We start from the raw sequence: 70,505 nt of genomic DNA, 5'->3' as shown, positions 1-70,505 counted from the left end.
GTGTTGTCTATTCATTTCCTTAACGTGTTTATTTTATTTTGGATTGTTCATATTTGCTTTAATTGTTCTATAAAGGGGTCAAAAAACTTTTTCTGGTAAAGGCCAGATAGTAAATATTTCGAGCTTTGTGGAACCATATGGCCTCTGTTGCAGTTATTTAACTCTGCCATTGTAGCATGAAAGCAACCGTATGTAGCACAGAAACAAATAGATGTGGCTGTATTCCAAGGAGTCTCGATAAAAACAGGTGTAGGCCTAGTTCTGGCCCATCAGCCATAGTATGGCAATACTTTTTTTTTTTCTTTTTTTCCCTCTTTTTACAATTTTGTTGAAGTCTGAATATTTTTGAAAACACTTATAGGGTTATGTAAAATTCACAGGGACACTCATCAATGGTGGCCATCTTTTCTTGTAAGTGAAAATCAAGCACTTTCAAAATTCTGGTCTTCCTAGTGAACTTCTGGTGAAGAGTCTAGTGCAAGAATGGGCAAACAAGAGCCTACTATAAGCTTAAAACTGTCTCCTTTTTCCTCAAATAAATGGCTCAGAGGAGGAGTCCTGGTCACTTAAGAGTTTACCTTGCCCTTTATACAAGACACTCCAAATATTATTTACCTGATATAAAAACACAGTCTGGGAGAAATACCTACTGATTTTAAATACAATAAATGGGGCAGGTGTTGCGGTGCCATGGGTTAAGCCGCCACATGGGATGCCTGCATCCCAAAGTATAGCACCCTTTGGAGTCCTACTAATGTACATGGGAGGGGAGAGGATGATGGCCCACAGGCATCCTGCCCAAATAGTCTTATGTGGGAGACCTGGATGGAGTTCCAGGCTCCTGTCTTTTTCCTGGCACAGGCCTGGCCATTTGGGGAGTTGTGACCATTTGGTTAGATATTTAGGAAGACGCTAAAAATGCTGTTTATTAAACTCTCCTCCTACATGGGTCTCCCAAATGGGTGACAGGGACCCAAGTACTTGAACCATCACCTGCTGTGCACCAGGGTGCACATTCACTGAAAGTAGGAATAGAGAGTAGAGCCGGGACTTGCACCCAGGTACTTTGATATGGGATGTGGGCATCCCAAGTAGTGACTTAAGCACTGTGCTAAATGCACACCCTGCTCCTTTTATTTTAAAAGAACACAACTTTTTCAACCTTTTCAACATTTTTTAGATCTTTTTTCAAAGAACATTTAATATGCACCTAAAGGGCTAGCATTGTGGCATTGTGGGTAAAGCTGCTGCCTGTGACGTCACTATACCGTATGTGCACTGATTCATGTCCTGGCTGCTCCATTTCCAATGCAGTTCCTTGCTAATGGCCTGGGTAAGCAGCAGAAGATGCCCCAAGCGCTTGGGCCTCTGCCACCCACACAGGAGACCTGGAAGAAGTTCTAGGCTTTGGCCTGGCCCCAGCATTGCCTGTTGTAGCCATCTCCGAAGTGAACTAGTTGATGGATGATCTCTCTCTCTTTCAAATAAAATAAAGAAATCTCAAAAAAATGCACCTATTCCTCAGATTCTCCTCTGCTAGAAACTAAAAGGTTTGGATTAATGCAAGGCTGGCTTCATAGAAGTCACCCAGGGAGGAATTTAAAAGTAGAAATGTCAGGGTTTGACCCATTGATTCTGTTGTGGTAGGTTTCAGAAGGACTTGGTGGATGGATTCTGAATGTTTAAGAAATTCCTAATTCTGATGTGGTCCCCTCACCCCCAAACTTATAACTCTGCTACAGGAGTGTGCACATTCGGATCTTCTAAGAAGCAATGATACAGGATGCTTCGCGAACGAGATTCATTAGTGGGAATGCTTGTGAGAGGCATGGAGGAGGAGCAGAGGGAGGCTGGCAGAGCCATGAGACTGAAATGCAGGTGTAGCCACAGGCGAGGGGCAGAAGGGAGGAAAGGGTCTTAGCCTGAAGACTAAGGAAGGTGCATTATGCACTGTTGTGAAACTATAGGGAAGTTCAGTGAGGAGTGCTCAAGACAAAATCATCTATCAGGAGTCATGTGGCTCACAGGAACAAGCCTGTTAAAGTCCCTCAGTTGTGCAGTCACTGGCTGGAAGCTGCCTGTAGGAAGTGTGGCTTTAGCACAGATGGTCTAAAGGATTTAACAATAGGGTTGTCTATTATTCTTTCCACAGTCAGATTTGAGACGTGCATTTTCATGGAAGCCTCAGGATATAAGGTATGCCAAGGAACCCTGCCTTCAAGCAGCTACAATTCCATTTGCCTTATGGAATTTGGAAATTCAGAGTCAGAAAGGAACTCAACACTCCTTCAATCACCTTCCTAAGGCTTCAGAATGCTAAACAGCATCCTGCTATTCTTGGATACCTCTAGGGTTAGCATTTTCATATCTGTACAGGTGGGAGAGTCCACCTTTGGGTGGTTCTGGCTGTTGGAAAGTTCTATCCCACGTTGTGCCAAATTCTTTCTCTTGATGCTTCATAAATCCTCAGAAATACAAAGAACTTTGGAGAGCATGTGTGAAATCTCCTAATTTAATAGTGAGATAGCAGACCCTCCGAGGATAACTAAATTACTCAAGGCAATATACCTAGTTACTAACAGAACTGGAGCTTATATGTAGGTCAGTTGCTCTTTCTACTCTATCTTGGTTTACTTTTTATTTTAATTTTCATGGAAAAGAGAGCAGATTTTTGTGTCATATAAAAATACATTTAGTGTCACACAAAGAAGGCTAATCTTAGTGACTCAGATGGCTTTTGACTCACTTAAAAGAAGTTGCCAAAGCCCCTCTGGAATTCCTTTTCTTCAACACCCTCTTTGAGCTTGATTGATGACAACTAAGGTAAAGCCAAAGAAAATTTCCATTCAACTAAGTTGTACATATTTGATAGAAGGACCAAAAATGATACTCCCAACCTTTATATCGAATGATATGCATTCATATAGTCTAATATTTAAGTTAGTTTATTTTGTTTTCATTTAGGATATATTTGGGAAGAGTTGATTCTCTATTACAAAGCTTTAATTTTTTTTTTTTGGAAGTATTGCAGACAAAGAGGGAGACAACACATACACACACACACACCAGAGAAAGACAGAGAGACAGAGAGAGAGAATGACAGAGAAAGAGCTTCCATCTCTTGGGTCACTCCTCAAATGGCTGCAATGGCCAGGGCTGGGCAGGCTGAATTCAGGAGTCAGGAGCTTCATCTGGGTCTCCTACGTGGGTGCAGGGGCACAAACACTTGGGTCATCCTCTACTGCTTTTCAGGCACATTAGCAGGAAGCTGGATTCAAGTGGAGCAGCAGGACTCTAACTGGCACCCATATAGGATGCCAGCACTGTAGATGGCGGCTTAACCTGCTGCACCATAGCACAGGCTCCCAAAGCTTTGAATTTTATAAAACACTTTCAATTTTAATTTTTTTCTTAAAAAAGATCAGTTACTTATTTTTGCATTTGTTTTATAGGCAGAGAGACGAGAAAGATATAGAGATTCAGATGGAGATATAGAGATAGTGAGCTTCCATCTGATGGTTCACTCCCCAAAGGCCTGCAACAGCAGGGACTGGGCCAGGCTGAAGCCAGGAATCCAGAACTCAATGCAGGCCTCTGCCATGGGTGGCAGGGGCGTTGTTAAACTTAGGCCTGATCTTCAGCAACAACGAATAGAAAATTCTAAAATAGAAACAAAAGCACTTTGGCGCCACCTTGTGGTAGAATATAAAAAAGTAGGAGAGAAAGCTTACCTGTACAGTTTATCTGGGAAGCTATGTATTTACAGGTGGTGGGGGGAAAAAGTATCTGTGTTGCTACTTTCTTTTCTCTTTAAAAGAAAAATATTCATATTAAAAATAATCACATATTTGAGGTTTTAAGGTCCTGATGGCTGTGTTGTGGCATAGTGGGTTAAACCACTGCCTGTGACATTGGCATGCCATATCAGAGCCCCTGTCCAAGTCCCTGCTACTGTGCTTCCAATGTAGCTGTTTGCTAATGTGTATGGGAAGAAAGCAGAAGATGGCTTAAGTATCTGGACTCTGCCACCTATGGGGGAGACCTGAATAGAATTCCTGGCTCATGGCTTTGGCCATGGTTGGGGTATTTGGGAATTGAATCCGTTTATGGAAGAACTCTTTCTTTCCATGTCTCCCTCTCTCTAAGTTATTCTTTTGAAATAAATAAAAATAAATCTTAAAACAGTTCAATTCTGCCAATATTTGCAACAAAATATATTTTTAAAAGATGAATTATTTGAAAGGCAGAGTGATAGATAAAGGCGGAGAAACAGAGCTCTTCCACCTACTTCTTCATACCCCAAATGCCTGCAATAGCCAGAACTGCACCAGACCAATGCCAGGAGCCAGGAACTCCATCTGGATCTCCCACATGCGTGTCAGTGACAAGTGCATTAGCAGGAGGCTGAACCAGAAAATATGGAATAATTGGCACTTGAACCAGGTACTCTGACATAGGATGCAGGCATCCCAAGCATTGACTTAACCCACCATAACACAAGGTCCACCCGAATACATGGTTTTACTTTGTATATTTTCATTTTCAGGACTCCTCAAATGTCATCTCCTCAGAAACCTTCCTTGTCTGTCTAACATAGCATCCCTGCATTTTGTTCCCTCGACAAATGTTGTCCACTATGTGCTGGGCAGAGGTCTCAGCTCTGAGTATACAGCAGTGGACAAGAAGGGCTCCTGTGTTCCCCTCAGGAAGTTTATGGTCTTGGGGACAGAGCGAACAGACCACACTGACAACTACACAGCAGCAGCAGCAGCAGCTGAAGGAGATTTTAGGCAGAGCAAGTGTGAAGGCCTGTCCTGTTGGGAGACTAGAGGTGTGGAGATCCGCAGGAAGGCTGCAGAGGGAGCCACCAGCAGGGTTACACAGGCTTGGCGGGCCATAGTGAGTAGCCATAGTGAGCAGCTTAGGTTTTTACTCTAATTGGGATGGGGAGCCAAGGAAAGTATTAAGGATGTTAGAAAGGGATCATCAGCACACAGTAGGCACTTTGAAAGTAGTGCTAGGACTTTGCAATTGCAAACACAATGGGAAGTACAGTTGGTGCCGTATGAAGGTTCTGACAAAAACCACAAGCTGGTTGCTCAAGAGTTCCTGAGCCCACCCCAGACACAGCCCAGTGTGAAAAGGGACTGTGGTGGCCGGCGCCATGGCTCAATAGGCTAATCCTCTGCCTGCGGCGCCGGCACACTGGGTTCTAGTCCCGGTCGGGGCGCCGGATTCTGTCCTGGTTGCTCCTCTTCCAGTCCAGCGCTCTGCTGTGGCCCGGGAGGGCAGTGGAGGATAGCCAAGTGCTTGGGCCCTGCACCCGCATGGGAGACCAGGAGAAGCACCTGGCTCCTGGCTTCGGATCAGCACGGTGCGACGGTTGCAGCGCGCCGGCCGCAGTGGCCATTGTTGGGTGAACCAATGGAAAGGAAGACCTTTCTCTCTCTCTCTGTCCACTCTGCCTGTCAAAAAAAGAAAAAGGGACTGTGGTATCACTGAGTGTGACTCTTGACACGTGACTAAATGTCCCTGAGTCTCATTTCTTTATAGCTCTTTGGCCTCCCACCCTGCTGTACTTCCTAACACATCACCACCTAAAATTACACTACCTGCTTTCCATTTCTCTCTCACTAGAACATGAGCCCCTTATCAGCAGAACTTTTTTTTTTATAAACTTTTATTTATTCGAAAGTCAGAGTTACACAGAGAGAGAAGGAAAGGCAGAGAGAGAGAATCCCCCATCTGCTGGTTCACTCCCCAGATGGCCACAACGGCTGGCCGGAGCCACACTGATCCAAAGCCAGGATCCAGGAGACTCCTCTGGATCTCCCACACAGGTGCAGGGGCCCAAGGACTTGGGCCATCCTCCACCACTTTCTCAGGCCACAGCAGAGAGCTGGATTGGAAGTGGAGCAGCCAGGACTTGAAGCTGCGCCCACATGGGATGCCGACACTGCAGGCGGTGGCTTTACCCATTACACCACAGTGCCAGCCCCGTCGGCAGAACTTTGACTCGTTTACTGCTGCATCCTAAGAACACTGTCCAAGGCTTCAGGTACTGCATCAGTGTGTGCAAACAGAATGCATGCATTCATGAATTTCATAGTTTCTACCCATTGAGATGACTCAGAAATCATGCTTATTTTACTGAAATGAATATCACAGCCAGTATCTTTCTTCTTCCAACTTTTGCACTGTCATTTCTTTCTTCAGTTTCTCCCATCATTCCTATTGTTATTATGTGAAACAGAGAGCTGTGCTGAGACACATCCCATCTGGTGATTCACTTCACAATTGCCTACAATAACTGGGGCTGCACCAGGCTGAAGACAGGAGCTGGGCACTCAAGCCAGGTCTCTCAAACGGATAGCAGGGACCCAAGTACTTGGGAAATCACTGCTGCCTCACAGATTGTGCATTAGCAAGAGGCTCGAATCGACAGCAGAACTGAGGGACTAGCATTGTGGTGCAGCAGGTTAAGGCTACTGAGATGCTGGCATCCCATATCAGAGCACCGGTTCAAATCCCAGCTACTCTGCTTCCAGTCCAGCTCCCTGCTAATGTTGACTGGTAGAAGCAGATACCAGCCCAAGTATTAGGGCCCCTGCCACCCACATGGGAGATCTGGATGGAGTTCCAGAATCCTGGCTTCTACATGGCTGAGCTCCAGCCATTGCGGCCATTTGGGAAGTGAACCAGCAAATGGAACTTCTCTTTTTCTCTGTCTCTCCACTCTGTGTCACTCTCTGTCTCTCCCTGTGTTACTCTGCCTCTCTAATAAATAGATCTAAAAAAAAAAAAAAAAAAAAAAGCAGAACAAGACTCAAACCCAGGCACTCCAATATTGAATGCTGGATGCCTACCTCCCTTCCACCATTTTTAAATGGTTATAAAAATGCCTTTTTATTTATTTATTTTTTGAAAAATTTTTTTCTTTTTGACAGGCAGAGTGGATAATGAGAGAGAGAGAGACAGAGAGAAAGGTCTTCCTTTTTGCCGTTGGTTCACCCTCCAATGGCCGCTGTGGCCTGCGCATTGCGCTGATCCAAAGCCAGAAGCCAGGTGCTTCTCCTGGTCTCCCATGCGGGTGCAGGGCCCAAGGACTTGGGCCATCCTCCACTGCCTTCCCGGGCCATAGCAGAGAGCTGGCCTGGAAGAGGGGCAACCGGGACTAGAACCCTGTGTGCCAGTGCCGCAAGGCGGAGGATTAGCCTGTTAAGCCATGGCGCTGGCCAAAAATGTCTTTTTATTTTTAAAGTTTTGTGCTATGGTTATAATTCACTTAAATTGCTATTTACTATTCCATTTATAGCTTAAGATTTTTTAAGGTTTGCTACAATCTACTTATTTGTAATTTTGTGATACAAAGTAACCCAACAGAATCACTGTACCCATACAATTTAATGAATAACAGCTTTGTACACTGGGGAAAAGATGACCACTTGAAGACATCTGATTCAATGTTGACATAAGTCACTGGTTAAACTGATTTAATGACATATGGATTTAGCATACAAAAGAAAAATCTAATCACACAGAAATGTAAAAAAAAAAAATAAACGTTGCTAGTGGAGCAACATGGTTATCAAGAAAATGTATGGCTTTTGAAAACAAATTTGGGGTTTAGCAGGAATCACTGAAAAAGTGACAATTTGGTTTCTGACTTTGTACAAGTGGGATAACACCTGTCTTGCTGAGTGCTTATAAGGATTAAGCTCAGTGTCCAGCAGATATTTAATGAAAGGCAGCCATGCATGATTTTCAATATTTCTGATATTGCAAATGGTCATCTGTGGATAAACTGTTCAGCTTATATGTCACATAATAAACACTGTTCACATGAAACAGTAACATTTTATTGGTGAACTTTTAGAACAGGAATGAACTTTAAAAATCATCCAGGACAGGTTTTCCAAGTGTACTCAGAAGAACTCAACTCTGGACAGTGAGAAGGGACTCAAGGGGGAAGACCCAACCCCTACCTTCCAATTTCTTGAACCAGAGTAGTTCTGGTCACATTAATTCAGCTTTGGTTGAAGAGATGAATTCTCTAAGGATTAAAGAAAAATAAATAAAATAAACCAGGAACAAGGAAATTTGGCTCAGTAGTAAAGATGACAGTTAAGATGCTGTGTTGTGGCATCCCATATGGGTGCTGCTTCACGTCCCGGCTGCTCCGCTTCTGATTCACTGCCTGCTAATGCACCTGGGAGAGCAACAGAGGATGGCCCAAGTGCTTGGGTACCTGCACCCACATGGAGACTTGGATGAAGCTCCTGACTCCAGCCTGGTCCAGCACTGGCCATTGAGGTCATTTGGGGAGTGAACCAGCAGATGGAAGATTTCTCTTCCTCTATTCCTTTCAAATAAATAAATAAATCTTTTTTTTTAACTTTTATTTAATGAATATAAATTTCCAGTGTACAGCTTATGGATTACAATGGCTTCCCCCTCCCATAACTTCCCTCCCACCTGCAACCCTCCCCTCTCCCGCTCCCTCTCCTCTCCTTTCGCATCAAGATTCATTTTCAATTCTCTTTATATACAGAAGATCAATTTAGTATAAAGATTTCAACAGTTTGCACCCACATAGAAACACAAAGTGAAACATACTCTTTGAGTACTAGTTATAGCATTAAATCACAATGTACAGCACATTAAGGACAGAGATCCCACATGAGGAGCAACTGCACAGTGGCTCCTGTTGTTGACCCAACAAATTGACACTCTAGTTTATGGTGCCAGTAACCATCCTAGGCTGTCGTCATGAGTTGCCAAGGCTATGGAAGCCTTCCAAGTTTACCAACTCTGATCATATTTAGACAAGGTCATAAAAGAGAGAGTGAGGATAGTAACCAATGATCCTAAGAGTGGCATTTACCAGGTTTGAACAATTATACAGCATTAAGTGGGGAAGAGGACCATCAGTACACACAGGTTGGGAGTAGAGCCATTGGTGGTAGAGTAGAGGTTATGATTACAAAGGAATTCAAATAAATAAATAAATCTTTTAAAAAAAGTGACAGTTAACATGCCCAAATCCTATATTGTAGTACCTGGGTTCTATTCCTGGTTCCAAGAGGTAATGACTCAAATAATTGGGTGAGCAGCCCTTGCCATCCACATGGGAGATCAGAATTTAGTTCCTAGTTCCTGGCTTTGGCCTGACCCAGCCCTAACCACTGCAGGCACTTGGGGAATGCATCAGCAGAGAACCCTCAGGTAAATGAATGAACAAAACCAGATTGGAAATTACCAACCCCCTTATTATACCACCCAGGAAACTAGGGCTTACTAATCATGTTAAGTGGCAGAATCAGAACTTAAGTCCAGTGTTTTTTCCACTATATCACTGCTGTTTTTATTTAAAATTATAAAATAAGAAATTTTAAAAATAAGGTCTTAGCAGCAGTACACAATCTTTCTTGATGATTTGATTTTTTTTTGCTTTTTTTTTCCTTTTTTTAAATTTTTTCCCCCTCCCAAAACTTCCCTCCCACCCACAACCCTCCCCTTTCCTGCTCCCTCTCCCCTTCCAATCACATCATGATTCATTTTCAATTCTCTTTATATACAAAAGATCAGTTTAGCATATATTAGGTAACGATTTCAACAGTTTTGACAGGCAGAGTGGACAGTGAGAGAGAGAGAGACAGAGAGAAAGGTCTTCCTTTTTGCCGTTGGTTCACCCTCCAATGGCCGCCGCGGTTGGCGCGCTGCTGCTGGTGCACCGCGCTGATCCGATGGCAGGAGCCAGGTTCTTCTCCTGGTCTCCCATGGGGTGCAGGGCCCAAGCACTTGGGCCATCCTCCACTGCACTCCCTGGCCACAGCAGAGAGCTGGCCTGGAAGAGGGGCAACCGGGACAGAATCGGTGCCCTGACCGGGACTAGAACCTGGTGTGCCGGCGCCGCAAGGCGGAGGATTAGCCTAGTGAGCCACGGCGCCGGCCTGATGATTTGTTTTTAATAACCAAGTAAAGAAAACCTTAAATTTTTTCTTTTTAATCAATGAATGTACCAATTCTGGTTAATATTGAGTTGGATCTTTTTTACATGAGTAAAAAATTAAGGTATCCTTCATCATCATCCTCTGCAAATATTACTTGGAATTTTGAGGAGTAAGGTAATAAAAGACATTATTTTCCCTTCAGTATTTTGGTTCTCTCTAGGCATATAACCTCAGTTGACAAATTTCATGGCTGCATCTTGCATCTATCTTTTTTTTTTTTGACAGGCAGAGTGGACAGTGAGAGAGAGAGAGACAGAGAGAAAGGTCTTCCTTTTCTGTTGGTTCACCCCCCAATGGCCACTGTGGCCGGCGTGCTGCGACTGGCACACCACGCTGATCCAAAGCCAGGAGCCAGGTGCTTCTTCTGGTCTCCCATGCGGGTGCAGGGCCCAAGCACTTGGGCCATCCTCCACTGCACTCCCGGGCCACAACAGAGAGCTGGAGTGGAAGAGGAACAACCAGGACAGAATCCAGCACCCCGACTGGGACTAGAACCTGAGGTGCTGGCGCCGCAGGCGGAGGATTAGCCTAGTGAGCCGCGGCGCTGGTGTTGCATCTATCATTGTTACTGTTTTTATATAGTTCTAATGTAAACTCTTGGATCTGCCAGTGAAATTGTGGAAAGTAAGCCAACTGAACTGATCATCCTACCATGCTAAGAAATTGCACTAAGCAGTGGTGGCTCTGTTGTGATCTTTCTTGCTGGGATGGAACTTAAGTTCTGATGGAGAGGATACAATTAAGCAAAGTGTTGCCAAATTCACAAAGGCTGAGGAACCTACCTTTAGGAGGGGACAAAAGGTGACTTCCGCTGACTTCTGAATGAAGAGCCACCTGTTGGTTGGAGAATCAGAGGGAAAGCTTTCCAGTAAGGGGGTTTTGATATGGGGTAGAACAAGTGGGGCAGTGGAATGAGATGATGCCTGAGAGGAAGTAAGGAATGGATTATGCTGGACGTCTTCAGTCATGGCAGGGTTTTCTTTAATTTTTATTTTCACATATTTGAAAGGTAGAGACAGGAAGACATTCTCCATCTGCTAGTTCACTCCCCAAATGCCTGCAACAGCCAGGCCAAAGCCAGAAGCCCAAAACTTCATCCACATCTCCAATGTGGAAGGCAGGGACCCAAGCACCTGTTGCCTCCCAGCATGTGCATTAGCAGGAAGCTGGACTGGAAGCAGAAGGCAGAACTTGAATCAGGCACCCTGACATGGAATGTGAGCATCCCAAGGGGTGACCTAACTGCTGTATCAAATACCTGCCCCCTTAACCACCCCCATCTTAAACTTTCCTTTTTTTTTTATTTTTATTTTATAGATTTATTTATTTATTCGAGAGGTAGAGTTACAGAGAGAGGGAGAAACAGAGTGGGAGGTCTGGTTCACTCCTCAAATGGCCACAATGGCTGGAGCTGAGCCGACTCGAAGCCAGGAGCCAGGAGCTTCTTCTGGGTCTCCCAGGTAGGTGCAGGGGCCCAAGTACTTGAGCTATCTTCCACTGCTTTCTCAGGCCATAGCAGAGAGCTGGATTGGAAGTGGAACAGCCAGGACACAAACCAGCATCCTTAAGGGATGCTGGCACTGCAGGCGGAGGCTTAGCCCACTAGGCCACAGTGCCGACCCCAACTTTTCTTCCTTTTGCAAGGCATTTGGACCATATCCCAAATACTATGGAAAGTTTTAAGGTGGAAGCAACACAACTAGCTCTAGTTGAGTTAATGTTTTGTATAAGTTTCACGGATCCTAAGGAGCCTGCACAAACCTTCAGAGTCCATCTCTGCAGCCAAAGAAAAACTCATCACACACCAAATGGAGCAAGGGGTGCTACAGAAACCTCTCTCTTCAGTGCTGAAGGAGACAGCGCCTTGACAATGACAACTCTCAGAAAGCCCTAAGAGCTGGAAAACATGAAGCCATGTTAACAGCCAATAGTCTAACACGAGGAAAAAGCTGTAGGTTCTGAGTGGCCAATAAGCCCAGGTGGCCACTTGAAAGCACAGCAGTTACACACCTACACACAGGTGTCTACAGAAACATTTCAACCACAGAAAACAGACTCCAGCTTCTCTTCACCCCCAAAGACCCGGGATTTCACCCTTTCTCAGTCAAAAACCCTTCTACTGAAGGCATTTTATTGCTTGATACATTTCCATGCTTTTTAAAAGTTCATGATAGTGACTTAAGCCTTGTACTGACACCTATTCCTACAATCCATTGTCTCTCATAGCTGGGTCATTTCTTTACAAATTAGTTTTCTGATTTTCCAAATCTCTTACTTGAACTTATTTTCCAATGATTTTCATTCTGAAGTGTTCTCAATCCTCCATCTCTCAAAACTCCAATAATCTTGAAATTCCATGAGGTTCTTTAATCAGAGTAGACAGAAATCTGAAAATTCCTAGTGAATTCTGCTCTTCCTATTTTTTTCCAAACATAATTTAAAGGTATGTTTTCTGGGTATCAACAATAAGAACCTGCTAATTTACTACTTGACAATTATTTCCTTTAGCAAACAAGGTCCTAATGCTCCTTTACATGAAAAACAGCAAATACAAATAGGCACCTCTCTAAGGGCTTTGGATACTGGCACAATACTTGCCAGCACATTTGCTGCAGATGAGAGATGAGGGAGCTGAGGCACAGAACAATCAGGGAACTTGATGCAGATTACACAGTAAGGGTGGAACTGCAATTCAAATCAGAATAGCTGGGCTCCATAGTCTGTGCTGTCAATCACATACCACACAGCCTGTCTGGAAATAGGGAATTTTTTTCTGACGTTATCTTTTATAAAAGACAAAGCAAAGTATAAAAATCCGAAGTTTCATTTTAACAATCAGCAGATTATGCTTTTACCTTATGTAAAAAAGTTTTCAGAAACACATCCATTGTATGGTTGTAAATTTTTTCAAACCCAGTGAACAAGGACATGACTCATACAAATTTACTTTAAATAAGCTATAGATCAGAATTAAACTCATAAATGAAGCGATCTATTGAAAAAGTGTTATTTCACATCATTTTGGATATTAACTAAAAAATGCATACTACTTCTCAATATTTTAAAAAACCATGTCCAAATACAAATTAGTTTGGAAGTGTTGAAAATTAACGAGTCAGCAACTGATTTGTTTCTTTCCACTAATTTTCCACTACTGCAACAACTTTTAAGGAACAAAGCTAGTGAATTTGGGATAATTATTAGTAGCAAAGGAGACAACAAAATATAAGTTAGAAAATTCATAAACATACATTTATTCAGGAAATACAATTACTAAAGTCCTTGATATTTCAATGATCATTCCACATTATAAAATTTTCACAACATGTACTCTTTTAAGTCTATACCAAGCCATGCTGACATTCTTTTCAGATAAGCCATAACCATTTCTTCTATTAAATGATGTAATATCCATTTTAATTATAAACACAGTATTTGAGCCAAACTACTTAAGTTCTTGACCAGAAAGCTTTTAGAAATTTAGAAGAGAAGGACAATGATATTTTTAAAAAACACATCTGAATCATCAAACCCTACAATACAAGGCCACTATAATCCAGTAAATGGTTAAAGTGGCCATATTAAGACAGCAAGTAATTATCATTGACAACATTTCTCACCTGCAATTTCTGAACATGCTTTTTCAAATAATAAACACTTATTTTTCTAAGTTTTAAAGGCAATGGGGGCAGAAAGATGACATATACTAAAAGATTACTTTTAAACTACTGGTAGATTTATTTTTTAAAAAGTAGACTGCAATTACTTTCCAAATAAGGAATGCCAAGTTGCCTTTAATGCTTAAGAAATATAATCAATCATTAAATAGCTGCAAATTGAATTATTCCATTCCAATACTTCCAAACAGAATCCAGTGTAATTAGATCATTTTACAAAGGTGAAAACTACTGGTTCTCAGCGCTGGGTGTCCATTAGAATCACCAGGAAAGGTTTAAAAAAATGAGTGCTTCTGACTTAGTAGTTAATAGGTATCAATATTCCTCAAGTTCTGTAGGGTGCTCTGATGTGCAGCAAAAGTTTTAGTCAACCCATTTTGAACTATCAAGACAATAAATGGAAACTGAGCAGGGGGATAAGTTATACTTGTAACCTATAAATCAAACACCTATTATATACTTACTATGTGCCTAGTTTTATTCATGAACCATTCTTTTATAAGATGAAAATTCCCTTCATTTCCTTTCTATACTAGACCACTACTATACCTCTTTGCCACTGAAGGATTGAATTTCTCTGTGGTCAAGATTTAAAATTCTGGGAGACACTAGAAAACTGCATTAATGATGAAAACAAACTACTGCTACTCATGCTCAACAGGAGCAAGCAAAACTACTGTAGTTGGCTCCTTCAAGCTATCCTTATTTTAAGAAATATAAATAGGTGCCAACTCACACAAAGAACAGATTGTGGATTACTGTAGAAAAAACGCTTACTCAACTTACTAAGTTTCAACACCAAAAAGATTTAACTTGGCTGGAAGTTCTGAAACAGCTGAGACACCAAACCAGGAAGCTGTAATTTATAATGAAATGTTGATACGTTCTTAAAAGCTACTGCAGCTGTAGTTACACTAAAATAGGGTTTCTTCAGGGTTTACTTACCCTGTAATGCAAGAATACGAGCATAACAATAATATTACTGTTTTCATATGCACCAATACCTCTCTTTAATATATAAAGCTCTACAACTAATAATTTTACAATTAAATTAAAATAAGTCCATAATTCTTCTATACTACTTTGGTCTCAACATTTTAAAAACATCAATTTTGAAAATATACAATTTAACATGATCCTATCAATAACAAGCACATTTTGTAGTGGACTAAGACACATTCAACCATGCAATCCAGTGTTCAATACCTAAATGATAAATAACAATGCTGATTGACTTTTATTCTGAGAAATCACTGAAACCTGGAATAATCTTTTAAGAATCACAGTGCTCACAAACATGCAGAAAAAGGTATACATTTCTAGTCTTCCTGAAGGAATGTTACAAAATGCCCACTTTTCAAATATAGGGTCAATAATTATGCCAAATTTCTCATACATTTTAATCCACTATCTTCTTTTCTGCTTGTCACTTACAATATTGTGAAAAGTAGGAAACTTCCTATAAGTTGTGACTGAAAACAAACTCTAATTTCAGCCTTTTAGATCCCAGTCACAATCATCCACTAATAGCTGCCTTTTAGTAAAACAGTGACATCCAGTGGACAAATGAAATAAAGTATCTCTCAAAATTCCTATCATTATATTTGACCATAAACAAAGATTACATCTCTAAATCCAATCATTTTTAATAGTTCCTACTCATTTTGACACAGTCTATAGATTCTTATGAATACATTACATCATTAATTTCTATATATCTTAAATAAATCCTTCTCTCTTCTTCCTATTGAAAATCAATTCTTTCAATTGAACTAGTAAGAATGTACAACTCTCGAGGCTAGGGAGATTAAAAGTATTACTTTTTCCTCTTCACTTCTGCCATTTCCAACCACAAACTAACTGGCTCATCTCTAGGAATGGAAGGACCAAAATATAAGAAATATATTTAAATAAAAATGAATAGCATTAAAAAAATTTGCAAGGAAATCTGAACCTGTTTGCATTTATAATTTATGATATACTGAATATAAATAGAAAGGGATGTAATTAGTAATGTTAACAATCAAATTATATCCTTTTGCCTTACCGCTCAAATATTATGAAATACATATTTCAGCAATGATTGTTTCAGTGTTTAAAAATTTGTATAAATCAGTATAAATGAATATCCATTGTACATTATGTTTAAATAAAATTAAAAACTTCCACTGTGCTGAGTTATGATTTACCATTGAGTATATATATTATGTGTGTGTTCAAAGTACAAAATGCAGCAGTGATGTTAACACTGACAGTTTAATGAACTGCTATAGGTGAGACTGTTTAGTTTCTTGGAAAATTGTAAAGAAATTTTACAGATTAAAAAAAATAGAGTAAGCGAAAAAAGAACTGGAGAACTGTTATTTTTAAATATGTAGCCAAATAAAGAAAACATTTTTCCTAAAAAAAGATTAAGAATGTAAAAGTACATTTTAATATTAAAAAAGCATTTTAAAAAATCTATAACAATTTTATGACAAAATCTGCATTTGAAAAAGGCCTGTAAAAACAGCAGGACACAATCGCCCTCATCACCTTTTACTTTTTCTCATCAGAAAAAAGTGTATGCATCTCTGGAACCATAAATAATGTTAAAATAGGCATTTATAAAATGGTAAGAAGGATCTCACGGGATATTTGTTTGTTTTTACAATCACTGGCATTGCGGCCCTCAGTAGGTCACAAGTAAAACTTCTCTAGCTAAAAAGCAAACTGCAATACAAAGTTTGAACTGTATTAGGTCTGTTGCCTGCGTTTTGCTGATCTCATTTTTTCAAAACGTGACTCCATTTCTTCTAGGACTTTGGGTGTATATCGTACTACTAATTTAACCTTCCCTTGAGCTGCTTTCAGCAGTTCTACAGCTTTTTCATGATGTTCTCCTTCAACGCTCTACAATAAAACACACAGGTATAAAATTAGTATCTAGCTTTTGTAAGTAGTTAAAAAAAATAATTTTTAAGTAAAAAAGTTTTAGCACTATATAATATCAACACTATAAAGCTAAGAAACAATCTTACTTTATCATCTTAATTAGTATATTCTGTTTATAGTCTAGGAATTATTTTTTTAAGTCTCAAATCATTCATTTATCAAACCCTATTATTGCCAATATATCTAGCAACTGCATTTATCTAATCAGGGCACAGTACTAATTTAATGTATTGTATTTCACTACTGAAGAGCTAATTATGTCATATAAGCCATGTTAAACACTGCTAATTTACATCGGAAAGAAGCAAAGCACACTTAAAAGCTTTAAAAAGGATCCCTGGACTAAATAGTACTACCTGTCCTTTCAAGGGATTCTTAAAGTTTCTTAGCTTTTTCCTACATTTTATTTCTGTAACTCAAATACACCCCCAACTGGTCACAACATATCACTACAAACAGAAATAAAACTCATTCTTACCACTCCATTCACAGAGAGGAGTTGATCTCCTCGTTTGAGGCCTCCATGCCTATCAGCAATTCCACCTGGAATTATTCGAGATATATATATTGGAGAGTTTTGTTCTTTGCCTCCCATAATATTGAATCCAAGGCCTTCTTCTGTTTTTGGTAGCTCAACAACTCGGGGATGAGAATGTCCTTCACTGGCAGCAAATGCAGCAACTGTAGCCTAAAATACAATTTTACATATTTAAAACTGACCTTTGCTTACTTCAGCTCTTTTGTCTCTTTTTAAAAACTACTTAAAGAGAAAGACCTAAATCTTTCTCTTTAAGGCCAGCATTGTGGCATGGAGGTTGAAGCTTTGCCTGCAATGCTGGCATCCCATGTGGGTGCTGGTTCAAATCCCATCGGCTCCACTTCTCATCCAGCTCCCTGCTAAAGTAACATGTCTAGGAAAGCAGCAGCGAATGTCCCAGTATTTGGGCCCCAGTCACCCAGGTATGTGAGACCTGGAACAAGGTACAGGCTCCCAACTTCGGCCTGGCCCAGCTCCAGCCATTGCAGCCATTTGGAGAGTGAACTAGCAGATGGAAGACCTCTCTGTTCCCCCCTCCCCCAACTGCCTTTCAAATAAATACATCAATAAAACTTAAAAAATTTTTTATTATTAATCATTTGATTGACAAGGAGATAAAATAGTGATCTTCCATCCATTGATTCACTACCTAAATGACCACAGCAGCCAGTGCTGAGCCACGCTGAACCCAGGGGTCAGGAACTCGTTTCTCACATGGGTAGTCTTCCACTGCCTTTGCAGTTGTATGAGCAGGAAGCTGGACAGGAAGCAGGCAGCCGGGACTCAAACAAGCACCTCAGCACTACAAGGGGCAGTTAAACGTGCTGTCACAAAGCTGGTCCCTAAAACTACTCTGGGGGCATATATTTTGATGTCTAAATGCTCATAAATCCACAGGTGGTTCTGAGAAGTATGCCAAGCAGAAGGGCTCTTTAGAGATACCAACTGAAAAGTATGTAGTAAATATTAAGATGTTTCAGGTCTGTCATAGCCTGCTCAGTGGCCAGAACTTCTGTGCAGCTGCATTTTCACAAAGCTTGGCAAGCAGGCTTGCAGGGCAGATGGACACTCTACAAATTAACGAGGAGACTGTCCTCCTGCATGCTGGTAGCCCTGAGCTTTAGAGGCAGATGGCCCAGCTCCTTCAGGGGCTTTTTTGCAGAACATAACCTGCCTATGTTACTTACAGGGAAGTGTCCTTCTATGTAGTCATTTTGGCTTCTATACTATTTGTATTATATGCTAAATAACTAATAGATTAAGAAATAAATATTGAGAAAAAGAGGAGTGCTTATTACCAATGTGAGTGTTTTTTGGTTGCCTTGGCTAACTAGTTACAACTAAAAAACTAAGAAAACCAGGAGATGAAACAGCCAAAATATCTTTAAAACTCAAATTTAGACTAATGTAGACTAATTCTAACAAAAAGTTGGTATTTTTTGTTTCTCTTTGCTTTTAAGGGTAATTAAGTAATTTGGCACCTTTTAAAAATTTATTTGAAAAGCAGAGTGATAAGACGGAGAGATAGAGAGAGCTCTCCCATTCATTGGTTTACTCCCCAATGGTCACAACAGCCAGGTCTGGGCCAGGAGCCAGGAACTCTATCCAGGTCTCCCATATGGAGACTTGGGCTGTCATTCATTGTCTTCCCAGACACAATAGGAGGAAGCTGAACTGTAAGCAGAGCAGCTGGGACTCCAGCATCACAAGTGGTGGCTTAATCAAGACTGTGCCATTTTTTTCATGATGGCTCAGGATACATCAGGACACATGGACAAAATGGGAATGGGGAGGAAGTAAACCAAGGTCTGTTGAATACTATCTGTGAAGCTGTGAAAAGGCCTTATTCTAAAGTTGATGGGACTAAGGCTCAAAGGTCCTATAACTCTATAAGAATAAACACCAAGTTTCTTTTGCTGTTTTCAGTTCTGCCAAACTATACCCACAAGGTTAAATGTTTGTATTCAACAGAGTGTCTAGTGCTTCCTTTTGTGAGCTATCAATGAAAAGTTATAGGCTAATGACTATTTCTAGTATAAGTTACCTACTAGCTTATATTATTAATTTATTCTTTTCTTTTCTTTTTTTTTTTTTTTTTTGGACAGGCAGAGTGGACAGTGAGAGAGAGAGAGAGAGAGACAAAGAAAGGTCTTCCTTTTTGCCGTTGGTTCACCCTCCAGTGGCCGCCGCGGCCGGCGCATCACGCTGATGCGAAGCCAGAAGCCAGGTGCTTCTTCTGGTCTCCCATGCGGATGCAGGGTCCAAGCACTTGGGCCATCCTCCACTGCACTCCTGGGCCATAGCAGAGAGCTGGCCTGGAAGAGGAGCAACTGGGACAGAACCGGCGCCCCGACCGGGACTAGAACCCGGTGTGCCGGCGGCTCAGACGGAGGATTAGCCTATTGAGCCGCGGCACAGGCCTATATTAATTTATTCTAACCAGATGATAGACACTGGTCAATGCTTGAATTATCTGAGGACAAACCTGCTACCTGCAGCTATGAAGAGGTAACCTTCATAACTCCTGATACTCTTCTATATATTTGCAGAGCTACGGCAAAACAGAAAGCCATCAGAAACCTACAGAAATACTCTAGCTCTCCTATTTACTATTTATGTGATTTTAGGCAAGTAATCTATAAATATTGCTTCTTTACCATTAAATGTGCTCAGTAATTCATAACTCAGAATTTTGATGAAAGTCTACGTAATTAATTACACATGGATAATATGTTATTTCTGCATGAGGTGTATACTATTTGTGTAAGTACACTGTCAGTACATTACCTTCATGATAAAATATCCTATAAGCCAATTAAAAAATGTATTCTATTTTTAAGTACCTGAAATATTTTGTGTAGTTTGAAAGATATTGTATATTGGTTTTCAAAATAAGCTTATGAATCTATTAATAACATATTTTAAATATGTAATTTATAAGGAGTTTTTACTTTTGTAAATGAAAAAATTTACCTTTGCAGTTGCATTAGCTCTCACTTCAGGGCTGCTACTGATGTCTACAGTCTCATAGACATGTTCATATACCTGTAAAACCAAAGGTTATCATATTTGATTTTAAATCTCAGATCACACTATGTTTGGGTTCTTTCTGTAGTCAATTAATATGTTGTAAAATATTTGATTAGAAATTCCAAAATTGAGAGGGACAAGTTCTAGTATTTCTTAGAAAAGTTATTTACTCATTTGAAAGACAGAGACAGAGAGAAAGAGAGAAATGGGGGTAGGGGGCGGGAGGGAGACGGAGACAGATATTCCATTACTGGTTAACTCCTCTAGTGCCCCAACAGCCAGGGATGGGTCAGGAGAATGGTAGGAGACAGGAATTCCATCCAGGTCTTCTATGTGGATAGTAGGAACACAAGAATTCAAGCTATCATCTGTTGCCTCCCAAGGAGTACACTAGCAGGAAGCTAGAACCAGAAGTGGAGCTGGGACTAAAACCCAGGTACTACACCATGGGATGTGACCATCCCAAGTAGCATCTTAATCTCTCTTCTAATACCCACCACTCTATTTTTAAAGTTTATAAAGAAAATTCTGAAATCAGGGCCAGCATTGTGACACAGCAGGTTAAGCCACCACTTGCAATGCTGACTTCAGAGCATCCAATTGCACTGCCTTTGATCCAGCTCTATGCTAATGCACCTGGGAAAGCAGCAGAAGATGGCCCAAGTACTTGGGATCCTAACCCTCTGTGGGAGACTTGGATGGAGTTCCTGGCTCCTGGCTTTTTTTTTTTTTTTTAAACTTTTATTTAATGAATATAAATTTCCAAAGTACAGCTTATGGAAGCTCCTGGCTTTTTACCTGGCCCAGCCCCGGCCATTGTGGCCATCTGAGAAGTGAACCAGCGGATGGAAGATCTATTTCTCTTTCTTCATCTGTAATTCTTTCAAACAAACAAACAAACAAAAAACTTAAAAAAAGAAAAAAAAAAAAAGGATATTCTGCACCCCAATTCCAGAGGCTAATCAGTTCAAAATTTTAGTAAATGTGAATCACATTTACTTACCTCTCTCACAGCATTGCAGAACTCACTTTGAAGGACTCTTTGTAAAGCCTGGAGTTTCTGCGGTGGTACCTCCCCACTTCTCTGCAGTTTTTCCAACAATTCAATTGCTCTACAAATATCTAAAGTTAAAAAAAAAAACAACAACTGATAGATAATTTTCTCCAAGGATTCTCTATATGCCTATGTGACAGTGGAACAGTATTCATTTCTCAAGGACTAACAAGAAATATATAGGAAACAGAGGGGCAAAGTGTGCATATGCACATATATGGGGAGGATTTGTGTGGGTAAGTACATACATGGCAGGTGGGAATGTAAAATCTGAGAATGCCACATTTTAGAGTACATTAGGAAAAAATACATGTTGCAAAAGGTAGAAAATCCAGGAAATGGAATCTTTGAGATAGGCAAATTGAAAATAAAAAACTAAATATCACCAGAAAGGACTGGGGCTCAAATGTGATAGAGCCTGTCCTGCTTCAGAACAGCTGGCAGTACTCACATTACCAGGAATGATTAGTTAATAAAAATTATTAGCATCCAAAGCACTGAACAGGATAATTTTCCTTGTGCTGGTGAAATCACTATTCAATTCCTGACTGAAAACATGACATATATGTAGATGCAAAATGTTCATTAACAGGTGTAGTCAATGGTAGGGAGCCAATTAAAACAGTACAAACAAAATTAACTGGTTTGCTTTCAACTTAGGATCATTATCAATGTATTAATTCAGGTAAGTTCAATCAAATAAATGTTTACAAAATAGAAAAATAAAAAACTCTATGACTGTCAATTTCACCTCAACACTATCTGTGTAACATTGGGCAAGCCACTTAATGTCTCAGTTTCTTTTGTACTGTAAAATGGAGACAACCGTATTTTCCTAAGAGTTACTTGATGACTGAACCAAACAACAACGTGAAAAAGGGCCTATCATGCATAAATGTTATTATATGGGCACCAATTAATCACAACACTAAGAGGTTGAATGCTTTTATCCAGATGCATTAAGCATACCGGGCAGTTCTCATTGGGAAGTGTGAGGATACATGCTTATGAATTAAGAAGTTTCAGAGTCAGACTCATGTTCCAATACTATAACTACCTCTATTCTGACTTTTTTTTCTGAACTGCTTTTGCACTCCAGTGGACCAGAGTATTGGCTATTATTCCTTTGCTGTGTCCTGATTGAAGTGGAAGAAGTTCCTAATTTCATGTTATAACAAAGGACTGGAGAGTCTTCTTCATAGAATATTGCCTTCTTTGTATTTGCAGCTGGAAAATTATGAATACATGCAGCAAAGCAGGAACGTGGTTTTTCAATTTCAGGTAATAAAATCTTACACTGATGTTAATCAAATGCAATGAAAACAGACCATCCTCATTCTGCTTTCCTACCACCAGAAAGGCTAATAATGGAGACAGTTGGTTCACTATTTGCAAAGTTATAATACATGAGCCATATAAAAATTTTCAATTAACAAAAATTTAAGAAAGTAGAATACTCTTTACTAAATCTACAGTGCTCAAATTTGTTTTCTAGTGAATCACGTTTTGATGATTTAGAGGGCTCTTGGGATCTTGATCACAGGCATTAATCTTATAAGATTATTACGAGTGTTTGTTAGTAGACTCTGATAGAATTCTACATACAAGTTGATGAAATCTGACTTCATCTTGATAAATGGAACCACTACTAACTTATTTCTACTTCAGTGCTGAGAATTCTATTGTAGAACTATAGAAACTTGGAAAGCAAAACACAAAATCATCACTAATTCCAGAAATGAAGTTCTACATTTCAAAAAACACAAAAATTTAATTCTATTTCTAAATATGATCAATGAAAATAAAAAAGATATTAACAATTCTATTGGGGCTAGTGCTATGGTGTAGTGGGTAAAGCTGCCACCTGCAGCGCTGGCATCCCATATATGGGCACCAGTTCTAGTCCCGGCTGCTCCACTTCTGATCCAGCTCTCTGCTATGGCCTGGGAAAGCAGTAGAAGATGGCTCAAGTCTTTGGGCCCCTGCACCCATATGGGAGGCCCGGAGGAAGCTCCTGGATTCCGATCAGCGCAGCTCCAGCTGTGGTGGCCATTTGGGAAGTGAAGCAGTGGATGGAAGACCTTTCCCCCGTCCTCTCTCTCTAACTCCACCTCTCCAATAAATAAATACATTTAAAAAATTCTATTTACTGTGGAATCAATTTTTAAAATCTCATTTAAAAACAGTATTTTCCAAACAGTACACCAGATTTGGTATTAATTTTAAATTAAAAAAATAAGTTTGCCTTTAGAGTATGAAGATTTACTGCCCCTGAAAACCTTCTGGCCCTTAGTTCTATAGAAAAGTTCAAAAGTGTTTAACAACTATAAATTCAAAATGAATATCACATTTCTTTCCACATGAGCTAGAGGCTCTATGTATTTTCTAATTTGTCACACATTTTGCACTGTACTTAAAAATACAAAAACATGCTAACATTTTAGAATCCTACAACCGCCTTTCATAGAAAAATACCTCCTCCTGTTAACAGCAAACACATTTGTTTCTATCTACAAAGCACAATGCCATTGCATTCACAAGGAAGATGTCACAGTCTTAGGTCTAGCTACGCCCCTGTCATAGAGTGCTGCTTTAATTAACAGGCTGGTGGGCTGAACAGTAACAATCTCATATACAGAGGCTTCCAAATGGTGAACACCATAAGGAGCAAATTAACAATTGAAAGTACACATTTGTTTGTGGGATGGCATGAGAGAAGTACAATAATTCTAAAAATGTACATTGTTGTTAGAGGATATTAATAGGCTATAACTGCAAATTTGACCAAATGTGACAATGTGCAAAATAATTTCAATTTCCACTCTATGCTTTGTTTCCCAATAGTATTCAAAATACTTACCTTGTACTTCTTGATTATTTTCAAGGGTTCTAATGCTGCCTAGTTTAAAATCTGCTTGAAAAAAACGATTTGAGGAGGATGCAGGAATGGAATATTGGAAATCTGTATCAGGAAGCTGGTAGGGGCAGAGTCGGGTATTTTCACAGGCCTGTTCCTCTCTACATTACTCAGTGGAACAGGTTTTATTTTCCTTGACAATCTAAGAAGCAATCAACCTGCCACGGTTTGCAATTGTAGTGTTTATAAAGAAAGCATAACATGGCACCTGCAAGTGTCACTCACTATTCCATCTAGTTGTATAAACTTCCCAAGATCAAGTCAGTAGCATCGTTCTTAAAGCATCCTCTCCTTTACTGAAAGGAAAAGCAAAGCTAGTTTCCAAACACAAGTGACGCTGGGCTGAAAGTAATGTGGTTTGTGCACTACGCGGGGCACTGGAGGAGGTGCCGTGTCTGCTAAAGGTGTGTGATGTGTGGGTGAAGGCGGGGACACTGGGTTTTGTGCGTGCAGGGGTTCGAGTGTAGTCTGTCGGAACACAACGTGTGACGTTTGCTTTTAGAGTTTACAAGTCTCCAAATGCCGCGTCTGCTGTGCCCACCCATGGAGCCCATGTGCTGTGCCTGTATGCGAACGCGGGCAAGGTTGTGTTTAACAGTGCTAAGCACCCGGACAGTCCGTGCTGAACAGAGGGGGCTGGGTATCAATCAAAAGACCTTAAGCTCCCTCCCGGGAGCCGCGCACAGCGACGTAGACGGTTGCCTGCACCAACACCATGGACGGCCTGGCTCGGGATCTCGGGACCTAGACCTTCCCTCCTCACTTCCAGCGACACGGCACTCTCACATACCCTCCACCCGCCTCCGTCCGGGCCTTGGCCGCACTCACCCCTTTCCAGCCGTACAGGTTCCCCCAGCGCCGCCATCTTCTCTTTTAGCCTGCAGACCCACAGGAAATGACGACAGAGGCGCTGAGGCAGGGGCGGAGCCTACCGGAGCCGGAAGGGCGAGGACTAGCGGGTATCGCGAGAGCAGGCGGGTGGCGAGGTGCTTCCCGGCGCTTCCAGGGTAGGAGTATTTGCGCGTGGGAGTTTTCAGGTAGGCTTCACTCCTCAGTTTCTGGTGTCGACCAACTGAGATTAAGAAAAGCCGCTTTCCCAACTCTAACACCTGGGTACAGGTTTCATACCACTTACTTGGCTTCCCCTAGGATAGAGAAACGGATTCAGGGAAATAGAACCAAGACTATAAATAGCTACATACAAAGAGATTTTCCTTGAGGGATTGAGTGGCTCGGGTGATTGTGCAGATTTGTTGTCTGAAAGCTGGAGACTCAGGAAAGATGGGGATGTAGTTCCAATCCAAACTCCAAGGCCTGAGCCCAGGGAAGCTAGTGTTGTGAATCTTAGTCCGAGTGTGCAGTCCTGACAAGGAATTCGGTGCCCGGAATTCCTTGGGCAGGAAAAGATGGGTATCTCAGTTGTCTGAAAGACTGAATCCCCTCTCCCCTGCCCTGTCCCACCCCCATTTCTGACTTTTCAAGTCCCCAGTGGATTGGATGATGCCCACCCACATTAATGAGGGTGATCTTAGTTTATTGATTCAAATGCTAATGTCATTTAGAAACACCCTCACTGACCTAGCATCTGAGCATCCCTTAACGGTCAAAATGACACAGCAAATTAATTATCAGGATTTTTCAGGGGAGCCCATGCAGCTGGCTTGCAGAGTGGTGGCTCATTCACACTGGAGCAGGGCAGAAGACTAAGTGGGATGTCACCAAGAAAAAAAATGAAATTTGCAATTCACCAATGTGGATGACCATTTAAAAAAAAAATGTTTTCTTTATTTGATGATAGAGCGACACAGAGGGAGAGAGAGAGTTCTTCCTGCTGGTTCACTACCCCAAGAAGGCCAGAACTTCATCTGGGTTTCCCACAACTTCATATGGGTGACAAGGATCCAAGTTCTTATGCTACCATCTTCTGACTGCCCAGATGTATTAGCAGAAAGCTAGATGGGAGGTAGAACAGCCAGGACTCTCCTCAACCAGCGCTCATAGATACGATACAGGTGTCAAGCTGTGCCCCAATGCCTGTCCCTTGGCCATGATTATTTTTAAAGTTTTGTTTATTTATTTGTTTGAAAAGTTAAGTGACAAAAAGAGATCTTTTGCCCTCTAGTTTACTCCTTAAATGCCCACAACTGCCAGGGCTGAGCCAGGCCAAAGCCAGGAGCCAGAACTCAATCCAGGTCTCTCACATGGGTGGCAGGGACCCAAGTAATTGAACCATCATTTACTGCTTTCTAGGCGCATTAGGAGGAAACTGGATCCCAGGCACTGTAATATGGGGTACGGTGTCCCAAACAGCTTGGCTCCATGGGTGACCATATTGATACCACACAAACAGTTTTAGTGGAGAGTTCAGGGAAGAACTGGTGATAGGCACATAGAAACTTAAGCAAATGGGGGTAAATGAAATAATTATTAATGCTAAAAAAATTATTAATACTAAAAATCTAAAAAGTTGGATGAGGAAGGAAATATAGAATACAAAATAGATTAACTACATACCATAAAGTGATGGAAAGTACAGAGGGTGATAAAACACTTTATTTTTATTTAGTTGTAAACCTGGTAATGCTATTTGATGTTTTAAAAGAATAAATTTTAATAAAAATGAAAAGTAATGATAAAAGTAATAACCAGAATATAGTATAGTATTTAATATATTTTGAAATCTTCAACTTTTATTAGCCTTGTATGTATTTTTTTAAGATTTATTTATGGGGCCAGCTCCATGACACAGTAGGTTAATCCTCTGCCTTTGGCACCGGCATCCCATATGGGCACTGGTTCTAGTCCGAACTGCTCCTTTTCTGATCCAGCTCTCTGCTGTGGCCTGGGAAAGCAGTAGAAGATGGCCCAAGTCCCTGGGCCCTTGCACCACGTGGGAGACCTGAAAGAAGCTCCTGGCTCCTGGCTTCAGATTGGCACAGCTTGGGCCATTGTGGCCACCTGAGGAGTGAACCAATGAATGGAAAACCTTTCTCTCTGTCTCCTTCTTACTGTCTGTAGCTCTATCTCTCAAATAAATAAATAAAATCTTAAAAAAAAAAAAAAACAGATTTTCCATCTGCTGGTTCAGTGCCCAAATGGCCACGAAGAGACTGGAACTCTATCCAGGTCTCCCACGTTAGGAGACAGGGGCCCAAGTACTTGGTCCATTTACTCTCTTCCCAGGCACATCAATAGGGAGCTGGGTTAGAAGTGGAGTAGCAAGGATTTGAATCAGTGTTCCAATGTGGGATGCCCATTTCTCAAGTGGTAGCTTAACTCACTGAGCCACAACATCAGCCACAGCCTTGTATTTTCAATTTGAAATGTTTGCTTTTGGGATTTTGACATAAAGGATATTAAAAATCTTGACTGCAAAAGCTATGTGACTGTTTGAAAGCACAGACTTACTAGGTTTGAAGTAATTTTTAGTTATTAGACAATTTTCATTTGTTAGATTTATTAATTTGTATTATCAGATGTTTGAATCCTAGGAACTGTAGTCATTCCATTGGTTTGCTACCTTTGATTGGATACTCAGCCCTGGTTCCATCAACTATGCCTTATGGAATAGAGGTAATGGTTAACCTAGGGCTCTGATAGGACTGTAGGCAGAACATCTTCCTTTAGAAAGGGCTGAGCATTGGGACTAGTGCTGTGGCATAGTGGGTTGGCATATCATATGGGTGCCAGTTTAAGTCTAGGTTGTTTCACTTCTGATTCAGCTTCCTGCTAATGTGCCTGGGAAGGCAGTGAAAGAAAGCTCAGATCCTTGGGTCTCTGCACCTACATGTGAGACCTGGATAAAGCTCCTGGCTCTTGGCTTCAGCCTGCCTCAGCCCTAGCTGTTGTAGCCATTTCAGGAGTGAACCAGCAGTTGGAAGACCTCTCCCTGCCTTTCCCTCTCTGTAACTCTTTCAAATAAACAAATTAATCTTAAATAAAAAAGTAAAGAAATAAAGGCTGGGCATGGCAGGCAATGCATTTGGTGTGTGTAGTAAAATATATTACGTATATATTTGGGGAAGACCTTTCAGTGTCCATAGGAGTAGCAACTGGACATGGGAAAAGCACTGAAGTAAATGTTAGGAGCTCTGGTTTCTAATCATAGCAGGGCTACCATATGATAGTGTGATCTTGAGAATATCAGTCTTGCTCTAGACCTGTTTCCTTATCTGTCAACACCACTGAATAAGGTCTGTACATGAAAATTACTTAGCCATAATTAATTACTGTACTCATACAGTAAGTAATACAGCATATATTTATTTAAATATGAATTCCCTTGAGCTTCATAGATTTAATAAACCAGAATCTGTGAAAAGGCCCTGGGAATCTATATTTGAAAACTTTCTTGTGATTCTAACTCAGCCAGCCTGACCTGTGTTTGGGGTTCAAAATGTGATTGTTAGGGTCTCTTCCTCCTAAAATTCTTTTTCTTCACAAAACTGCAGAGATGTATTATTGACCATTATAAAAAGACATAGTGTCCTTGCATAAACGGCAACATTTCTAGCTGATTTTAAAATTCATGTCAGGGGCCAACATTGTGGTAGAGCAGGTGAGCTTGTTGCCTTGGAGTGCTGGTTTGAGTCCTGGCTGTTCTACTCAGGTCCAGCTCCCTGCTAATGCAACTGGGAAAGCAGTGGAAGATGGCCCAAATACTTGAGCCCCTTTCACCCATGTGGATGACCCGATGGAGTTCCTGGCTCCCAACTTAAGCCTGGCCCAGCCCTGACCAGTGTAGCAATTTGGGGAGTGAAGCAGTGAATGGAAGAACTCTCTCACTTTCTGTCTCTCTCTCCTTCTCTCTCCTCTTCTCTCTGTCACTCTGCCTTTCAAATAAGTAAACACATAAATCTTAAAATTAATGTTATAATAATTATGAGGTGTAGGTAAGGAAGAAAAAAGTTTTAGGGGCTACTTTGGGAAGGAAAATATGGTGCTAATTAGCAATCCACTTATACTCAACATATAAAATATTAAAGAATCAACTATTATATAATGAAAAATCCCCAAAATGTTTCCCCCTAACTGGTAAATCCCAGAATATTAAAGTTGGGAGACATCTAGAAAGTCCAATTCCTTCACTTGACAAAAGAGAAAATGGAGTGGTATCCTATATCTCAAAGAAGACTATTAGCACAAAGGAGGGAGAACTACTTTTGCCTTTATGCTTATGCCAGGTTATTAAATCACTAGGTCTCTTAATTAAGAGTTGCTCTTCCTGTGGAAGCACCCTTCACCTGTTGCTTCCTCACTTTACTTCCTGCCACAGATGAAGAGGAGCTTTAAGATTAGAACAGGAAGGTTGGGTCCAGACAAATCCCAGTGAAAGCTAGCTCATGCGTATTTTGTCTTTGTAGAACAAATAGAGTCCTAACCAGGCTGTCTGGGTTTGAAAACTTTCTTAACCTGAGACATTGTAAAGATGCTGTACCTAGATAGCATTAATAAAGAGTAAAGAGGAGTTGGTGGGATAAGTTTGGGGTAGAGGGTTGTCTAGGGAATTTAGAAAAGTGGAACATAATATGGGGAAGCAAGATGCTGCAAGTGGAATTTCTATTTTGTTCTCTATCAAACCATACACAAATAATCATACTATATGAAATACACATTTAAAAACAATTTTGCATGATTGTTGCATAGAACATTTCTCTTAATTAAAGGGATGCATTCAGATTTCTAACAGTACAACTAAAGTTTTAAAGTTTCATTTCTCGGGGCTGGTGCTGTGGCGTAGCGTGTAAAAGCCACCGCCTACAGTGCCAGCATCCCATATGGGCACCAGTTCGAGTCCCAGCTGCTCCACTTCCCACCCAACTCTGCTATGGCCTGAGAAAGCAGTTTAAGATGGCCTAAGTTATTGAGCCCCTGCACCTGCGTGGGAGACCCAAAAGAAGCTCCTGCCTTCTGGCTTTGGATCCGTGTAGCTCCAGCTGTTGTGGCCATCTGGGGAGTGAACCAGCAGATGGAAGACCTCTCTCTCTCTCTCTCTCTTTATCTCTGCCACTCTGTAACTCTGCCTTTCAAATAAATAATTTTTTTTTAAAAGAAAACTTTCGTTTTTCCTTTTTTTTTCCCCTCAACAGAGCTTCTCTGATATATGCTTCAGAAAAGTAAAATGCCGGATAAATAGTTTCATTTATTTAATGGTATTGTCATGTAAAATAGGTTTCATTTTAAAATGGATTAAATAATATATAAAAATACTTGGTCTAATCACTTAAACATAGGAAGATGAGGAGATCTCTTCAAGCACATCTTTTGAAGGGAACTTTTATCACAAATCTCGCATCAAAACATAAAACCCCATCTTGAAGTTCTAGAGATCTAAAGTAAACCCTACTTCTTGTTAGGATAAATTGCAGATTATTTTAAAGTGTAAGGGTTGACTTTTTTAATGTCAATTGTTTCATCATCACTCCATAGTACATCTAAAGGCACAGATTGATGTATTTTTCTGGCATCTTCCTGACGCACCCTTGCCCTAAATAAATCTGTTTGCCAGGATCTTGTCGCTTAAATTAGCCATCTCAAACTCGTGGTCCTGCCAACACAGGCAATTGTGCCAGTGTTCTCAGCATCTACTGGCACATGAGCTGTTGCCTTTCTTTGGCTTTCTATGACTACCTGGGGCTATCATCCTTCCTTCAGAAGACAGCAGTATGGCTTATGTGTCCCTGAAAAATACTTCAGAATTGGTCAGACTCATGCTGGTTCTCTCCAGGGTGTGCATCCTGCAAGATGAATTTTCAGACACAAAATATATTGTTCAGAATTTGTCGTGAACATACTTGCAGACTGGCAGAGCCACCTGCCAGAGATGAGAACCTTTTAAGTTGTTGTCAAACGTCATAAAATGTGTTCCATGATTAATTTTGTGGGCACAGATTGGTTTTTGCATAGAGTCCAAAATTTGGGATATGTCACAGTGACTAAATGGCACCGGCATGCTGAATGAATTTGGAATTTGTTTTGTCAAGTGTGGGAGCAGGCACACAGATGGGCTTTGATCCAGTGGTGTTGCTTGGAATTCTCATTATAGCAATGATGTCACTTGTCACGTGCAGTGGCTGATACTGCTGCCAAATTATGGAAAAAGCAAGGCATATAGGAAAGCACACAGGCCAAATAAGGGGGAGGGGAGTGGGGGAATGGGATGTTTCACTATTAGCTAACTTCTACATACAGGACATCATTGTTTCAGGACTGCAAAAATACATGGTAGAAATATAGGCAGAGAAGAAAATTTCCAACTGAAAGTGCCCTTTAAAGGAAGTTTTCACTTCTCAGAGAAGAATATCAGGTAAAAATTTTTAGATTAGATTATGAACGGAATCTTTGAGTTGCAAACAAGAGTCTTTCTGGAATATCTAATCAACCTCAAGCCAAGGCATTTTGCTTTGTAAGAAAAGCTTTGTTTATTCCAAAGACCAGAGAAAATGAAAATGATAAAAAAAAAAAAAAAAAAAAGGAAAGCTTACAGTGACAGAAGAAGTACAGCATATTCTCACCAAATGCGCACATCAAAATTCTCTGCAGGGCTTTCAAAATGTATTCATGGTGCAGCTAAAGCACTGTTTAGAGGAAAATTTATAGCTATAATACCTATATTAAAAAAAGGATCAAATCAATAGTTTTTCCCTTTCTCTTAAGATACACACAAAACAAAGAGCAAAGTAAACCTAAAATAGCAGAAGGAAGGAAACAACAAAGGTAGAGCACAGAACAAAATCAAAACAATAGAAAGAAACTAAAAGTAAATGAGAAAAAAATCAACAAAGTGACAATAGTTTGACCAGTAGAAAGGAGAAATTACTAAAATCAGGAATAAAAGAGAGGACATTACTACTAACCCTATAAGAGCAAAAGGAATATAACTGACAATTATGAAAACTCTCTCCATTAAGTAATATACTATATATAACTGAATAACTATATATATTATATATAACTATGTAACTACAAATGTGCTAAGTTGCCTAATTTATTAACCTATGATTTTATATTTATATGTACATATAGATAATTATAAATGTTCCTGCTAGAGGCCCAACCTATAAATTTTGTAAGTTTTGATTCAGAAACTTCCAAGTATGGCACAGACAATTGTGATTTTTTTTTTTTACTTTATTTTTTTATTTTTGACAGGCAGAGTGGACAGTGAGAGAGAGAGACAGAGAGAAAGGTCTTCCTTTGCCGTTGGTTCATCCTCCAATGGCCACTGCGGCCAGCACATCTCGCTGATCCGAAGCCAGGAGCCAGGTGCTTCTCCTGGTCTCCCATGCGGGTGCAGGGCCCAAGCACTTGGGCCATCCTCCACTGCACTCCCTGGCCACAGCAGAGAGCTGGCCTGGAAGAGGAGCAACCGAGACAGAATCCGGAGCCCTGACTGGGACTAGAACCCGGTGTGCCGGCGCCGCAAGGTGGAGGATTAGCCTGTTGAGCCACGGCGCTGGCCTATGATTTCTGAAAACAATGAAAGTTTTTGTGGTATGCAGTCTTTGAGAACTACTGACAAATTAAATATTTATGTATCAATTAGGATTAAGTACATCTGTATAAAACCACAAAAGTCCATAGTAGATGTTTAGCTTAGTGGTTAAAATGCCAGTTAAAATGTCCACATCTCATATCAGAATACCTGGGTTTGACTCCTAGCTCTGGCAACTGATTCCAGTTTCCTGCTTAGGCAGACTCTGCGAGACAGGAGTGATGATTCAAGTGATTGGGTTCCTCCCATCCATACAGGAGACCTGGCTTTAGTTTTCATCTCCCATCTTTGACCTGGCACAATCTTGGCCATTGTGAGCATTTGGGGAGTTAACCAATGGGAGCTAGCTCATTGTCTGTCTCTCTGATTCTCTCTCTCCCTCTCTCTCCCTTTCTCTCCCTTTCTCTCCCTCTCTCCCTCTCTCTCCCTCTCTCCCCTCTCTCCCCTCTCTCCCCTCCCTCTCCTTTCCCCTTTCCTCTCCTCCCCTCCCCTCCTCTTTCCTCTCCCCTCCTCTCTTCCCCTTCCCTCCTCTCCTCTCCTCCCTCCCTCCCTTCTTCTCAAATAAATAAACAAATAAAGATTATAAGAAAGCCCAGAAAAGTTCAAAATAGCAGTGTTTAAAGTGCGTAAAAGAAACCCAGAGATAGATAATTCAGAACAAGTATGACAACTCCAACACAGTGTCATTATTTCACGAAGCACGTTTTGAAAGTAGTCCTTTTTCATCTAACAATATATTATAAATATTTTTTAAAAATATTTATTTGAAAGTTAGAGAGAAACAGAAATAGAGACAGAGAGATAGTCCATCTACTGGTTTACTTTTCCAAATGCCTGCATTAGCCAGGGCTGGGCCTAGCTGAAGCCAGGAGTCCAAAATACAACCTGGGTCTCCTTTGTGGATGGCAAGGATCCAAGTACCTGAGCCATCACCTGCCACTTCCCAGGGTACATGTTAGCAGATGCTCAAATCAGAAGCAGAGTTAAGATTCAATCCCAGCTTCTTTGTTTTTCCCCACAATCCCAGGCCATGGTTTCCATAATCAAATTCACTCATGATGTGAGATGACTGTAGGAGTTCCAGTCATTATATGTGAGTTGCATGCTAGAAAAAAAAGTAAAAGGAACTGCAGACTGTAAAAATCATCCTTCCCAATGGAATCAATTGCTTTAGGTGGGATTTTAAGCATGCTTCCAGAAATTCCACATATTTTGACCCATATCTTATCAGCCATAACACAGATACATAACTCCATCTTGCAGTAAAGGAACTAGGAAATAGTCTTCTATTGTGAATAACAAGGGACACAGCTATGAAACCCCAAATTTTTTCTAAGGATGAAGGCAGAAATGAATATTGGGATAAGCCTTTGGCAAGCATTGCCATAGCATACCACAACCTCTAAAACGTAAATAGATTTAACTATTTCCAGGAGAATTGTAGATCAATAGATTTATTTCCGCACATTGGAAAGTTTCCAAATGATTAACTCAGAGGTATTTACTGAGAAGATGTTATGGAAGAGAGAAGAAATCCCAGGTGTATTTCTGGCCTCAAACAACTTTCAAGAAATCTGGGTACATGAAACCTATATAAATGAAATAATCCAAAATACTTCTACTAGTATAAACTGAAGTTCTGTGTCCTATGATTTGAACCACTTCTATGTCTTTATCTTTCAAACTTAAAATTCATTCAGTATGTAAACTGATTAAAACTAAAAACACTTTACTATGCTAACCTAAACTGAGTTTGTAAATTAATATTCACCCAATTATAAAATATTCTAAAATGTGAGAATAAAATAAAGAAACCTTTTTTCAGATCCATTGTTCTTAATGCTTCTTAAAACTTCTCAGGAATGACTGAAGCCCTGCATTAGAAAGAAAAAAAAAAACAGCATTGGAATAATTTTTAGCTTCTCAATTCCCCAACTGATCTAGTCATTACATGGCTATTCAAAAGACAAATAGACCAAGGCAATAGCCTTTTCAGATCAATTCAGCAAATGTGGTCCAGTTACCCATTGTACTAAGACACTATACTGGGCACTAGGGATACCAGGAAGATATTCTGTGCTCAAAGAGCTCACAAACCGGTAGAAGGGGGCAGACTTATAAGCAACCAATAGAAACAAAAGAGAGATGGTGCTAAATGTTACTCTAATAGTTGCTGCTATTGCTTTAGTTGTGGGGATTAAAAAAAAATATGAAAGGTTTAGTAAGAGAGGGAGAGACAGAGAGGTTTTCCATCTGCTGGTTCACTCTCCAAATGGCCACAATGACCAAGTCTGGACCAGACTGAAGCCAAGAGCCAGGCTTCTTCTGGGTCTTCCACATGGGTGCAGGGGACTGAGGACTTGGGCCATCCTCTGCTAATTTCCCAGGCACATTTGCAGGGAGCTGGATTGGAAGTGGAAAAGCTGGGACTTGATCCAGTGCCCATATAGGATGCTGGTGCTGCAGTTGTGGGGATTTTAACACAGGTGCAAGTGTTGTGGAGTAGAGGAGGGAGAAAAGCTTTCTTATTGGAGGTAACCGGAGAGCAGTTTACAGACCAGTGTTTCTCAATCAGACATTTGAAAGGCATTTGGCAATATCTGGAGACATTTCTAATTTTCAGGACCTTGGATGGTAGTGGGGATGAGAATTGTTAATGGCATTTACAGAGAAGAGGTCAAGAGGCTGTTTAACACTTAAGAACATACAAGACAATTTCCCGCAACAAAGAATTATCCAGTGCAAAATGGCAGTAATAATGAGGGTTGAGAACCTGTGGTAGCAAGAAGTCAGCATTATACAAAGATGATGGGAATGGGCACAGTGGGTCTTGAGTACACAGATGGGGTTGGGAAAGATGTAGAAGAAATAGGGTTTAATATTTAAACTGACACAGAATGTGGAGGCTGATGAATGCTTGGATTTTTTCTTTGAGTTGGAATTAGCTTTTAAAGGGTTTAAAACATTGAAGCAATTGAACTGTGTTTTAGAAATATAATCAGAGGGAGATGCTCTGATTATCAGCATATAGTAAGAAAATTCTTTTGAAGGAGAGGATCACCTTTTTTTTGGCGTTGTCTGTTGTCAATCTCTGGTTGTTTGGTGCCAAAACAGTAGAGAAAAAAGTAGAAAATGCTGAATAATTGTACCAGCATGGGATGAAGAGTGAAGAGCTGAGGTAAGGGGGTGAGAGTGGTGCGATGATGCAATTTATACTATGAGACCTTTCCCCATGACCTCCAGATCATTACTTATGTTTGCAAAGATCACAACATACTTATTGTATTTAGATTTATGACGATTGAGGATTGGGAAATGAGGGTGGTGACAAAAAAGGTAAATGGTGGCTAGAAGTGGGGCAAAGAATTTGGGTGCTTCTATAGTAAGAGTTTCATCTCTTATACCCTTCTTCCAGATCTTGTGGTCCTGCCTCACCGAACTGCTCATGGTCCTCGGGTATGTCATTGCTCAGTCATACTTGTCTGCATCCTGACTTGCCCTTCGTTTTGTTTGGCATACTTCTCTTCTGTGTCTAGCAAACCTCTGCCCACCCTTGAAGGCTCACTTCAAATGACACTTTTTCCGTACTGCACTTTTCATACAAATTATCAATGTTGTATTGTGTTTGCTGAAGTGTCTATACTCCCCATTCCTTCCCTTCATGGGTAAGAATGGCAATTTGATCACCGTGGTCTCTCCAGCATGTAGCAATCTGTCTGGCACATTATACATATTTGGTGATTGCTCATTGACTAAAACATGGGGAGGGTCTGTGAGTGTTGATATATGCCTACGTAGCCTTTGCCTGGATGTTGTTAAAACGATACTTTTCCTGCTTATTAATTTTGTGCTTTAAACTTTATCCCTAGCTTAAATATTTCCTTTCACTAGATGATATTCCACCAGGAAGAAAAAAATCTGGAGAATGGTTATAAACCTTAAATGAATGGGCTAAAATAATATTTAATATGCTTTTTAGAGTACTTCCATGTTATTAATTTAACATCGACCTGCTTATTGAGATTCCATTATTAAGGAAACAATTGTAAAAATCATTAAGAGCATTTCTATAGATGTCAGCTTGTGACTCATCTTCCTGGCTCTCAATGAACTTGACCTGAACTTCCCTCATTCAGAGTATCAGATAAAATTTTATTGTTCAAATTTTTAGTAAACATTTATTCATGGACTGATTTTATGTGATTTTATTGTTGTTGTTAATATGAAGAATGTTCCAAACCAAAAAATAAAGAAAGAAAGAAAGAAAGAAAGAAAGAAAGAAAGAAAGAAAGAAAGAAAACAGCTAAGCTGCAGATGTAGACCAATGCTCAGGTATTAAAAACCCATTTCCAAAACATCTTCCCCATCTGGTATCATGCAATACTGTCTCAGCAATTCATGAGTGTTTCCCTCAAGTTAAACCATGAAGTGTTTAATCATTGTATCTTCTTTGGGGCTAGGGTAAGACTCTTCTGACATCAGAAACCTGTATTTGGAATGGGATATTTTGTCCTTTTTGTTTGTTGTTTTGTCTTATGTTCTCCTTCAGAATTTAGCAAATTTCATTATGAAAGTATAAGCAGGCTCATATTATGAGTATTTAACTCTGTTAGGATAAAGTTTAATGGAGGAGCCACACATCCTGGATATGAGGCAGTGTTGCAAATGACACCAATGTTTCAAATACCCCCAGAGCCCTCACCCTAGGTTCTGGCATGACCCTCACCTTCCTTCTTCAATGAATACTCACAGCTTCTCTACCACAATCTGCCTGAGTTGATCACAAACAATTTCACTTCTCTTTACCCTTATCCCAATTTACCATGTCATTCCTTATAACCCAGACCTACAGCTCATCTGTTTATTCCTTATTCTAGTCCCAACTCCTATTTCCTCGTCCTCCTCTTCTTTGTTTTTTTTTCTCTCATCATCAGCAAAAATCTTTGTACTCTCAACTTCTTTGAGTGTCCCCTGTACATTTTTGCTCTGTAACCTGGATCTTCCAAAGTCCTGCTTTCTTGTAGCCCAATCAAGTGTTGCTGGTATCTGTTTCATATTGCTCTGAGTTAAAGCAAAAAGCCTAGAATCATTCTAGCTTGTTTGGGAATAGAGTCTGACTTTTGTAGGTTCAGGAATATATGGGCAATATTTGGAATGCGATTTTGGACTAGAATTCTGTACTTAAATGTGGAGGAGATGTCTCATTGGTTTCCTTTGCTCTTGACAGACCCAGTTTTCTTCTTCCTTTAGTACCTTGACGTGAAACTTATAACATCATTACAAGTTACCCTTCTTTATTGAAGTTACTTGCTGACTTTGTACCTCCCATCATGTTCCTTGAAGATTTAAGCTCCCAATTCACCCTTATTCATTCCAACAATATGCCTGTCTTAAATTGTCAGTGATTTTTATTTTCCATGTAGATGATGATCTCAAAACCATAAACTCTGAGATCCTTGATCTCATATCCTTTAATGATCTTACTCAATCTCAGGTTTAGCAAGTCATTCCCATGGAATGGACCACTCATACACTACTTTCAGTTTTGTCCTTATTAATAACTGCTACCTCCTCCATAATCGCAACCTCAGTCATTCTACTCTAGGCTCACAGCTGTGTATCTTTCCAATTCGCTGTCTCAAGCACTGTGACTTAAAAATTCCCTGACCCAACAGTACATTTGTCCTACTATCTTTTCATTATTCTTTACAACCCACATATTCTTATTATCTTCTTACCCATCCTAGATCTTATAGTCTATGCATATAAAAATAACACTTCACACATCCTTTACTTCTTGGCAACTTTCACATATTTATCCTTCTTACTCATGAACCACTAAACTCAAGCGAGTCCAACAATTCTAACTCATTTCATTAGTCTATTCTTCCTTCACAAACATGACTTCAAACTTTATTATCTCTCCTGAAACTTTTACCACTTTCTCCTTTGTCATTCTTTTTTAAATGGGAAAATCGAAAGAGTAGAGACTTCCCTTGTGTCTTCCATCACTTCTACCAACCTACATATACTGTGCCCATATTCTATCATCCACTTATTCCTCTGAGGAGTGGTCCATGTTTCTAAGGCACACTACTCTTCTTGTACAGTAGCTCCCAGGACTTCTTATCTGCTCAAGGAGGTTACTCTAGCAATTTTACTCTAGTAATTTTGGAGAGGTTCTTTCTTTTTCATTATCAATTTATTTCATACAAACACATTGCATATAAACACACTGTATTTCCCAAATTAAAACATTTTTTCCTTGACCCCATGCTTCCATCTAGATACCTTCCCATTTTTCTTACCAACTTTCTGATAAAACTTATTTAAATTTTATTCATGTTTGTAGTAATTGTTTTTGTTTCACACAATCTTGAAGCACTCTAATTAGATTTTTATCTACTACATTACAACAAAATAGTCCTTGTCAATTTCTCCAGTGACTTCCATGTTGTCAATTCCTAGTTCTTACCTCACTTGAAAGAATTGATAACTCCTCCTTGAAATATTTTCTTCATCTGGCTTCTGGGACTTCTTCACAAGTCTTCTCTGACTTTATTGGATACTTTCTCAATCTTTCTAAATGATTCCCTTTTATCTCCCTGGCTCCTTAATTTTTGTAAGACCCCCAGGATTTCATGCTTAGACTTCTTCTGTTTTCTGTCTACACTCACTCACTAGATGATCTCATTCAGGATCATAACTACATACTATCTATATCAGTGCTGAAAAACAGAACTATAATAAAGGACATAAATGTGAGTCACAGATATAAATTTAAATTTTCTATTAGACATATTTAAAAAGTCATAAGGAACAAGTTAATTTAGATAAAATATTTTGTGCAATGTACAATGTCAAAAATGTTAACATTTTTCACATGTAGTGAATATAAAATGATTAATGAGATGCTTCTTTTTTTAATACTAAGTCTTTGAAATCCAGTGTGCAAATTACACTCAAAGAACCTCTCACTTTGAACTATCCACAATTCAAGTGTTCAGTAGCCACATGCTACTGTATTGGACAGTACAGACCTTTCTGCTAGATACTTGGTTTGCTGTGTTAAAAGCCATTGAAAAGTTATATGGCAGGAATGACAAGACAGTACTCATTTTTAATAGGTCACTCTGGCTGCACTGTTGAAAACAAACTTATTTGGGAGTAAGGAGGAAGCAGAAAGGCCAGAGAGAATGATAACATGTGTGAAAGATGAAGGAGATAGTGTAGAAGGCAGGGAGAAGCAGTTATGTTTTAAGATAGAACAAAGAGCATTTCTAGATAGACTGTACAGAAAGAGAGGAGTTCATGATGACTCCTGGATTTTTAATCTGAGTCCCTGGAAGAATTGGAATTCAAAAATGAAGTGCCTATGAGATGGAGAAGACTGAGATGAACAGTAGTTGTGGAGTAGGCAGATCAGTATCTCAATTTTGGACCTGTTAAGTTTGAGTTCTCTATTAAATCAACCAACTAACTAACCAATAATGTAACCAACAACAACAAAAAAAATAGAGATAGTTTCAGATAGTGATGTGTGTCCTGAAGAAAGGAAATTAGCCAGAGTGAGAATTCTTGTCAGTGAAAGTGTCTCTCAAGAAAAAGTATTTGGGCCGGCGCCGCGGCTCAACAGGCTAATCCTCCACCTTGCGGCGCCGGCACACCGGTTCTAGTCCCGGTCGGGGCACCGATTCTGTCCCGGTTGCCCCTCTTCCAGGCCAGCTCTCTGCTATGGCCAGGGAGTGCAGTGGAGGATGGCCCAAGTGCTTGGGCCCTGCACCCCATGGGAGACCAGGAGAAGCACCTGGCTCCTGCCATCGGATCAGCGCGGTGCGCTGGCCGCAGTGCGCCGGCCGCGGCGGCCATTGGAGGGTGAACCAACGGCAAAGGAAGACCTTTCTCTCTGTCTCTCTATCTCACTGTCCACTCTGCCTGTCAAAAAAAAAAAAGTATTTGAAGTTGATCTTCTGTATATAAAGATAATTGAAAATGAATCTTGATGTGAATAGAAGGGGAGAGGGAGCGGGAGATGGGAGGGTTGTGGGTGGGAGGGAAGTTATGGAGGGGAAAAGCCATTGTATTCCATAAACTGTACTTTGGAAATTTATATTTACTAAATAAAAGTTAAAAAAAAAGAAAGATTATTTGAACCAAATAATGAAATGAGGCCAGACAAGACAAATTGGAAGAAAAAAATTTCAGTTAGAGGGTACTGCAAAGAGAAAAGCCCTGAGGTAGGAACGTCTGAGGAAGAGAATCATAGCCACTATATCTGAAATGAATAGATGGAAAGGTAGGTAGGGGCCACTCATATAGTGCATTGTCAGTCAAGCTGAAGGCGTTTGAACTCTATTTTATGCACAAAGAGAAATCTTTGTTGGGGGGGGTAGGGGGACAGTTTAAGTTAGAAACAGCATAATCTGATTTATGTTTTACAAAGAAAACTCTGGGTCCTGGATGGTGAATAGACTTATATTCATTATGATTCTTATTATAAGAGATAAAAGTAGAAGCAGGAAGGGAAATTGGAAGCTTTTATATTAATTAGGCAAGACATATGGTTCTTGCATTCATGCAGTTCTCCTTCTCTTGCTTCTAAGTCTTTTCCTAATTTCAAGGGGTTTCTGGAAGTAAAAATGTATATTCCTAATCTCTGTATCCTCTAGGGTACCCAGGAGACTTTGTTTCCTACAGTAGGTGGTCCAGTCATGCTTTTGAATGAATTATAAGGCTTTCTCATCAAGGCTGAGGAGAATATTTTTAATATTTTTATTGATTTATTTGGAAGGCAGAATGACAGAGAGTGAGATAGAGAGAGAGGGAGAGATGGAGAGATGGAGAGAGGTAGAGAGAGAGAGCGAAATAAAGAGTGGTGTTTCACCCACAGATTGACTACTCAAATGGGTGAAATAGCCAGATCTGGGCCAGGTCAAAGCTGGGAGCCTGGCACTCACCCTAGTGTGTGTGTGTGTGTGTATGTGTGTATGTATGTGTGTATGTGTGTGTATAATTCTTGTACATAGTATGTTTTCTGTCCCGTTGTTAAGACTCAGTAAATGTTTGCTGGAGTGGGTCAAGGCCTTCCTTGCTTCAAATAACTGGGGTACTAAGAGGGTTTCTTGGAGAGCCAAAGGCAACGTGAAGAGTTTAGGCCTTACTATTGTGGAGAATAGGAAGAAGTCAGGGAAGGTGGAGCATGTTTAAAGAAAGGAGGCTGGCAGACACACCAAGTTTGGAGCAAGCTAAGGACAGATTTGGCCTAATTTTTAATTCAGCCTAGGACTGGCCTTGTTCCATTGATGGTTATGTGATCCCTGTGTGTGGGAATGGCTGAAATGGTTTGATCATTATGGGACCATAATCCATCATTCAAAGCCTTCATTAAAGAGGTTTTTCTGTTCAGCCTCATACAAAGCCATGCCTACAGGAATTTGCCATCTAGCGTCAAAATTCTCTCTGCAGATACAGAGGATGCAAGTCCCAGCAAACACAGGATGGCAGGCTAAATTCCAGCTTTCTGGCATTCATCCTCTTCTGGCTGGGACAGATGTCCTCAGGCCTAATCTCAGGCTGGCAGAGATTTAAGTACTGGGTTGGGTCTGTGCTTTGCTGCATGTTCTGGGCTTGAGTTTGATTCTGTCTAAAATAAGTCTGTGGACCAGAGGGATGACATTTGGCACCAAGAAAACAACTCAAGTGTCTGGCTGATTTTTAGTTCCCAAAGCCTTGTTCTTTTCCTTCAAGTCTCTGCAACCATTTGAAACCCATCTCCCAGTGCCAATACTTTCAGTGCCTTTAGATTAGGGATCCACACTTAAAACTGATGATCCACTAGACTACCACACTTGGCATTTGAACAGAGCCAACAGGGATGCTTACAAATTCATCATTAATTATTTTGTATAATCCCATTACACCAAAGGTTGGAGACATCTTACTTTGTTGTTGTTATATGTATGAATTATGTGTGACTTTTTTTTTTAAATCATGCCATTTTTGCTTTCTAATTAGGATGTTGGGACTTGAGGTGACACTGTGCTGTTTTAAATCATGTCCCTCCCACCAGAAGGAGAGGAAAAGAGTTTCCATTGTCTATCAACATTTGCTCTCATTTCTGCATTAAGACAGTGGAAAGCTGGTTTCTTCCCTTATCCCCCGTAAGCAAAGAATATGTGGCTCAAATTTATAACAGTTGTTGACTTTGACTTTGGGTTGCCCTACTCCTTTTTCCCCACCTTTCATGCTGCCAACACAATATGTAAGTCTTTCTGGCTAGCATTCTGTAAGGGTGTGGTAGGTGAGACAGTCCATTTATTTATTTTTTAAGCTTTGGTTAATTTGCTTTTATATATATTCACCAAAACAAGCCAGGTTGGTGGCATATTCTCCTTTGTTCTTACCTCTGAGGTGAAAAAGTTAAAATAATGTCAGAATGAATCACTTTGCTTGTGTTCTTTTAATTAATTTCAAAACATCCTGGACTGGAACTGGGAACCAAACAAAGGTGACATGCAGATGAACATCACTGCTGTCATCAGAGGGTAAAAAGTTCATGGAAAATGAAATTAAAGGTAATTTTATTTAGTAAAAAAATGTAACTATGCATAGATTTTACATAATACATATTTTCCACAAACTTTGAAAGCCCCTCTATGCATAAATTTCAAAATTCTGTTGTACGGAAATTTATCTTTTAATCCATTTTCCACGAACCTTTTGATTATTCTTGTTTATAACCTACTTCCTGCTCTGTTAAAAGATTGAATTTGTTATAAACTGTTCCATCTCCAAGAGGTATTCTTGCCATTATAATATTCTTATCTGTTACCTACCTCCCTTTCAGAAGGAGTCAACATTTCCCCTTTCCACTTTCCAGCTTTACTACCTGGTATCTTACTGAGCCTCAATTTCCTCATGAATAAAATGAAGATACTAAGAAATACCTTCTGGGGCCAGTGCTTTGGTAGAGCAGGTAAAGCCACCACTTGCAGTGCTGGCTTCCCATGTGGACGCTGGTTCAAATCCTGGCTGTTCCACCTCTGATCCACCTCCCTGCTAATATGCCTGGAAAAGTGTTGTGAGATGGCTTAAGTACCTGGGTCCCTGCACCCATGTGGGAGACCTGGATGAAGCTCCTGACTCCTGGCTTTGGATCGGCACAGCTCTAGCTGATGCAGCCATATGGGGAGTGACCCAGTGGATAGAAGACTTTCTCTCTCTCTCTCTCTCTCTCTCTCTCTTTCTCTCTTTCTCTCTCTCTCTCTCTGTGACTCTGCCTCTCTGTAACTCTGCCTTTCAAATAAATAAAATAAATCTTAAAAAAAGAGAAATACTTTCTTTGTTAATGTCACAGACTTGTTGAGGATCAAATGAGAGAATTACTATGAAAGTGCTTTGTTTCCGCAAATGTAGGCTGCTTTTTTTTTTTTTTTTTTTTGACAGGCAGAGTGGACAGTGAGAGAGAGAGAGACAGAGAGAAAGGTCTTCCTTTGCCGTTGGTTCACACGCTGATTTGAAGGCAGGAACCAGGTGCTTCTCCTGGTCTCCCATGAGGTGCAGGGTCCAGACACTTGGGCCATCCTCCACTGCACTCCCTGGCCATAGCAGAGAGCTGGCCTGGAAGAGGGGCAACCGGGACAGAATCCGGTGCCCCGACCGGGACTAGAACCCAGTGTGCCGGCACCACTAGGCGGAGGATTAGTCTGTTGAACCATGGCGCCAGCCAAGGCTACTTTCTTGATCATTTCCTTACTAGCTACATGGTGTATCTCACTTTGTGTTTCAACTATGGGAACCTTGCTCTTCCTGGTAAGTTGAGGATCATTTCTGAAGTTCAAGAACTTCAATGAAAATAAATCAGTACAAGAACTTTTTTTGTTACATAGTTCATTCAATTATTATGTACAAAAGGTATTCAAAAGATTCATGAAAAATGCATATTATGAAAAACAATTTAGAGGCCCTTCATCAGCTTTCTATATTGGGCACCGGTTGGTATCCTGGCTGCTCCACTTCTGATTCAGCTCCCTGCTAATGTGCCTAAGGAAGCAGCAGAAGATGGCCCAAGTGCTTGGGCCCCTGTACTCTTTTGGGAGACCCTGAAGAATCTCCTGGCTCCTGGTTTCAACTTGGCTCTGTTCTGGCTTTTGTGGTCACTTCATGAATGAACCAGTGGATAGAAGATCTCTCTGTCTTTCCCTCTCTGTATCTCTGACTTTTCAAATAAATAAATAAATAAATAAATAAATAGATCTTTTAAAAAAAGGACAACAGAATGTATTCAGTCCATTATATAGTTACAAGAATTCTAAGCATTGCTTTACAAATAGCTGCTTTCATGTCAGAATAATGTTTTGAAGGGAAGAGCTCTGAGCCCTTTCGCCCTTTCGTGTATTCTTTGTTTTCACTAATATCCTGGTGAGTTAGATGAACAGACTGAGGCACAGAGTTGAGCATAAACTTCAAAGCCACAGAATTGCTACTGCACAGTGACAGCTCTTATCTCCTTTTCCATTGAGACATTTAAAATAGTTTCTACAACATTCATTTTAAAAAGAACTTAACAATTTTATGTATATAATTTTCACACTGGCTTTTAATTAATTAATTTCTTAGTTGGTATTCACCCTCGATTTCTGAGTGTTTGAAGCAGCCTGTTAAAATCAGATTTCTCTGTCCTAAGATGGTATTGAAGTCCTTTTCTGAGGAGTCAGAATCTGATAGGGGAAGCCCACCAGTTCACAGGAAAAGCAAAAGAAATTGATATTCAAAGGAATGCTGGGTTTCATGCTAGGCTCGCTTTAAATTAATTAATTAATTAATTAATTTTACTTTTTTGAAAGGCAGAGAGAGAGAGAGAGAGCATGTGTGCAAGAGCGAGCGAGTCTCCCATCTGGGTCATACCCCAAATGCCTGCACTATCCAGGGCTGGGCCAAGCTGAAGCCAAGAAACAATAACTCAATCCAACTCTTCTGTATGAGTAGCAGTGGCCCAAGTATTTGAGGCATCATCTGATGCCTCTCTAGGTGCAAATTAGCAGGAGGCTAGAATTGAGAGTGGAGCTGGACTCAAACTCAAGACTCTCTGATATGGGATGTAGGTGTCCCAATCAGCATCTCAACCATTGCACCACATGCCTGGCTCTTTACATAGGTCATATTCAAATCCTCATAGAAGGGGCTGGCGCTGTGGAGTAGCAGGTAAAGCTGCCGCCTGAGCACTGGCATCCCGTATGGGTGTTGGTTCCAGTCCTAGCTGCTCCACTTCCATTCCAGCTCTCTGCTAATGCACCTCGGAAAGCAGCAGGGCTCCTACACCCACATGGGCTGAAAGAAGCTCCTAGCTCCTGGCTTTGGAATGGGTGTTGCAGCCATTTGGAGAGTGAACCAGTAGATGGAGTATTCTCTCTCTCTCTCTCTCTCTCTCTCTCTCTCTTCCTCTCCCTTCCTCTCTTTGTAACTCTGTCTTTCAAATAAAAATTTTAAAAAATCCTCAAGTCAACACTCAAGTTATATACTATGCCCATTTTATTAGCAAGTAAACTGAGGCTTTAAATGTACTTATGCTATATACTTATGAAATATCAAGTTCACTGTAGGTTCTGGTCTACAGCATTTACATTTTTGAAACATTCATCTTTCTAAAACTATAGTCCCCCCCCACCTCTCTTTATTTAAAAAAGGAAAATGTTCCCTCCATCTCGACATAGTAAAGATTTAGTTATACAGATAGTACCTCATTTGCTATGGTTCAGCTTAATGAGTTTTTAATTTTATGGTGTTGTAAAAGTGATATGCATTCAGTATAAACCATACTACAAATTTAAAATTTTGATATTTTCTTGAGCTATACAACACTGTCTCATGATGGTGGGTAAGTAGCAGTGAGCCACTGCTCTTAGTCAACCACATAACTACAAGGGCAAACAACCAATACTCTACAATAGGCTACATTGCTAAGCTATTATGTTTGGTAGGTTATCTGTCTTAAATACATTTAAAAAATATTTATTTATTTATTTGAAAGAATGACAGAGAAAGAGAAGCGGAGGGAGGGGGCAGAGAGAGGAAGGAAGGGAGAGAGAGAGAAATCAATCACTCTTCTATCCCTGGTTCACTCTCCAAATGCCTGCAATAACCAAAGCCAGGAGCCAGGAACTCCATCTAGGTTTCCCCTATGGGTGGCTGGAACCCAAGCACTTAATCCTTCATCTGCTGCCTCCTAGATGCATTAACAGGAAGCTGGATCAGAAGTAGAGGTGGAACTCAATCTCAGACACTCCAATATGAGTTGCTAGCATCCCAAGCAGCAATTTAACCTGCTGTGCCACTATGCCCACTCCCTCAAATACATTTTTGACCTAATGATATATTTTTAAAAGATTTATTTGTTTATTTGAAAGTCAGAGTTACACAGAGAAAGAAGGAGAGGCAGAGAGAGAGAGAGAGAGAGAGAGAGAGAGGTCTTCCATCTGCTGATTCACTCCCCAATTGGCCACAACAGCTGGAGCTGCGCCAATCTGAAGCCAGGAGCCAGGAGTTTCTTCCAGGTCTTCCACGCAGTTGCAGGGGCCCAAGGACTACCGCTTTCCCAGGCCATAGCAAAGAGCTAGATCGGATGCGGAGCAGCCGGGACTTGAACTGGCTCCCGTAGGGGATGCTGGCACTGCAGGTGGTGGCTTTACCCACTACACCACAGCGCCAGCCCAACTTAATGATATTTTTTAACTTGCAATGGATTTATCATGAATTGAGGAATGAGTATTTAAACAGTTAAATATAAATCTGTAAAAATGCTAAAAAATAATTTATCAGTAATTTTTGTTTAAAAATAAACACAAACACATACTGATACTATTGCACACATAATTTCATGAAAATTTAACAATTGTTTTAATCATGAGTTACATTTAAATCCCTCAAATTGCGGTATGTTTTTGGATAGGCAGAACATACAAAGAGCACTCATAGCTGTCCCTTATATTAAAGTGTTCTCTGGATACAGAGATTTCCTGGTGGCTGGGGAACTACGCTGAGGAAATATAGGGACCATCCTCTGGTGTGCAGCTTTCATCACTGAAGCTCTATTGCTGCACATCATTATGTCTTTGCTACTGGGGAAGTTGCCTCATCTTTACCAAAGGTAAGCCCTATGCAGGATTTGAAGCTTCCTTATTGTTAGTGTTACCTTTCCCAGCCAAATCTGATCCACTGGAAACCAAATACTGCTCAGAGTGCAGTGTGATCACCCCCTGGTGGAAACTTGTAAGTAATAACAGCGCCAACAAGCTACTGGGCAGAAAAACACATGAATCGTCTTCAATGGCTTTTTCAGCGGGAAAGGAAACTATCAATTATTGTAAAAATTCTTTACAAATGACACATGATTTATATCTTACAACTCTACAAGGAAGGATAATTATCCCCATTTTTTAGATAAAAAGTCGCGAGGTAGCTTTTCAAAAGGCATGTGGAGGCCCAGCTGCAAGCCTAGGTTGGCCTGGTTTTTTCCTCTCTTTCCACAGTTCTTCCTTGTGGAAACAAACCCCAGGAGTTCATCATTGAAGAGTTGTCAAATACAATAGAAAAGGTACCTGATTTTTTTTCTTTTATGTGAAAACAAGAATATTTCTAGTCACTTCCTGAAGTTCTGTGCCATTATCAGAACTTTTATTTTATTCCTCCTGTCCATTTTTATCCATTTTATTTTCTCCTGTCTGCCACAAGCTGGAGCTACTGCCTAAAAACCAGTCACTTGAGTTCAAATTATAACTCTGTAATATGAAACTTGACTGTCTTTGCTCCCAAACAGTTTGAGAATAAAGCTTAGAGAGTTAAGGGTTGGAAAGTACAGTGATAAAGGGCTAACTACTTGAACTTGGCCATTTTCAAGTTGTGTGATTCTGGGTAAGTTGTTTGGACTTTGCTCCCCAGTTTAGTTAGGTGTAAAGTGGATATTCATTGTAGTGAGAATTAAATATTATGAGCTTAGTATAGAACAAACCGTATAGTATACCATCCACATATGATTCATTAATACCATTCATAATTATTATTCATTTTATCATTCGTATCATAGTTCAAGGGATGCTCACTTCATTATAGCTACAGTTTATTTTATTAGCATCATCATTGCCTATCATATGAGAAGAGCTACTTGACCTTCCATTACTCAGGGTATGATTCTTGGGTAGATGTTTTGGATGTTGTATATTAAGGAATTTTTTTTAACTTTTGTTTAATAAATAAAAATTTCCAAAGTACAGTTTATGGATTACAATGGCTTTTTCCCCCCCATAACGTCCCTCCCACCCACAACCCTCCCATCTCCCGCTCCCTCTCCCATTCCATTTGCATCAAGATTCATTTTCAATTATCTTTATATACAGAAGATCAATTTAAGTAAATTAAGTAAAGATTTCAACAGTTTGCACCCACACTGAAACACAAAATGTAAGATACTGTTTGAGTACTAGTTATAGCGTTAATTCACACTGTACAACACATTAAGGACAGAGATCCTACATGAGGAGTAAGTGCACAGTAACTCCTGTTGTTGACTTAGCAAATTGACACTCTTGTTTATGGCATCAGTAATCACCCTAGGCTCTTGTCATGAGTTGCCAAGTCTATGGAAGCATTTTGAGTTTGCCGACTCTGATCTTATTTAAACGAGGTCATAGTCAAAGTGAAAGTTCTTTCCTCCCTTCAGAGAAAGGTACCTCCTTCTTTGATGGTTCGTTCTTTCCACTGGGATCTCACTTGCAGAGATCTTTCATTTAGTTTTTTTTTTTTTTTTTTTGCCAGAGTGTCTTGGCTTTCCATGCCTAAAATACTCTCATGGACTGTTTAGTCAGATCTGAATGCCTTAAGGGCTAATTCTGAGGCCAGAGTGCTGTTTAGGACATCTGCCATTCTATGAGTCTGCTGTGTATCCTGCTTCCCATGTTGGATCATTCTCTCCTTCTTAATTCTATCAGATAGTATTAGCAGACACTAGTCTTGTTTATGTGATCTCTTTTACTCTTAGACCTATCATTATGAATTAAGCCAGTCCCAAAGAGAGAAATATCATTTGTTTTCCCTGATCGGTGACAACTGAGCACCAAAGGGGAAACCTGTTGAAGTGAAATGGACACTATAAGAAACAATGACCTGATCAGCTCTTGTCCTGACTCTAGATGTACAATGTAATACTTTATCCTTTTTAGTATTTTTGTTGTTGTTGTTGTTCTAGTACTAGTGGTTGAACTCTGTAATTAACACACAATTATTCTTAGGTGTTTAAATTTTAACTGAAAAGTGATCCCTGTTAAATTTAAGAGTGGAAAAAGAGAGGGAGGAGATGTACAATTTGGGACATGCTCAATCGGACTTGCCGCAAATGGTGGAGTTAGAAACGTGCCAGGGGATTCCAACACAATCCCATTATGATCAATTATGAACTGAAATTGATCACTTGGACTAGTGAGATGGCATTGGTACATGCCACCTTGATGGGATTGAATTGGAATCCCCTGCCATGTTTCTAACTCTACCGTTTGGGCTAAGTCATATTGAGCATGTCTATTAAGGGATTTTTTAAAAAAGATTTATTTATTTGAAAGGCAGAGTTACGGAGAGAGAGAAAGAGAGAGATTGATTGATTCCATCTGCTGGTTCACTCCCCAAATAGCTGTGATGGCCAGAGCTGGGCCAGTCTGAAGCTAGGAACCAGGAGTTTCTTTGTGATTTCCCACATGGGTTCAGGGGCCCAAGTGCTTGGGCCATCTTCCTCTGTTTTCCCAGGTGCATTAGCAGGGAGCTGGATCAGAAGTGGAGCAGCTGAGACTCAAACTGGTGCCCAAATGGGCTGCTGGCATCATAGCCGTGGCTTTATCCACTGCACCACAATGCTGGCACCTGTTAAGTGGTTATTACACAATTGAGCAAGCAAATGACCAGAGAATTCTGTTTTAAGGATTGAGAACACATCTGAACAGTGAGCTCATTTGTTATTTCCATTATTTAATAGGGCTGGAACCCCAGGGAGTGGCAGGGCTTGGAGAACAGAAAGTGAAATATTTCTCTAGATTAAAATATACTAGCCCACCAGGGAATAGCTTCACTGTGGTGGTCTGGAAGATAGAACCCACACATGGAGGCATTCTGCTTGGAGATCAAAGAGAAGGAACTAGACAAAGGTGCTTTTGAGGTTGGTCAGACTCCTTGGAGGCAAGAGCAGTATTTCTTGGGGCCAGCATTGTGGCATAGTAGGTTAAGATGCCACCTGCAGTTCCTACATGTTGTATGGGCACCGGTTCATGTCCTGGCTGTTCCATTTCTGATCCAGCTCTCTGCTGATGTGCCTGGCAAAGCAGCTGAAGATCTCAAGATGAATTCTTGGCTTCTGCCTGGCCCAGCCCTAGCATTTGGGGAGTGAACCAGTGGATGGAAGATTCTCTTTCTATCTGCCACCCCATCTCAAATAAATAGATAAATCTTTTTTTAAAAAAGCATTGTTCTTGTCTCATGTAGATCAATTTTCCCATGGTCAAATAACAACGGGAAATACATCAATTTATGGAGTCACAATGCATATGAGTATTTTTAAAGCTGTGAAAAACACTGGGAGAATCAATCCTTCTCCTATTTATGACTAATTAGACATGATCCCTCCATTTTCACTATGAATTTTTTTAAATCAGGAAGCATAAATATATAAACTTTGGAGAAGAGTGAAATAGTGAAATGTCTACTTATAGCATTTAATATATAAATTTAAGCATAGATATTTGTAGATATGTTACAGAAAAAATATACTTAGAATTACCACTTTTTTGAAATCAAATTTCATGTCTTTTTGCAACTCACATTTTAGGAGAAATGTATCAGTATTTTCCTCATTATTAGCATTACTTTTTGAATCATCCTACAGTCTTTGGAGCACTTACTTGCCACTTGTGTAAGACAAAATACTTTTTAAGTGTGTAATGATCTGACACAGTAAATTTTCTTCCATTTTAAGTGTTCATTTATCTAGTGCCAAAGCTTAGAAAGATACTTATAAATATATATTTTGATTATTTTATTATACTAAATCATATTTAAAGGTGTTTTAAAAAATAAAAAATTTAAAATTGTGAGGTTGTAATCCCCTAAATAATTACCAACATTTATTAAAGTTACTTGTCTTTTTAATTTTTTTGGCCATGTAACTTTTACTAATCAAATACCCAACCAGTGTTGATTTGGTTAACATGTCTGCCAATTGAATTGACAGAGAATCAGTCTGTCAAGAGACATCTGTATTCTCATGTTTATTGCAACACTGTTCACAATAGTCAAGAAATGAAAACTTTGGGGCCGGCACTGTGTGTTGTAGGTTAAGCCTCCACTTGCAGTGCTGACATCCCGTATGGGCACTGGTTCCAATCCTGGCTACTCCATTTCTGATCCAACTCCCTGCTAATGCCCCTGGGAAAGCAACAGAGGATAGCCCAAGTCCTTGGGCCCCTGAACCCATGTGGGAAATCCAGATGAAGCTCCTGGCTCTTAACTTTGGCCTGGTCTAACCCTGGCCATTGCAGCCATTTGGGAGTGAACCAGAGGATGGAAGATTGATCTCTCTCTCTCTCTCTCTATCTCTCTGCCTTTCAAATAGATAAATAAATCTTAAAAATAAAAAAGGAAAATAAATGGAAATTCACTAAGTGTCCATCAGTTGATGAATAGGTAAAGAAAATGTGGTTTATATACACAATAGATTATTATTCAGTTGTAAAAAAGATGAAATCCTGTCATCTGCTTTAAGGTGGATGAAACTAGAGGTAATTATGTTAATTGAAATAAGCCAGGCACAGAACGATGAATACCATGTTTTTGTTCATATAGAGAGTCTAAAAAAGTTGATCTCATAGAAGTTCAGAGTAGAATGGTGGCTACCAGATGTGAGGACTCTTGGCGGGGGGTGGGGGTGGGAAAGGATTGGAAAAGGTTTATTGGTTTATTAAGGGGCATTAAATTAGTTTCTTAGGAGAAAGAAGTTCTTGTCATCTAATGCACAATAGAGTAAGGGAACTATAGAAAATAATAATGGGAAGAATATTTTTAATGTTTTCACCATCAAGAGATGATAAACATTTGAGGAGATAGATATGTTTACCTTGATTTGAACATTATCAAAGATAATGTATCAAGATATCACATGGCATCCCATAAATATGTATAATTTTTCATGTGCCAGTTAAAGAAGTTCACAGCTAAGTAACTCCTCCCCACCTTGACCCAGTTGACTCAGAGATTTATAGCAGAATGGACACTCCACTGAAGTTAGGATGATGGTGGGTTGGCCAAAAAACTCCCAAAGAAGGCAGAGGCCTAGAGATACAGATCAGGTCCCTTTTACTGTCATCCTTCTCTCCTAGGAGTCTCAGCCTTGTTACCTATTAGAATCTCCACAGAAGGTTTAAAAAACTTGATGCCACTTGAGAACATTTAAGTCAGAATATCTAGGGGATGGACCCAAGGCATAAGTGTTTTGCAAAGATTTCTCCAGGGTCTAAAGTGTTAAAACCTCTTAGAAGGCCATCAGTCCCTTTGTGCCACTGTCCTGAAAATTTTAATAGTGGGGACCTACCAGAAGCCCAGAGTTGGATCTGACCTGAGAAATCATCTTCACAATGTATTCTGTTACTTCATGATTCTTCACCCCACTCCCAAGTCACTCCTCATATTCCCATTATAGAGCTAGACACAGAATACCCGGATAAAGAAGCTGGATGGTCCCAGTGGAATGAGATGATATTTGTAATGAGCAGTCTCATTTCTGAATTGAATTTGAGTGCTGGGAAAGTATATTGGCTAATGTTTCAGTCCCTTGTTTGAATTTGTATCTTTGACAACAAATGCCTGAGGTGGAGGTTATACAATTCTCTTTTTCTTTCCATTTTCTCTCACTGGGGAAAACCTCCTCTTTATTGTCTTTCCAGTGATGGGAAAAAGAATCTGAAACTACCCTTCTCAGCCAATAGGCTGCCTCCTCTGAACTGGGAAGAGGATTAAAAAGGGAATCAGTGGAGGGTAGGACTCTTCTCTTCGCATGGCATATTCAGGCAATTTCAGGAATAAAAATCAGGAACACCATGTGGAACAATAGTAATAATAGCTTACATTTTTATGATGTCTTATAGCTTTTGAAACACTTTCATGTTTTTTTTTTGTTTTGTTTCATGTTTTCATTGTTTTTTCTTTAGACATACAACCAAAGAGATTCTTGGGAACAAATTTTTGTTTTAAAAATTTATTGTATTTATTTGAAAGGAAGCTGGTTCCATCTGCTGGTTCACTCCCCAAATGGCTGCAACAGCCAGGACTGGGCCAGGCAGAAGTCAGGAACCAGGAGCTTCTTCCAAGTCTCCCACATGAGTGCAGGGGCCTAGGCACTAAGGCCATTCTCTGCTGCTTTTCTAGGTGCATTAGCAGGGAGCTGGATCAGAAATGAAGCAGGCTGGACTGGAACCAGCTCCCGTGTGCAATGCAGGCATTGCAGGCAGTGGCTTAACCTGTTCAGCCACAACACTGGTTCTGGGACAAATATTAATAGCCTCTTTAAGACAGGTGTTTTGAAGATAAAGCAGTTCCCATGAGAACAGAGATAGAGGTAGGACTAACACCTGGATCTTTAGTAATTATTAGCACAATGAGCAGCTGTGAAGGTCATATGATGATCAGTGGTTGCCAAAGCTGGATACTTAGTAAAATAGCCTGGGATTTATAAAATAAATCACTATTATATAATATATTTTATTGTATAATCATATATTTTATTATATAATCCCTATTATATAATATGTATTATATAATAAATCACTATTTATAAAACAATCACTACAACTCACCTCTAGAACTCTGATTCAATATGTCTGGGATGGAGCTCAGGGAATCTGTAATCTACAATAATAACCTCATAGTTCTTTGAATGTCTGACTACAATTAGAATCACCTGGAAAACTTTAAAAATTCCCACTTTACAGATTGCAATCCAGATCAATTAAATCAGAATCTCTGGTGATAGGACTGAGATTTGAGCAGGGTATCAGTCTTCCCAGGAGATATGAACAACCAAGGCTGAGAAACATTGCTCTAGAATGGAGCTTTACTTTTCCAGAACTGCAGCATAGCAAGTAGAGAAAGGCAGGATTAGGATCAGGAGTGAGAAGACCAGAATTTGAGTCCTGGCTCTGCCTCTCACGAATGTTACTTCATCTCCCTGAGCCTCTTTTTTGTTTTATAAAATGCTGAAAATAAGCAATACTTGCTTCTCAGGGGTGCTACGAGGATTAGATGGTATAATGACTACAGAATAACCACGCTCCACACAGTTATCAGCTGTTCCTGACATTTCCCAAAGAGTAAGTTTAAAGATTTTGTTTTTCCCCTAGTTGCTCCCTGTGTGTCTACAGCTTCCACCCTGAACCTTGCAGAGTTAGACTTTTAGAATGTGAAACAGAGCTCTGGAAGTTTCCCTAATGAAACAGGTTTTGGAAATTGGAGGTTTGAGGAGACTTCAAAAAGTTCATGGAAAATAGAATTAAATGATGATATTACTCTCCATGAACTTTCAGAAAGCCCCCTTGTATGTCCTCAAGGCTTCTTTTCACTGTTGCTATTGGCACGTTCAGCACTCTGAACCCTAGAACTATGACTCGGCCAGTTTGCTGAATGTTTACTCAGAAGGGCAATTTTGTTTTCAGACTGCAAGAACACTTTAGCTATTACTCTTCACCTTCTCCATTCCTCCATCTGGCTGTTTGAGTTCCCCAAGCACCTCTTGTTTAGTTCCATTCAGCAAATTAAGGAAGGTTCTAGTATGTGTTTCTTATTCAGTAAATGCTGAGTTCACTGTAACCCAGGCTCGCTGGAGAACAAATAAACCCGTGCTATAAACACTCGCTCCCTAGTCTAACAATTTGTACTGGTTAGAACAGAATCTTCTAATATTAGGAATGGTAGCGTGAGGATCATTTCATAACCACAAACACAGAAAAAGCAATCATGAAATTATGGATGACTCATTGTCAAAGGAACACTTGAATCATCTTGATCAACCCCCTAGGTTGATCAAATGGGGAAACTTCTGCACCAAACTCACACTATGCCATTAGTCTTCTGTTTAATTGATTGTTATTGCCGGATTTGTCTTGACCACATCAGACCTATTTTTAAACCTCTCATAATTCCCTCCTTGCTGTTTTCGTGAACACTGTTCTCTTATTTTTTTTTTTGTATATTTACTTGTTTCTTTCTTAAACTAGGTAGTGATTAGAGAACACATATTATTTCTTACTTATCCTAAATAAAATAGTATTTGGTATACAATAGGTTCCAGTATATATATGTTAACTACTATGTACCATAAATCCCACCTTCCTTCCCAGTGAAAGGGGATTGTATCTAACAAACAAAGGAAGATTTGCTTTTTAGATTACTTTCTCTAGGATTCCATAAGCAAATAATTTTTTTTCATTTTATGTGTTTGTGTTTATATATATATACATATATATGTGTGTGTGAGAGAGAATTGGGAGGAGTGGAAAGAGGAGAGAAGGAAGGAGAGAGAAAAATGAGGGAAAGGTTGAGAGAGAAAATGCTATGTGTTAGATACTATCTAGGTTCTGGTGATTAAAAAATGAATGAAACCGTCAAAAATGCCCACTTTCACAGTTTCCATTTGTGCATATAGGGTAATAGCAATAAAAAAGTAAGTACAGTAAAACTATTTTCAATGGTGATAAATGCAATAAAGAAAAATAAGTCAGGGTGAGGGAGTAGAGAGTTCTGGATGCAGAGTAGGTTGCTGACATTTTAAGTGGAATGGACAGGGAAAGCCTTGCCAAGAAGATTATTTAAAGGAGGTAGGGAGTCTTGAAGCTATTTGGGTGGAAAACATTTCACGTGGAAGAAATGGGAAGTACAAGGTTCCCTCAGTGCAAGAGAGCCAGAAGTGTTCCCAAAATGGCATGTAGGCCAGTGAGTCTGCAGAGGAACAGGTGCAAGTGAGAGAGAGGAAAAGAGATCCCTGGAATAGTTTGGTGATATAGCTGGGTGGTTGTGGTAGGAGAATTCTGGAGGACTTTTAAGTCATTGTAAAGACCAGTTTTACTCTGACTGAGATGGGAAACCATTGGAGAATTTGGTCATACTTAGATTTAAAAGGGTCAACATGTGAGCAGGAGTTTGTAGGGGTTGAGATGCCACTTGGGATTCCTTCATCCCATATTGGAGTACCTGAGCCACAGCCTCTGATTCTGGCTTCCTGCTAATGTACACTCTGGGAGGGTACAGTGATGGCTCAAGAAGTTGGGTCTTTGCCACCAAAAAAGAAGAACCAGACTGAGTTCTAGGATCCTGGCTTCAACCTGGCAGCCTTGGCTGTTGGTAGACATTTGGGGAATGAAAAGAAAATGTGAAATTATCTCTCTCTTTCTTTCTCTCTCTCCCTTTTGAATAGATGAAAAAAAATTTAAATGGATCATTCTGGTTGTTGTAATACTTGTAGTACATTGGAAGGGTAAGGGTGAAAGCTGGAAAAACCAGTTAGGAAATTGTGGCAATTAGAGCAGGTGGCTCAGGTTATAATATAAGAGGAGGAGATAGTAGATATGAGAGAGTCTGAACAGATTTTGAAGGTAAAGCTAATGATATTTACTCTCATATTGGTTACAAGTTATGGGAGAGGTTCAAAATCTACCTAAAGTTTTTTTCTGAACAGGGGATGTATGGAGTTGCCAATAATTAAGAAAGAAATACCTAAATAAGAAGTTTTATGGAAGATCTTGTATCTATTCATCTGTCTCTGCACCCATATTCATTCTTTCTATTATCTATCAATCATATAATAAGCCCTATTTAAATATGAAGTATTCAAAATTCAGAGAGGTTTAGTAACTTGCTAAAGGTCTCATGACTAATATGTGATGATGTTGTATTTGAAATATCATAAACTTCAAAATCCCTGATTTCCCTACTTTCCTAGAGTATCACTTACTCTCACAACAACTTTTATCCCTATTTCTCAATTTGCAAACCTGAAGTTTTAGAGGATAAATAAATGGTTTAAGTCATGTGGCTAATAAGTGAGATCGCAGAAGTTTCAAATTGGTTTCACTCCAAACTCATATTTTTTCTGTGAAACTGTCATCCTTTATATTCTATGTGTACCTTGTGGGATATGTTTGAAATTAAATGTGTGTATTATTCCCAACATATACAATGTCTGGCACATAGTATGTTTAAAATAGATGATCACTGTTATTGATTGATTTAGATATTGTGATTTATATGTGATTCCTTCTAAAGGACTTTTAAATTCTTTAAAATAGCAGACTTAAAACAATTATTTTAAACATTTCAGAAACATTTAATAATATTTATTGAATAAATCACATTGGGTACAACTGAATATATTGTAAACAACATACTATGGATGCACCCATCATACATATCAGTATTTCCTAGTTAAAGAGATATAAAAGTAGAAGCAGGTGCGACTGAAGAAAGCTAGTAATCAGAGGGTTATCATATACATTTAGTAGAACTATCAAAACTTACCTAAGATGTAATTGATAACTCACATTGCAGAACAATTTAGGAAATTGTGTTTACAGTGAACAGCTTCCAAAAGAGCAATTTCCAGGCATAGATGATTGCATTGGCAAATTCTACTAAATATATAAAGAATTAACACCAATTCCTTATAATCTCTTCCAGAAATTAGGGAACACTCTCAATTGAATTTATAAGGCCAACATTGTCTAGAAACCAAAGACAGAATGAGAAAAAAAATTTAAATCCCCCAAAACATTGCAAATCAAATGTTTCATAAAAATAAATGCAAAAATAATAAAATTATAACATATTGGATCTTTCAATATATCAAAAATATATTATTATCAAGCAGAGATTATTATGGGACTGTAAGACTAGTTCAAATTAATTAGTGTTACTTACCACATTATCAGTCTAAAGAAGAAAAAAATCGCATGATCATATCTATTGATGGAAAGATATTTAACAAAAGTTAACATCCATTCATGATTAAGACTCAAACTAGGGGGGGCAGTGCCGTGGCTCCTTTGGTTAATCCTCCGCCTTTGGCACCAGTATCCCATATGGGCACCGGTTCTAGTCCTGGTTGCTCCTCTTCCAGTCCAGCTCTCTGCTGTGGCCCAGCAAGGCAGTGGAGGATGGCCCAAGTGCTTGGGCGCCTGCACCCGTGTGGGAGAACAGGAAGAAGCACCTGGCTACTGGCTTTGGATCAGCGCAGTGCCGGCTGTAGCGGCCATTTGGAGAGTGAACCAATGGAAGGAAGACCTTTCTCTCTGTCTCTCTCTTTCACTGTCTAACTCTATCTGTAAAAAAAAAAAAAAAAAAAAAAGACTCAAACTAGGGATAGAAGGAGAAACTTTCTCAATATCTGATAAAAGTCAACTACAAACTACTGTCATACTTAATGGTGAAAGATTTAATGCTTTTCCCCTAAATTTAGGAACAATTCAAAGATATCTACTCTTATCACTCACTGTTGTACTGGGTGCTTTATTCAAGTGTTAAGGTAAGAAAAAGATAAAAGGTATGCAGATTTTTAGATGACATGATTTCTTATGCATAAAATTCCAAGGGCCAGCACTCTGGCACAGTGGGTAAAGCTGCCTCCTGCAGTGCCAGCATCCCATATGGGCACCGATTCGTGTCCTGGCTGCTCCGCTTCCGATCCATCTCTCTGCTATGGCCTGGGAAAGCAATGGAAGATGGCCCAAGTCGTTGGGCCCCTGCACCCACATGAGAGACCCAAAAGAGGCTCCTGGCTCCTGGCTTCGGATTGGCGCAGTGCAGGCTGTTGAGGCCAATTGGGGAGTGAACTATCAGATGGAAGACCCCTCTCTCTCTCTCTCTCTCTCTGCCTCTCCTCTCTCTGTATAACTTTCAAATCAATAAATTTAAAAAATTCCAAAGAATCCATAAAAGAATTCCAAGTATTAATAAGTCAGTTTAACCAATTGCAAGGTAGAGGGACAACATACAAGAGTCAAATGTATTTCTTTATTTGAATAATTTACAATTGGAAAATAATTTCCTAAAAAATTTATTTTTATCCAGAAAATGAAGCAGTTGGTATAAATCTAACAAAACATAAACTCTATGGGTCTGTGTGCTGAAAATTTAAAAGTCCTGATGAAATAAATCAAAGAAGACCTAAATAAGTGGAAAATATATTATTTTATGGATTAAGGATTCAACATGGCAAAGATGTAACTCTTCCTAAATTGACCTATAGAAATAGTGTCATTTCAATAAAATCTCAGCAGTGTTATTATGGATACAGATAAGTTGATTCTAAGATTCATATGTAATGTTAAAGGAACTATGATAACCAAAACAATATTGAAAAAGAGTAAGCCGGCGCCGCGGCTCACTAGGCTAATCCTCCGCCTTGCGGCGCCGGCACACCGGGTTCTAGTCCCGGTCGGGGCACCGATCCTGTCCTGGTTGCCCCTCTTCCAGGCCAGCTCTCTGCTGTGGCCAGGGAGTGCAGTGGAGGATGGCCCAGGTGCTTGGGCCCTGCACCCCATGGGAGACCAGGAGAAGCACCTGGCTCCAGGCTTCGGATCAGCAAGATGTGCCGGCTGCAGCGGCCATTGGAGGGTGAACCAACGGCAAAAGGAAGACCTTTCTCTCTGTCTCTCTCTCTCACTGTCCACTCTGCCTGTCAAAAAAAAAAAAAAAAAAAAAAGAAAAGAAAAAAAAAGAGAGTAATAAATTTGGAGAAATTACACTATGAATTTTTTTAAAAAGATTTATTTATTTGAAAGAGTTTCACAGAGAGAAGAGAGGCAGAGAGAGAGGTCTTTCATCCGATGGTTCACTCCCCAATTGGCTGCAACGGCTGGAGCTGCACTGATCCGAAGCCAGGAACCAGGAGCTTCTTCCGGTCTCCCATGTGGGTTCAGGGGCCCAAGGATTTGGGCCAATTTCTACTGCTTTCCCAGGCCATAGCAGAGAGCTGGGTCAGAAGTGGAGCATCCATATCTCGAACCAGTGCTCAAATGGGATGCCAGTGCTTCAGGCCAAGGTATTAACCCATTGTGCCACAGTGCCAGCTCCTACACTATGAAGTTTTAAGATTTACTATAAACCTGCACCAGTCAATTCAGTGTGATATTGGCAAAAGAATAGACACATAGATCGTTGGAAAAGAATAGAGAACACAGGAATAGACCCACACAAATATGTCCTCGTTTTTCACAAAGTTGCAAAAATAATTCAATGACGTTAAGTACAGATCTTCAACAAATGGTGTTGGTACAACTGGACAACCATATGCAAAAAATGAGCCCTGATCATCAAAATTGATATAAGAATGAACTAAAAATGGATCATAGACCTACATGTAAAATGTACAATGTAAAATGTTTGTTTTTTTTTTTAAAAGGAGGAGAAACTTTATGACCTGTTATGAGGAAGAGTTTTTAAATGTGACACTAAGCCCAACCCACTAAAGAAAAGATTGATGAATCGAATTTTAGCAAAATCAAAAATTTTGGCTATATAAAAGACACTGTATGACAATGAAAAGATGGAGAGAAAATATTTACAAATCATATATCCAAAAGGATGTGTTCTAAGAAAAGAAAAAGGAAAATATCTCAATTTTTAAGAAAGATTTACTTTATTTGAAAGGCAGAGGGACAGAGAGAAAGGGAGAGACAGATAAATAAATTGATCTTCTATCTGCTGGTTCATTTCCCAAATGACCGAAATGGCTGAGGCTGTGTCAGGCAGAAGCCAGGAAACTATAACTCCATCCTGGTCACCCACATGGGAGACAGGGACCAAATACTTTGGGGATTTTCTGCTGCTTTCGCAGGAGTCTTGGCAGGGAGCTGGATTGGAAGCACAGCTGCATGTTAATATAGGATGCCAGCATGACAGGCAGTGGCTTAACCTGTTGTACCATAATGCTGGCCCCATCTCAACTTTTAAAAATACTGTGTTTATGAATTAAAAGATTCAACACAGTGGATATTCAGTTTTCCTCAAATTTATCTATAGATTTAACCGAACGTGTTTTTGATAGGTATGTAAAAGCTGCTTTTTTTTTTATAAAGACATTTATTAATTTGAAAGTCACAGTTACAGAGAGTAGGAGAGTGAGAATGAGCGTGAGCACAAGCAAGAGAGAGAGAAAGAGAGAGAGAGAGAGAGAGAGAGAGAGAGAGAGAGAAAGAGAGAGCTTCCATGTGCTTGTTCACTCTCCAAATGGCCTCAGTGTCGGGTTGAGCCAGGCTGATACCAGGAGCTTCATCAGGGTCTACTATATGGGTGGCAGGGACCCAAGTACTTTGGCCATTTTCTGATAATTTTCTCGGGCCATTAGCAGAAAAAAGTTGATTCTAAAGTGCATTTAAAAGACTAAATAGCATGAGGGATGATAATTGAAAATACTGGGTATATACTTGGAATTTGCTAAGAGGATAAATCTTAAATCTTCTCACCACACACATGTTAACTCAGTGGGAGTGATTGATATGTAAATTAATCATAATGTAGTTGTCATTCCACAATGTATTTGTTAATATAGAATACAAAAAATGCATAGGAATGAGATAGACATCTTGTGATTTGATTATTGTTTTTAGCCCTTGTTTATACTCCTGTGGAACTGTGCTCTTTCTACTTTTTACTCATTGAATGTTATGCTTAATGCTACATTAAGCCTGTGAGTAAAGAATGGATTGAAATTATTATTTTGGGGACGGCGCTATATGGCATAGCAGGTAAAGCTTCCGTCTGTAGCGCTGTCATTCCATATGGGCACAGGTTCATGTACTGGCTGCTACACTTCCGTTCCAGGTCTCTGCTATGGCCTGGGAAAGCAGTAGAAGATGAACCAAGTCCTGCCCCTGAGTGGGAAGACCCACAGGAAGCTCCTGGCTCCTGGCTTCGGATCGGCCCAACTCTGACCATTGCGGCCATTTGGGAAGTGAACCAGCAGATGGAAGACCTCTTTTTTCTCTCTGCCTCTCCTTCTCTCTGTGTAACTCTGACGTTCAAATAAATAAATAACACAACAAAGAAATTATGTTTTTGCAAAAATTAAAAAAAAAAGGAAGTAAGGAGAGAGATTGACAGATGTGGGAGGGAAGTATGGTTATCTTCTTAGAATTATATCTATGAAATTTGTGAAATCTGTTTTCTTTATATTAATAAAAAATTTTTAAAAAGAAAAATCAAGTTTTACACCTTAAATATATTGAATTTTATGTTAATTATATCTCAACAAAAGGGTTAAAGATTTAAAAATAAGGATAAATTATATGGAAAAGCAAAAGTGTCAAAATATCCCAAACAATTTGGGGAAAATGATGGCAAGTAGCCAAAGGGTTAGAAATAAATTATTGGAAAAGCAAGGGAACTAAAATATTCCAACCAATTTGGGAAAAATAATGGCAAATAGGCATGTAAAAGTGTTCATTAGCCATTAAAGAAATGTAAATTAAAGCCATAGTGAGATATCCTACATATCTGTTAGAATAGTTAAAATTTTAAAAATTGACAAGTGCTGGTAAAGGATGCAGAAAAGCAACTGGGACTTTCATACACTCTGTGGAAAAAGAAAAACAACCACTCTGGATAACAGTTTGGCAGTTTATTGAAAAGTTAAACATGTATTTATCATATGATTCAGCAATCCCATTCCTAGTTATTTACCTTAAAGAAATGAAAACTTATGTTCAAATAAAGACCTGTACATGAATGTTTATACCAGCTCTACTCATAATCACCAAAGACTAGAAACACCCAAATGTCATTCAGTGGGTGAATGTATAAATACACTGTGCTAATTTGTTCAATGAAATACTACTTATCATTAAAAAGAATTAACTATTCATATATAAAACAAGTTGGATGAAATAGAGAGGCATTGAAGTAACATAAAGGAGTCAGTTTTAAGAGGGTACATCCTGTATAATTCCATTTATATGCTGTTCTCTAAAAGGCATAATGGTGCAACAGGGAAAAGATGAGTCATTTCTAGAGGTTTGGAATATGGAGAAGGTGTGACCACAAAGGACGAACATAAGAGAATTTTTCTTGGTACAGGACTATTCTGGATGGTTTTTATGGAGGTAGTTACAGGAATCTATACATGTGTTGAATTTATAGAACCGTACACAAAAAAAATCAATTACGGGAGCCGGCGGTGTGGCATAGCAGGTAAAGTCACTGCTTGCAGTGCCAGCATCTCATACAGTCAGGGGCTGGAGTTCCAGCTATTTCACCTCCAATCCAGCTCCCTGCTAATGTGCCTAAGAAAGCACGGAAGATGGTCCAAGTTCTTGGGCCCCTGTACTCACGTGGGAGACCTGGAAGAAGCTCCTGGCTCCTGGCTTTGACTTGGCCCAGCCCTGCCATTGTGGCCATTTAGGGAGTTAACCAGTGGATTAGAAGCTCTCTCTCTCTCTCACTCTCTCTCTTTCTCTCTCTCTCTCTCTGTAACTCTTTCTTTCAAATAAATAAATAAGTATTTTTAAAAAAATCAATTACAGTGCACGATAGTTTAAAAATAAATAAAATAATTACTTGGAAAATTTTTGGTGCTGAAGGACTTAAGTTGGGTCTTAAAATAAGGTTTTCCAAGACTTAATTGCATTTATACCCTGATTGTATTCATTTATTACTTGCAGGATGAAGTTAGAATAGCTTTTGGATGGAATATTATACTTATATGTGTAGGTACATGTATATGTGTGTGTATGTGTGTGTATGCCTTAAGGAATACGTGAGATATTTACTACATTTAGAACACTCAGGAGAGAGGTGAGGGTGTGGAATTCCATTTCAGAAATTAGAAGTATAGATTACATTACTCAAGGAGAGTGCATAGAAATGAAGAAGACTGAATGCATGACAAGAACGGAGGATGGAACTCGGGATACTAAAACATAAGGAAATATGAGAGACGGAATCATAAAAGAGATTAAAATGGGGATTACAAGAGAAATGGGGCATCAGAGGAGAGAAAAGGATCATGTAAATCAAGAGAGTTCAGTAAGAAGAGTCACCCAGATCCAATAGCAGGGAGAAGTTGAGTAAGAGATTTGAAAACTCATCGTTGTGGGGCTGGCGCTGTGGTGTAGAAGGCTAAGCCTCCACTGCGGCTTATCCCATATGGGTGCTGGTTCGTGTCCTGGCTGCTCTTCTGATCCTGCTCTCTGCTAATGACCTGGGAAAGCAGTGAAAGATGGCCTAAGTGTTTGGGTTCCTGCACCCACCTGGGAGACTAGGAAGAAGCTCCTGGTTTTGGCCTGGTCCAGCCCTGGCCATTGCAACCATTTAGGGAGTGGACCAGCGGATGGAAGATCTCTCTCTCTCTCTCCCTTTCCCTCTCTCTCTGTACTTCTGCCTTTCAAATATAAATAAATAAAATGTTTATTAAAAAAAAGAAAAGGCATCATTGTTTGTGGCATCTGAAATATCACTGGTATTATTGCAGAAGCATTATCAGGGCTGGCATGCAGCAACAGCCAGAGAGGGACAGAATTTTTTTTAATGAGATGTAAAGAAGTGCTTCTTTTTTTTTTCTTTAAGTTTTTATTTAATGAATGCATTTTTTCATAGATGCAACTTTAGGAATATAGTGGTTCTAGGCCAGCGCCGCGGCTCACTAGGCTAGTACATATAACATACTAGTACATATAACATACAGAGGCGTGAGAGAGAACTAAGAAAATGTATATGAAACACTTAGCACTGAATTGGGAAAATAGTGAATATTTAAATACACACATGTTGTATGTGGCATTGTATACTGTTATTAAAGGTCTACATTTTCCAGAAAGGAGGATGGTAGTCAGGTAAGGAAGTCAAGCAGAATGCACATCCAATGATAGTTTAGAAGAGAGAAAGGGGCCGGCGCCGCGGCTCACTAGGCTAATCCTCCGCCTTGCCGCGCCGGCACACTGGGTTCTAGTCCCGGTCAGGGCACCGATCCTGTCCCGGTTGCCCCTCTTCCAGGCCAGCTCTCTGCTGTGGCCAGGGAGTGCAGTGGAGGATGGCCCAAGTGCTTGGGTCCTGCACCCCATGGGAGACCAGGATTAGCACCTGGCTCCTGCCATCGGATCAGCGCGGTGCGCTGGCCGCAGCGCGCCAACCGCGGCGGCCATTGGAGGGTGAACCAACGGCAAAGGAAGACCTTTCTCTCTGTCTCTCTCTCTCACTGTCCACTCTGCCTGTCAAAAAAAAAAAAAAAAAAAGGAATATAGTGGTTCTTTCCCCCATACCCACCTTCCCGCCTCCCCAATTCTCATCCTACCTCCCTCTCCCTCTCCCATCTCCTTCTTCATTATGGTTCATTTTTAGTTTGATTTTATATATGGAGGACTGTTGGGCATTGCCTAAAATCTCCATTACAATATGGCGCCTGTCGGATGTTCGAGGGGTGTGTCTGCGGCTGCCACGGTTAAGCTATGTAAGATCAGACCACCGGCAGGGATAGGTCCACTTTAGTTCCAAACACGTGGACAGTGCGTGATCCCTATACTCTACTTAAGGTGCCCCTGTGCGTGGTCCACCTGTGCCTGCGTGACCTTTTCTCTGATTGGCTCCCCTACTGCACATGTCCTTTGTAAGCTTTATAAGCCTGTACACTTCCTCAATAAAGCGGTTCCTGCTTCGACAGAACTCACGGGTGTTTGTGGTGTGTTCACCCATCGACCTTACCCTTCCCGTTCACCTTATTGGAGAATGTCTGTACTGGCCCCTGCTGGCCCCATGTTTAGTATAGATTTCAATAATTTTCACCCCCGCACACACACAACATATAGAGCACAGTTTCGGCACAAAATTTGCAATCAATTCTCATAGTACAACTCATTAGGGACAGAGGTCCTACATGGGGAGTAAGTGCACAGTCATTTCTGTTGTTCGTTTAACAATTAACACTCTGATTTATGATGTCTGTGATCACTTGAGGCTCTTGCCATAGACTGCCAAGCTATGGAAGCCTTTTGTTACCATAGACTCCATCGGTATCTGGACACAGCAATAAGCAAAGTGGGTGTTCTCTCCTCCCTTCAGAGAAGAGTACATCCTTCTTTGATGACCAATTCTTTCCACTGAGATCTCACAGAGATCCTCCACATAGGATATTTTTTTGCCACAGAGTCTTGGCTTTCTATTCCTGAAACGCTCTCACAGGCCTTTCAGCCAGACCAGGAAGCCTTAAGGGTTGATTCTGAGGTCAGAGTGTTATTTACAGTGAATGTCACTCTAGGAGTCTGCTGTATGGACTGATTCCCATATTGGACTTTCCTTCCTTTTTAATTATATTATTATTACCAGGCACTTCATGTTATTTATATGATCACTTTTATACTTAAACCAATCTATATGTTGACTTTAGCATTTAATATGATCATTTTAACAATTGAGATAGCATTTATACCACCTATTTTTATGAGTTTGGAGCCCCATGACAAGTTCTTAGGTTGTACCCTTAGAGGTAAGTCTGAATGACTGTATGCAGTACTGTACTGATTTACAATTATAGACCACCTCCTCCATCTCTTATTCCCCCTGTTATTTTTAACTGGGATCTTTTTCCAATTGCCTTAAAATACATATGATTGACTCTATGTTACATAAAGAGTTCAGCATATAGTATGAAGAAGAAAAAAGAAAACAGAGAAAAAATGAAACAATACAAAAAGGATATACAAAATAAAAGGTAACAATGATAAACTGTCCCTTGATGGTCAGGTCAAGCACTATTCAAGTCATTGATGATATAAGTGACAATTTGCTTCTATAGCTTCCATTTTAGGTGCGTTATTAATTCTCCCAAATCAGGGAGAACATATGGTACTTGTCTCTTTGGGACTGGGTTATTTCCCTAAGTATGAGGTTTTCTAGCTTGCTCCATTTTATTGCAAATGACCAGATTTCATCCTTTTTTACTGCCATGTAGTATTCTGTAGTGTACATATTCCACAATAAGAACTGCTTTCATAAAGCTTTGTTTTATCTGTATTTGGACACTTGAATAAGGTTTGGTGGTAGAATTACTCTTACTCCAAATCATTAAGCAAAATTAGTTCAGAATTTCTTTTTTTTTTAAAACTTTTATTTAATGAATATAAATTTCCAAAGTACAGCTTATGGATTACAATGGCTTCCCCCACCATAACTTCCCTCCCACCCGCAACCCTCCCCTTTCCCGCTCCCTCTCCCCTTCCATTCACATCAAGATTCATTTTCAATTCTCTTTATATACAGAAGATCAGTTTAGCATATATTAAGTAAAGACTTCAACAGTTTGCACCCACACAGAAACACAAAGTGAAAAATACTGTTGGAGTACTAGTTATAGCATTAAATCACAATGTACAGCACATTAAGGACAGAGATCCTACATGAGGAGTAAGTGCACAGTGACTCCTATTGTTGACTTAACAAATTGACACTCTTGTTTATGGCATCAGTAATCCCCCTAGGCTCTTATCACGAGTTGCCAAGGCTATGGAAGCCTTTTGAGTTCACCAACTCTGATCATATTTAGACAAGGTCGTAGTCAAAGTGGAAGTTCTCTCCTCCCTTCAGAGAAAGGTACCTCCTTCTTTGATGACCTGTTCTTTCCACTGGGATCTCACTCGTGGAGATTTTTCATTTAGGTCATTTTTTTGCCAGAGTGTCTTGGCTTTCCATGCCTAAAATACTCTCATGGGCTCTTCAGCCAGATCCGCATGCCTTAAGGGCTGATTCTGAGGCCAGAGTGCTATTTAGGACATCTGCCATTCTATGAGTCTGCTGTGTATCTCGCTTCCCATGTTGGATCGTTCTCTCCCTTTTTTATTCTATCCGTTAGTATTTGCAGCCACTAGACTTGTTTATGTGATCCCTTTGGCATTTATGGCAAAAATTGAAGTCGAGCAATGGTTACGTGGACTTAAGATTTAGATACAATTTTTTATTAGTCAGAAGCCTCATAATTAATGAACTGTTTTATCTCTAGCTCAGCATCCATAGTGCTGCAGATAATGAAAGCTATACAAAGATGTATAAGGAATAAAAACTGAGTTTACTTAAGCTAACCTCTGCATTTGAAAGATAAAGAAACCAAGACTTGGAAATGTAATAACTTGGCCAAAATTGGGCCAAATCTGCTTCCCTGCTCTCTCAATGCCATATTTTGCTAGTTTCCAAAATTTTCCCTTCACTGTGAGTATTCTCCATCACAAGTACAGTATACATATGAGCATACTTCAAAAAGTTTATGGAAAATATGTATTATGAAGAAAATTATGCATGGGTTTCAATTTATTTTGCCTCAAAGTAAACTTATCTTTTAATTCTATTTTCCTTGAATTTTCTGGAGTATCATACAAAAAATATCATAATTTCATGTTTGGTGCCTTTCTAAATGGATTACTGTAGTTGGGTGAACTAGGAATTTACAAGAAAAGAGGAATTACCCTCTGAGACAGTATGTGCAGGGTCTCAGTATGATCTTAATGGGTGACTCAACTTGGTATAAACAGAAAGAAGGGGTAGAAGGAAATGATTTTTGAAAACCAAACAAAACTTCTGGTAGGAACATATTGGGGTTGGTAGGTACATAACAGACATTTGATTCTACCTAATTGAAGATTATCCTTCAAGAATTCTCTGCTGAAATTCTAAAGAATTTTGTGGCTTGCTTCAATAAGAGAAGCAGATCTTTCACCATAATTCCAGATGGCATTTTGAAGGAACAGGCAATAAGATAATTTGTTAGGAGTTTGCCTAGAAGATAAATTGGAAGGGGAGAGTGGAGGTCCTTCGAGGCAAAATTAAGTTTATGTGGGTGCTCAAGTTAGACAGCCTGCTTGATTTCATTCAGTTACTTCCCAGTAACTTTAAAATAGTTCCTTGACCTCTTTAACCCTCACTTTTGCCTCCATAAAATGGGTTATTTGTGTGTATTAAACATAATACAGCCAATGTACTTGGTATACTGCCAGGCTTATTAAACTAAATAATAAATATTAGTATTTACTTCTATTATTCATTAAGAGTATGGTTCTATTCTGTAGGAAATGGCCAAAGACAACACAAGCCAACATTTTCAGACACAAATAGTTCCTGTCTTTTGTAAATTGATCTTTCTGTGGCTTGCCCTGGCATAGCTAGGCCCCTCTATGGGAATTGCAGAGATATTTAGAGTTGAATGCAAAGACCTAAGATCAAATAGGATCAATGATGAAACAATACCAAAGATATAAATGGATAAGCACACTATACTGGGGCTAGGGAGGGTGGAAGTGGAGGCATTTATTTCCCAAGTGACATCAATGTACACAGCTGACTGTGCCAGAGGGAGGAGGGGAGACTGGATGACAGTTACTACTGTGAAAGGGGCCTGAAAACAGAGAGCTGCATGAGTAAGCTGCTGATCAGATTTCTTTAGGATGAGGAGGGGATTATAATGTTCTGAAAGATTACTGAAGCTTAGAAAGAGGAAGTAGTAGAATCTCATCTTCCTGTCCCTGAGAATTTATGGTGTTGGACATCATGCTTCCACTGCTCTTTTAAAAAATGGTTTTAAAATAAAGATGACAAAATAGCTGAAAAATGTCTAACTCATTTGTTTGTTGTAGATTTTGTACTGGATTTTAAATAAAGAGGTGATGGTACAGGGATTGCAACATTTAGTATATGTGTACTATATATACATACACATGAGGACAACAGATATTCTATAAAACTCATTAGTGTAAACTCACAGTTGTACCTCTCAAAAAATTTGCTCCAGTTTTAAAATATTTT

General features: G+C 39.8%; 1 protein-coding gene and 1 long non-coding RNA gene across 2 annotated transcripts; one reads left to right on the top strand and one right to left on the bottom strand.

Annotated features, from left to right (window-relative positions):
- Window positions 1-13,239: 13,239 nt before the first annotated feature.
- On the bottom strand, window positions 13,240-25,070 carry LIN7C (lin-7 homolog C, crumbs cell polarity complex component). The gene is made up of 5 exons (XM_062196378.1): window positions 24,992-25,070; window positions 21,196-21,314; window positions 20,136-20,207; window positions 17,103-17,312; window positions 13,240-16,582 (listed from the first exon to the last, which is right to left on the bottom strand). Exons 1-5 carry the CDS (start codon window positions 25,026-25,028, stop codon window positions 16,427-16,429), a joined length of 594 nt encoding a protein of 197 aa, XP_062052362.1. The 5' UTR covers window positions 25,029-25,070; the 3' UTR covers window positions 13,240-16,426.
- Window positions 25,071-25,115: 45 nt separating this feature from the next.
- On the top strand, window positions 25,116-62,834 carry LOC133764385 (uncharacterized). The gene is made up of 3 exons (XR_009866446.1): window positions 25,116-25,200; window positions 36,073-36,113; window positions 62,553-62,834. It is a non-coding gene; the product is annotated as an uncharacterized LOC133764385 (long non-coding RNA).
- The last annotated feature ends 7,671 nt before the right edge of the window (window positions 62,835-70,505 follow it).

This window comes from Lepus europaeus, chromosome 7 (genome assembly GCF_033115175.1).
Source record: "Lepus europaeus isolate LE1 chromosome 7, mLepTim1.pri, whole genome shotgun sequence".
NCBI lineage: Eukaryota > Metazoa > Chordata > Mammalia > Lagomorpha > Leporidae > Lepus > Lepus europaeus.
This window is presented reverse-complemented; position numbering and strand designations above follow the sequence as displayed.

Excerpts from the sequence above, each read along its gene's own strand:
- LIN7C (XM_062196378.1), bottom strand. The coding sequence starts at position 25,028 with ATGGCGGCGCTGGGGGAACCTGTACGGCTGGAAAGGG. Across the intron at positions 17,313-20,135 it reads GAGCTAATGCAACTGCAAAG|GCTACAGTTGCTGCATTTGC; the intron begins GTAAATTTTTTC and ends ATTGTATTTTAG. Across the intron at positions 16,583-17,102 it reads TCCTCTCTGTGAATGGAGTG|AGCGTTGAAGGAGAACATCA; the intron begins GTAAGAATGAGT and ends GTTTTATTGTAG.